The following is a 71,821-nucleotide window of genomic DNA, read 5'->3' as shown; positions in this document are numbered from 1 at the left end:
AGCAGACTCTGCGATGCTGGAGCAGGGGCATGCAGGCGAGGCGGCGCAGATGGAAGGGGACAAGTTAGGAACCACGCCAGTCCACACCCCACGAGGCCACCCCCCAGGAAGTCATCTCTGGGTATCAGATCCATGTGAATAAAAATGACAGCCCACTAGGTACCAGGCTCGTTCCATCCACATATCCAACCAGCAGCCCTTGAGAAAGGCCTGACTAGCCCCAATTTTACAGAAAAGGGAACTGAGGTGCAGGGCAGCCCCCAGGTAAGAGCAGGACCAGCATTCAGCCCACTGGCCTCAAAGCTGACTTTTTTTTTAAAGATTGGCCCTGAGCTAACATCTGTTGCCAGTCTTCTTTTTTTTCTCTTCTTCTCCCCAAAGCTCCCCAGTACATAGTTGTATATTTGTAGGTCCTTATAGCTCTGCTATACAGGACACTGCCTCAGCATGGCCTGATGAGCGGTGCTAGGCCTGCACCCAGGATCCGAACAGGCGAAACCCTGGGCTGTCAAAGCAGAGCATGTGAACTCAACCACCTGGCCTCGGGGCAGGCCCCATCAAAGCCACTTCTAATGTGGCCATCAGGAGCCCACCCAGCTGCTTGCCCATCTCTGCCTTCCTGGTGGTCCCTCTCTAGGGGTCTCAGCGTGCTGGTTTCATCACATGAAGACACAGACCCTTCATGCAGAAACAGAAATGAGCTGAAGAGGGCACTGCTGACATTTCACCAAACGCTGCTTCTTTTCAGTGCTCTCTTAACTACAGGTTCTCAAGAGGGAGTCGTGACCAGCATTTTTTATTTAATGAAATAGGATAGAAACTACTAGAATGCATTGCACTAAAAAGGATATAATTTCATGGACCTCTGGTTTCAGGTGTGTCTGTATCCCTATACTGGGTCATGATGGAGAGCAGCAGGAGCCAGATTTAGATCACCAAGTGTTAGCCAAAACTCATGAGAGGGAAGGCTTATTCCCGCTGTACACACAGGCTCCTGCAGGTGCCACGTGGGTCGAACTCCCAGCCTGCGCCGTGGGGGGCTTGAGCAAGCACATTCCCTCCTGAACGGTTTTACCACCCTCAGAATATAAGAATTTCAGACTCTATCATCTCTAAGTTCCAATATTCTGTGATCCTAAATGTCCATGATCTACTTATTTGCAAACTACACACTGACAGCCGGTACCCAATTCTGCATTTCCGTCTTCTGAATACAATTTCCTAACAGACATACCAATGAATTCCACCCAGTTTTCCTACATCCTGTTGAACGTAATTCCGTAACAGATATCTAATTTTGACCTGTTTTTCCCATGTTTCTTATTTAATAATAGACTTTCTAGTCTTAAAACTCCCATTTTCTCATCTTAATTTGAAAACTTGAAGTCTAGGGGGAAAGAAAGAAATGTAATTTTTCACCCAACTTTCTTGAGGAGTGCCACATCTACAGTCCGACTCCCTGCTCTTTTCTCTTTCTCACACCCACTCGCACAGCAAGGCAGTTTTCAAAGTTTACTGCAAAGGATGACCCGCTGGCCACGAGTCCTTCCACCCACCTCCCGTCCAGGCAGGGGTAGGAGAGTATGTGTGTGAAATGGCTCTCGAAAGGCTTTCTGATTGGACCACCATAATAGGACTCTTAATGGGGTCTGTGATGGGGAAGACTGTCTTTTGGTGGTGATTATGGTCATGGATCTTAATATGGCTGCTGCTTTTTTCCCATGACTCTCAACACTCAGAATATCATCAGTTCACAGACAGGCTTATGGCCTTGATCTCCAGGGACCTCTTATCAATACAACGCAAACACTGACCAGCAAGAAAGTGTGCGGTCATCTGAAGGTCATTTGCCTGAGAACTTCCCTTGATGTGGGTGTTCACTCAGTAAGTGCCTGTGGGAATGCTGAGCCGTATTTAAAGTTTACCTGCGGGGGCTTCTTGCCTTGGGCCTCCACGCACAGACCTCCTGCAGGGCTGAGCCAGCTGGCTGACACCTAAGGCCACCCTGAGCTGGATCTTGTTTGCAGTCCCTCCGGTCCCTCTGTGCTATCTGCTGCCTTCAGCAAGCTGGCTTCCGTTTGAGAGTGAACTTTTCTTCCTGCCAAACTTCCTCTTCGGTAGGCGGAAACTGCCTCCCAGTAAGGAAACCGGCTATCTGGTTTCAGATGTTCTCATTTTTTCATGGAATTTCTTGGCTCATTAAAAAGGCTCCTTAAAAACTCCCTCTCTCAGTTCTGTGCAGCCCATCGTGGTGGTGGGGACAGCCCACCTCTCCTATAAGCATCGAGGACAAGCCCAAGGGAGCTGTGATGGGCTTAATGACGATCAGGTTCTCACTCAATTTACATGCAGAGAAGCATCCAGTCCAAATGAGGCAAAAATGAGTGAGTTTGCTTCATTCATTGTAATTCTTTAGTGAATTACAATAGGGGTTAGAAATTACCTTTGAGGCCTTCTATTTTTTATAATTCTGACACTCTCAATCTTTGGCTGTCATGGGCATTGTGTCATATCTGCCAGAAGAAAAGCCAGTCCTTTTCCCTCTGAGAGGAAGATGTGAGCACTGTCAGCTCCCCACCCCCACCCCTGGGCGATGCTGCTCGATGCCACTGACCTTCTGGGGGACTGGGATGTGCTGGGCAAATGGGGATAGAGAGAAAAGACAGATGAGAGTCAGAGTCATCGCCAGGGCTGCCAGTCGAGCCCCACCCTCCCATCCACACCCTTCATCACTGGCCTTGGTGGCCGTTTTCTGCAGAAAGTGTAATGTCAGAAGCAGTCCGGTCAGGCCTGGGGACTACGGGGTACGTGAGGCCTGACCTGGAGGGAGAAGCTGGACTATCTCGTTGATCCTCCCGATTTATCAAAAGAGCTCCAGGACCACTTTTAAACCAGAACTTGAATAAGGACTGACGAAGGTCATGAGCTGAGATGAATTTCAGACAGGAGGAAAGATAATGTTTTTATTCCTGAAATCGTCTATGTAACAAACTGATTTGTTATTTGGGGAATGTGGGAGGTAAAGAATGACTTCTATTAAGGTTAGAAAATGCTTTTTTGGTCTTTCTCTAATGACCAGGGGGGTCTGAAAGCCTACTCCAAGGGTTTATGAAGGAGAGAGAAAAGCATTTCAAAGGAGATGTGTACTGTGCTGTAATGAAATTTGGAAAGCTGAAATTTCTAAACTGTCACTAAAAATGCCTTACAGGATTTTTAAATAAAATGAGCTGGAGGAGAAAAAAAAAGATTTACCCCAATGGAAATCTTTTCCTAGCAAAAAGACCAGAAAATGTAGTGATTTGGGTTACTGCTTTTAGCAAAACTTGGGTAATATGAGGAAATGTAAAGGCTAGGCAGCATTTGATTGATATTAAGTTTCCTCTTAACTATGAATTCTTGCTTGTGGCGTTAGTCATTAACTACCTGCAGTGAGTAACCAACTGCCCAAGTGACAGAAATAGAAAAATCAGATTTTTAAACAGAATTAGTTGGTAGAATTAGAAAGCCCATGGCCAGGAAGGATAACAGAACCTCTGAAACATTCTTCTGTTCTTACTGTCCCCCCAGGACTGCGGACACCCAACAATTCGTCTTCCACTGGCTTCACTCTGACCACTTTTACTCCACACCCGCCATCACTCATCAAATGAGACACACAGGCCCATTAGCTGCAAAATAAAACGAACAACTCAGGTGGGAACCAAATTACCCAACCCCTAATCCATTCAGGCATTTACTAAAGATAATCTAAGGGCTTTCGTCCGCGTTTCCCTTTAGTTCCTGCCCCCAGGCTCCCTCCCATGAACCCACCTTTCTTCCCTTCCACCGGCTTCTTCTCCAAGGCACCGAGGAGGCCTGGCTTTCCTCCCGGGCCCTTCCCGCGCCGGCGCGGGAGCAGACGCTGCCCTGTTTCTGCTTGCCCACACTAGGGACGGCTCCTCCTTAGAGGGCAGAGACCAGGAGCAGGAATTTTGTCAAGACTGCCTCTGCTTAGCCCAAATAGGAAAATAACCTACCACCTCTACAGAACAAGCTGGAAGACCCCCGCCCCCCACTTCTGTGAATTTTAGGCGACTGCTACCAAAGGCAGCCTCCCTTTGCTTATCAAGACCCAGCTCGACCTCTCCTGGCTACTCCCGGGGCCTGGTCCTGAGAAGACCGAAGGGCGACAAGCCGCCCAGGCGACATCTCAGAGGGTAGCGACTTTGAGACGCAGAGGGTCGCCCTCCGTCGGCGCCAGGTCAGACAACAGGAGGCAGTGCAGGCCTCGGGAAGAAACAGCCCTGAGAACGAACACTCCTTTTCCGTTGGCCGGGCACCTCGCCAACCGCCAGGGGACTGTCATTTTCCCCGGAGCTAGTCTCCCAGTCTGTACGGTAGCATTTGCCTCGCGCCAGCGGCTCATCCGCGGAGCGACTCTCGGAAACGATCGGGCTCCGGGCTCTCCCGGTGGCTTTCGGGGGGACCAGGGAGGTGCCACGAGCCGGAGTAGGAAAACCTTCCAAATATGCCTCCCTCTCCGGGAGCGGGGTCGAAGTGTCCGCGCGCCCCCGAGCCCAAGGGCCAAGGTCCCCGAGCTGCCGCTCTAGGGCAGTCCCCTCCAGATTTCTTCCCGGAAGAGAAATAAAATAAAACGAAGCCAGACTCCACGTGGGTCGGCCCTACCCCGAGAAGGGTCCTGCGTTCAGAGGCCCCCGAAGGAAGGCGCGCGCGCGGGCTCTGAATCCGAAGGGACTCGAAGGCAGCGCGGCACGGGGAACATCCCAGCCAGCCCCAGCCACTCAAAGGGACTTTCGTCCCAGAGAAATTTCTCTCATCGTTCCCACGAGCGCCAGCACCCGGCAGGGGAGGGCAGGCGTGCTCAACAGCCTGGCCCCCCACCCTGGCGTCTGACAGTAGTGGCCACGGGAGTCCGCTGGCCGTACGCCCGCGGTGGGCCCCCGGGCTCAGCGCGCCGCCCAGGGCAGGCGAGGCCGGCCGTCCCCAGCGCCCAGCTCCCCCGCTGAGCGGCCGGTCTTTCCGGGGCAAGCCCCTTCCTGGCACTTTCTCTTAAAGCGCTTTGGGGAGAAGGGAGGAGGTCTGGGCTCAATCGGAGGTGCAAAACACAGCCCCTCCCAGAGAAAGAAAAATCAGCAAAATCGCCTTAGTGGTTCAACCAAAGGTCAACAGCAGCATTTCCCCAGCAGCTGACAGGTCAAATGGCCAGGAAACAACTGCCGAGAACAAAGCCCCCCGCTGTTCGCCAGGGGCAAACCCGGCTTGTCGGCACTGAGCAGTTTTGTTGTGCTTTTTGGATGGGGCGATGGGGAGAGGTTTCCGCCCCTCCTCCCTCCACCATCTCCCTTCCTCTCGGCTGAGCCGGTCCGGAGAGGAAAGAAAAGGAGGGAGGGGGCGCGGGGCGCCTGGGGGGAAAAGAGCGGCTCTTTGATGGCCCGGGTCTGAAACGCCTCTCGGCTTCTGAGGCTAGGACCGTCTAGGGCGCAAGAATGCGCGGAATGCGGCGGCGGGAGGAAGGGGCGCAGCGCGACAGGGGGCGCCCCTACCCCTCGCGCCCTGCTCACTCCCCCTGCCCACCCCGTGCCCGAGTCGCGGAGAACGGCCGCCCGACACCGCCGGGCAGGTGCGGCCGGCGCACGGTCCCCCAGTAACTTGGATAACGCCCGGTCCTTCTGGGGTTCTGACTTATAGATTTGACAAGACCTCCCCTCCCCAAAGAGTTTCTCCAGGGTTCACTTAAATCAAGCACGCGCCGCCATCTGATCTTCGAGAACCGTGTCTGAACAAAAGGTCGTACTTCGCCGCTGCCTGAATTTAAGAGGTACCATGCCGCCTTGCGTTTCCCAAATACTCAGACCTCCTGCGCCCCGGCTCCCGGAGCCTGGATCTAGCCCGAGGCAGGAGTTGGCCACCTTCCAGGCGGAGCTCGGAGTTGGGCAGCAGGAAACGAGATACAGATCGCTCCACACAGGGTCCGCAAGCCGATCTCCCCTTCTGCATTGACCGAGGGCTGGTTCCCAGTCGGACCGGCAGGGCCCATCCCACATCGGCGCTCACTCTCCTTCGCCCACTTCGCCACCTCTTGGGTTCTCGGGGTCCGACTCAGTGCAGGGCCCGAGCCCGCCAAACCGATAGGCCTAACCTGTCCCCACTCGCACAGTGGCAATTCCCGGGACTCGAAGGTGGGCAACGCAGATGGGTCGCTTCGCCCCCGAGGCCGGACAGTTAGTGAGGGTAAATACATGCAGAATCGCCCTGAAGGGTGCGGACTTACAGGTGACAGAGGAAACGCGCCCTCACGGCCTCTGAGGACTTCACGAGCTCGCACTTGCACACCAACGCACAAAAACCTTGCAAAACCGTGCACACCGACACGCACAAAGGAGTGCGCAGGGATTCCCGCAGCCACGAGGCCCTCCGGAGACTTCCTCTGCCCGTTACGGCCCGGCCGCCAAGCCCCGCTACACCTAGCCTCCAGCTCGCGCCCCGGCGCCCGCGGTTACCTTTGAGCAGGCAGATGTCGGTGCGCTCGGCGTTGCGGCGCAGCGCCTGAACTACCAGAGACACGGTGCTGTCCTCGCGGAGGCTCTCGGCGCGCGGGCTGCGCTCGTCGTAGACGATGACCGCCGAGTAGAGGCCGGAGCGCAGGCGGGCGCGCACCTCCTCCTCGGCGGGCAGGATCTGCTCCAGGCTCACGGAGCCCTTGGCCCGCCGCCGCACGATGGTGTTGCAGCGCACGTTGACCGAGCCTCGGATGTAGCCCGCGCTGTGCGCCAGGAACGGTCTGCAGTCCAGGAGCAGGCACTTGCCGCCGCTCGGCAGCCCCAGGGCGCCGTGGCTGCTGCTGCCGCCGGCGCCGCCGCTGTTCTCATCCCGATTCATCAGCCTTTTGAGCACGCTGCAGTCCATCTCCCGCAGCTCCTCCACCGTCACCATGGTCGCCGGGAACCGCGGCTGCTGGGCACGCAAGGAGGCAGAGGACACCCGGGCCAGCTGGGGCGGAGGAAGGGGCGGGCGAGGGCTACGGGAGGGCGCGTGCAGAAGTGCCGCAAACTTGGCCCCCAGGGGCTCCCCCGGGCGAACCTCTTCTCTCCGGTCCCCTTCCTCGCGCAGTCTGGCGGTTACATAGCAGTCCGAGCGGCCACGGGCGCCCGGCAGCACGGCGCGCGCTGGGGGAGGCGGCGCTGGAGGGGAGTGTGTTTACGGAGAGGACCACGGGCTCCCTTCAGTTGTTGCCTCTATTGTATTTTCCGGCCGTGCTGCTCCAGCCGCCGCCGCCGCCGGCGCTGCGGTTCCGGCCGCCGGTCCCCACCAACAGTCGGAGCTCGGCGCTCTGCCCCAGCCAGAGTTTCCTCCTCGGCTTAGAGATTTATTAATGCTCCTCGGCTCTCCCCCGGGAGGGGGCAGATTCATTACTACCTCTCGAGGCCCCGCCTCTTTCCATTCTGGGCCTGGCGCCCTCCCCCGCCCCGCGCGCTCTCTCCCCGCCCCATCCCAGCTCCCCGGGCCCCGCGGGCCCCTCCTCCCGCCCCCTCCCCGGCGCGTGAATGGAGTGCCGGCAGCTCGCGCCCGGTCACGGGGACGCGACGTCACAAAGAGCGGAGTAAACTGGGCGCGCGGCGCTCGCCGGCGGGCCCATTCATAAAACCGAGGGCGAGAGGAAGAGGGAGGCGGCCTCCGCCCGGCAGGCGGGCTGCAGCGCCCGGACTTTGTGAATGGAGCGGGCGGCGCCTCCCCGGCCTCCGCGGCTAGTGGCTCGCCCGGCGCGCGTGGCCGAGCCGCCCCTCCACCCGGCTGCGGAGTTCGGCGTCCGGCGTCCAGAAAGTCGCCAGCCGAGAAGCCGGCCTCGAGGAGCCAGCGCCCGGTTGGGAGGTTTCACCCCTTTTTACCTCCGTGCTCCCCCGCTGACAGCCTCGCAGGTCTGCGCCGGGGCCCGAAGCGAAGAGGAGAACCGGGCACCGCTAAGCAGCCGGCGGGCCGGGGACCTCCTCGCCCCGGGCTCCCCGAGCGCGTTCGGCGCGGCCAGTCTTTTTTCAAATGCGATTCCTCAGACTTCAGCTTATGCATTAGCATGATCGATTTTCACCTTAAGCCATTAAATCAGCTTTATAGCTTCCCGAGGAACGTGGGCAAGCCCCAACTTAGAAGATGAAAGAGCAAGCCCTCCCGCCCCGAAGCCCGGGAAGAGGAGCGAGGTGTTGGGTTTGTTGCTTTACGACCCAGGGGGAGGCATTAATGGCCGGAATGTTGTGCCCCTGGAGGAAGGCGGGGTGCCACTCCCTTCCACGCTTCCTAAAGATGTTGATTTAACCCTGGTGGGGGGGGGGAACCCGACGTTTTCGGCTTTTGGAAAAGTCGTCACCCCCTCCCGCACACGTGTGAGTCGTCTTCTCAGGAAATGACTCCACATTCGGTGCGAAGCTCAGACCCAGAGAAATGTACGCGTCAAGGATTTAATAAGCTCTGGGGCCGATTCAGGCTTCTTTGCTCCCTTTTTCCAGGTCATGTAGCCTTTCTCCCGCCCCCAGTTTTACTTATGCATTTAATTTCCCAGAGGCTGCTTTTGGCAGGGGGTTTGTGCGCGTCGTGGTGGGGACACGACAGAAGGCAAAATTATTCGCCCGACATCTTGCCAAGTCTTGTTAGTGAGAGTGAACTGCCGAGAGGGGCCTCGGGGGCGGCGGGGTCGGGTCCTCCCCTCGAGGTCGCGGGTGGAAGCCGCCGAACCCGCGGGGTCCCTCCCGCCCCCGACTCGGCCTTCCTTCGCCTTTGTTCCAGGCGGAGCGGCTCTCCGGAGCTGTCACCTCCGGCCCCCAGGGCCACCCCTCCACTCCCTAACCCGGCCTTGGGGGACCTCCACTTCCGAGGCCTGCCCTCCCACTGCGCCCCGAATCCCGCGACACCCCGGGCCGGGTCGGGTGAGCTGTGAGGGGCCCCGCTCAACCGAGGGGATCTTCCTCTTACCTCTGTCTCCAAAATGGCTCAACACGGCACTGCACTGATCCTGTCTCTGGTTAGAATTTAATATTTTGTTCATCACGGGTTTTGTGTTTGCATTAAGTGTTTTAAAAAAGCATTGCATTACGATATTATTTATTTTGACTGCTGACTTTTCGGTGCTCCCTTAAATTTTGCGCCCACGACGCCTTCCTCACCCTAGCCCCAGCTCTGGAAGGGGCCACAACTGCGTAACGAGCGAGGCCTCCGGGTGGCGGAGCTCGGGCTCCGGGCACTCTGGGTGGGAGGTCAGGGGCCAGAGGGGTCGGTACTCCCTCCCGAGGGCAAAAGGGCCCTCTGTCCGGTTTCTCATTCTGCTCAGGTGGCTGTGAGGCTTTCCAAAAAAAGACGCGCTCTCCTTGGTACCCCAAGCGTGCGCCCTTTCCAAGGAGCCCCCCACACCCCGACAGTCCCGGGCGCGCTCGCAGCCTAGGAATCCGGCCCCTGGCAGGCCCGCGGGCCGGGACGTCCCCGGCCCGGGAAACGCCGACACCTTTCCAAGGGCTTGGACAGGACATTTTGTGGAAGAGCCTCTCAGTGGGAGGCAGGTCCGGTCCAATTTCGCACGTGTCGCAGGAGCTGGGGAGACGTCCCCGGGCCGCACTGGCCGCGCTCTGCTGGCCTTTGTCTCCGCGCGCCTGGGGCGCCTCCCCGCCGGCCCGACCCCCGCCCAGCGCTCACGTGGCCGGTAAATAACAGTCAAATCCGGGGGGAGGAAAATGCCCGCCGAACAAAGACTTGCTTTCTGCACCTGACAGTAATCCGCGGCGGCGAAGCCCGTAAATCCCGCAAGCGAGTCACACGGAAGAGGGTGTGGGCGGGGGCGTGTGAGTGTGTGTGTGTGTCCACGTGTGCGTGTCCGCGCCTGCGCGCCCGCACCCCGGACGGGAGCCGCCGCTTCGGAATTAATGTTTTTAAGGCAAGAGCTGCTGTAATTACGAACGCGAAAGCCTGATTTTTGAAAGAGACTAACAACAACAAAAAAATCCTCTCCTCAACACAGGGATTAGCCTTCAGATGTGTAAATTTCAGCAAACGAGATTTAAATTTTGTGTTTATCCGGATCCTATGTAAACACCCTAGATAATTTTGTTTATCGGTATTGTAAGTGTGTGGGCCATTTGGTACACAGTGAAATGAATACGATGTGAGAGCTCCCCAATACCAACTACAGAGATGATAAAACTTGTCTCCAATTAGTATGCAGGCTGCAGGTGGGAAATGTACTCAGTTTACACAGGAACCTTAGGAAACAGCTTGTCAATAAGTAGATCCTGGAGAAAACAAAGGCGTTTGGAAGGAAGACATTGTTTGAATGTCATTTCAAAGTTAATTTAATTAACAAGGCATGTCTGCAGGAGTCGGGAGAGGATTGCCCAAGGAGAGAGATTTTATTTATATTCAGCAGTAAACCTCCGGGTGAAACTACTTTAAAAATTCACTGTGACATGTAAATCCAGCTTCCCTTTCATCAGACAGTCCTTAGACCGACCTTATTAGTCACTGTCAGGTCTGGCGAACCCATGGTCTTGTTTAAGAACATTTCTTTCCAATTAGGAAGTTGTGTGATCTGGGAATTTAAAGCCCAGAGTAGGATCCCCAGAGAGGATTATGGCTTCTATTCTGGTTTTGATGCCAACCTCTGACTCACTGCCCTGTCCCAAAGTGCCGGAATGAAACTTGTCTGAAGAATCATTAATGAATTAATCACGGTGGTGCTGGAAAGAAAGGGCCTGTGGACTCCTCTTCCTGAACAGAGAGGATGCCTTGCTCGTTACTCTCAACTGGAACAGGAATGATCCGTTTTGCATGGAGCTATTGGCGAGGCTTCTTGGATCAGCTGACTGGGGAGCTTCCCCTCTGGCAGTGGCAATGCTCAGAAGCACTGGGAGGCTGTCTCAGGCTCCTGGAAGCAGAGAAGTCTGTGTCTACTGTGTTCTCGGGCAACATGTATAATGGAATCAAGGAATGTGTGTCCTTTCCTGCCTACCTCTGCCCATCAAGTCAGGACTCAGAAGCACTGGAAAAGCCTAAACCTCACCAGACAATGTCGAAAGCATAGCCTGTGGGTTTTTCTAGTCCTGACTTGGTCACAGATCTGTTCAGTAGCCTCCGTTTATTTTCTCTGCATGATACTATAGCGCTTGCTAATGATTTAAAATGCTAGGTTTCTAACCCAAGGTCTCTGCAGAAAGGTTTTAATACATTGCTTCATTCACTACTTTATTTGAGAACTATTCAATCTAGGCTGTGCCACCGTCCAGCTAAGTGATCTGGGGCAAGACGATCTCCCTGGATCTTGGTTTATTCATCTGCAAAAGGAAGAGTTAGGGCAGCGTGGTTCCTCAGGTCTAGTCTGTTTCCAGCTCTGTGTGGTTCTGAGCAGGAGACAGCTCTCTGCTCTCCTGCCCAAGCCCAAGCTTCAGCAGCCATCTCCTCTCCGTCCTCAAAGCCAGGCCTCATCATGCAAAGAACAGTCTCTCCAGCTCCTTTCTGTCCCCCTTTTGCTCCTGGTGAGCAGAGTTCGTCGTTTTCATATGTTTAGTCAAGCGCAAATGTCCCAAGCATCTTCATAAAACTTCTTCATCTCTTCAGAATCAAATTTGGGAAACAAACACTTCTCCTAATAGGAAATAAAAATGGGCTCAGCCTTTTTGGGGGGTCACTCTAGCTGTGAATATTTTCTTATGCATTCATTCAACATGTTCAATTCAGCAGGGGAAACAAATTTGTCCAAAACACTGACTGTGCCTTCCAAGAGTTTATAATCTGGTTCGTGCAGTCCCTGGGTGATTGTCACTGTACCTTCCTGCAGGGCAGGACCTCAGTGTCCTTAAGAAAGAACAAACAAAATGCTGGGAGGGTTCAGACAAGAAGCAGATTGAATGGTGGTGTGGGATGAGGGAAATGGAAGAAAAAGGCCCCGTCATGAATAAAATGCATTTCCTCTACTTAGATTTTATCCTTCATTTCTTCTAGGACGTCCTCCTTTTCTTCTTTAACTTTTCTCTAACCTCTCACTTTGATTCTGCCCTGTGCCTTATATCTTTCCCTTTCGTTTGTTAACTTTTCTCTTCCCCAGTGGTTTGCCTGCTAAAAATAATTGAGCCATTCTTCTGAAGCTACAAGGGAGCCAAGATGATGCAAAGGCTCTGTAGAAAATCTATGTCATGGACAGTGAGCGACCTAGATGTGAGAGGACCCAGCTATGGGCCTGACTCTAACTTTCACTGTCATCTTAAGCAAGTCAATTGTGCTGTAGCTTAATTTTACCATCTTTAAAACTAGGTTAAATCATGTATTATTATTTACTTATTTTCAGGACAACAAAATGTCTAAATCACCTTCCCAAAGAGTCACCAGTCAACTTATTTTCCAAACTAAATGTTGGCATACGTAATCAGAAAAGATTTTTGGGTTTGTGAAATTATTTTTTTGAAAATTCTTACTGGGGCCGGCCTGGTGGTGTAGCAGTTAAGTTCGTGCGCTCTGCTTCGGGGGGCCTCAGGTTTGCCGGTTCGGATCCCGGGTGAGGACCTATGCACCACTTACCAAGCCATGCTGTGGCAGGCGTCCCACATACACGATAGAGGAAGATGGGCACAGATGTTAGCTCAAGGTTAATCTTCCTGAAAAAAAAAAAAAAAGAAAATTTCTTACAGAGTCAGTCCTGACGGCCTAGTGGTTAAAGTTCGGTGCTCTCCCTGCTTCAACCACCTGGGTTCGTTTCCTAGTCTTGGAACCACACCACCCATGTGTCAGTTGCCATGCTGTGGCAGCAGCTCACACAGAAGAACTAGAAGGACTAACAACTAGGATGTACCACCATGCACTGGGACTTTGGGGAGGAAAAAAAATCCTACCAAAAAGTAAAAATTAAATCACTTTTATTTGTGTATTTTCTAAATCTTCCTTTTTTGAAAGCAATAAAATGGCCTGAAATTAAGACTATCACAGAAAATCTGGGACTTTGGGGCATTATTTCTTCATTGGTGAAACAGTAAAAGGAATGAAGTTATGGAAGACTGTGGTCGTGTTTCCTGTTTGCTCCCACAGCCCCAGGTCATCATTTTCCACTGATGTCTCCACATTCATTCTGCGGAGGGTCCTGGACACAGTTCTTCCTGCCCGATAAGTGCCCGGAGTGTGTGTCCTGCCTTCCAGAATTTTTAGCTATTCTTTGCTTCTACACCTTGGTCTAACTCAGGCCTTTTTGTGTAACAGTTGGTTAATTCTCGTCATAATTGTAGAGGAGGAAAAATATATTTCCTCTACCCTCTTAGATTTGTACTGGAGGCTTGCAAATTAAACTGACAAAGACAGGTTAACAGGAGAAGCAGACAATATTAATTGATGTTAATAATTTTTTTATGGGCACAGGGGCTTCACAGAGAAGAAATGAAAATCCAAAGGAGTGGTTAGGCTTGGGGGCTTATGTGCCATTTTAACAGAGGGCAATAAATTGTAGAGAAGTGAGTAGACAAAAGAAAAGAAGTTTGGGCTTCTAGGGTTGACACATTATCTAGGGCTGAAGGTGACTAGGAAATACATGGCAGAAACTAAAGGTAAGTAAGGGTTATTTAGTAAGGTTTATTTTTGCAGCCTCATCTCGGTGCCACCTCCCCCTCTGGTGATAAGGGTTGTTCTCCTCCTCCTCGTGCCAGAGAAGGAGATGCCTGTATAAGGGGGATTATGCCCTGCTTCTAGGCAGATGGGAAGAGGGGCAGAAAGCTCTTCTTATGTCTGCTTTTTCTCAGTTGCCTTCAGCTCAAAATAATCCTTATGCCCAAATGGCATATTTTGGGGTCTCGTATTCTGGTCCCCTTCATAACCATGTCACAGCTTGACCAGGTGCCGTGGTGCAAAGAGAGGGATCAGAGTTTCAACCTGAGCTTTGCTTCAACGACAAGGAGGCCCCATTCAGTCAATCAGTAGCTTTAGAAACTCTGTAGTCCTTTAGAAACCCTGAAGTCCTTACTTCTGAGTTTTCAGGTAGAAGGAAGGAAGGGGCCAAGAACCAACCATTTCTAAATGGAAACTATCCACCTTTAGTTAACTGTTTGAGCAAAAAGCAAAAGGCCTTTGACGCTGCATGAGGTTGCTCAATTCACTTCTGTTGAAATAGTAGTTTTCTGAAGTCAGGGCACGGACAGCCTCTCCCAGCTGCGTGGGGCACTCAGGTTCCCAGCCCCGGGAAGGAGCAAAAGGAGAAGCAGAGACAAGGGTGAGCAGAAGGACTGCTCCCTCCGCCTGGAGCTTCTCAGTGGGCCATGGTTCTGAGGTGCCTCCTGCAGGACGACAGCCCCACTCCTCAGGCACCCCCAGTCCCACATCTGCCTCCAGCATCCTGCCCCATGAAATTTTCCTCCGGATAATCTAATCTTCTATGGAATCCAGTTTTTGTCTTTGAAAAAAATTATTTGGACTATCTGGAATCAACATACCAAAGGAATACAGCAAAACGTGCTCTGTTCTTTTCCAGATAAGAATTGTAGTCCTTCCACCTTTTCAGTTGGAATTAGCATAACAAACCACAGGGGTTTACTCACTGAGGGAAATACCTAGGGTCCTCTTTAAGCAGCGGTTAATTACATCCTGCTATTCATCCCATTTATTAGAGGTTAACTAATTAGCACCAGCCAGCTCCATTTTTAATCTAATATGTTTCTCTTTCTCCAGACTCCCAGTGCCTGTGTCACAGTCTTGAACCTCCCCACTAAGTGACAAAATAACAAGGTCTGTCTTCTCTTCTAGGTGACCAGGGACCCTTGCTCAAGGCCCATCTGTATGCCCCTGCCTTGAGTCTGAGCTGTGTCCTCTCCAGACCTGGTTTTCGGTTGATGCAATGAAAACGGACACAAGCTTTGGAGCCAGACAAAGGTGGGTTTCAGTGCTCGCTGGGCCGTTTGGCAGCTGGGGAACTTTGGGTAAGTTGTGACAGTCACTTTCCACATCTTTTCAGTGGGAACGTTATAACACCTACCCTAATCATTGGGAATGTTATTTAACAAATTGTATTCCATTTCTCCTGGAGAATTTCTTTAAGAAGCTAAGAGATGTCTATGAGGCAGCGTTTCTGATTTATACATTATTCTCTCCACGGAGGTACAACCGGCAAAACTCCAGGCACCTGGGAAAGCGCGGGGCTGTTCGCGGGTCGTCAGGCCGGGCTGCTCCGTTGGCTCAGCTGTTAATACAGGTATTTGCCAGGTAGTTTACCCATGAACCAACGTAAAGTGAAAGGCTCTTGGATTCTTCCTGCTGCTTCCCCCTGTCCTGGACTGCTCCGTGCCCCTTTGTCTCACTCCTCTTAATGTGTCACCACACTACCCGCCATTTATCCAAACGCAAATCTCACTGTATTGGTGCAACCTCTGTGACCACACCGGCAGGAGAAGCAATCCCCTCTTCTAGTTTTCTCCAATCTTTACTGCCTTTCACTCATTTATTTCTTACCATTTCCTGCACAGTGCTTGGCTTTTCACCTGTGTTATGGGAGAAATCTCCTTGATGCAATGGTGGACTCCAGTTCCACTACTAGGTAAACTGTGTTCATCCGTTCACGCTGCTGTAGCAAAAACACCATAGACTGGGTGGCTTCAACAGCAGACATTTATTTCTCACAGCTCTGGAGGCTGGGAGTTCTGTCCCAGATCAAGGTGTTGGCAGATTTGGTGTCTGGTGAGGGCTCGCTTCCTGGTTTGCGGATGGCCATCTTTTTATTACATCATCACAGGGTACAGAGCAGAAAGAAAGGAAGTAAGCTCGCTCCTGTCTCTTCCTATAAGGGCACTAATGTCTTTCATGAGGGCTCCATGCTCACGACCTAATCACCTCCCGAAGGCCCCACCTCCTAATACCATCCCCTTGGGAGTTAAGGTTTCAACGTATGAATTTAGTGGGAGGACGACACATTCAGTTCATAATGCGATCCCAGAGGTGTTCCTGGAACAGAAAGGCTCTTAGGCCAAATTAAGATGCTCGAACCACACGGTATATTGAATCAGTTGAAAACACAATGAGAAACAAGGTAAAAAGATGAGGTTGGTTAACCAACTTGGGTCAGGATGCAAGTGAGTGGGAGGACCACACTGCTTCTATTCTCATTTGTGTGATGTTCGTATGGCCTGTGTTCTCTGCCACAGCAGCCTTCTCTGCTCATAGGGTAGTTACGCAGCCCAGGGTTGAGGTTTGAACAAGGAGGCTCAGCAGAGGAGAGCGTCTGAGCTGACACGTACTCGCTCTATTAGAGAGATGGAGGGAGCGAGTGTGCCTGGCCAAGAAGCAGCTTGCTAAACAGCCATGGGTTTTATCCGTGTTTCTAGGCAAAGCACATGAGGGGCCAGAAAGGGACCAAAATGATGTCACCAATGGTGGCAGATTTAGGGATAACATAGCTGTCATCCTAGAGGTGGCATAAGCCATACCTTATGACTTGCTTCTTCCATCCTTTTCTGTATATAAGTAACATTCTTGTTGCATCCTTTTAAAAAAAAAAGTGACAAATATGCATAACATAAAATTTACCATTTTAACCATTTTTAAGTGTACAATTCAGTGGCATTAAGTATATTCACAATGTTGTGCAACCATCACCACTCTCCGTTTCCAGAACTTTTTCACCATCTCAAACTCTGTAATTAAACAATAACTCCCCTCTCCCCCCTCCCTCCAGCCTCTGGCAAACTCTATTCCACTTTCTCTATGAATTTGCCTATTCTAAATAATCCATGTAAGTGGCATCATACAATATTTGTCCTTTTATGTCTGGCTTATTTCACTCAACATAATGTTTTCCAGATTCATCCATGTTGTAGCATGTATCAGAATTTCATTCCTTTTTAAGGCTGAATAATATTCCATTGTGTGTATATACAACATGTTATTTATCCATTCATCTGTTGATGAACATCTGGGTTATTTTTACCTATTGTGGATAATGCTGCTCTGGACATTGGTGTCCAAGGATCTGTTTAAGTGTCTGCTTTCAATTCTCTTGGGTATATACCTACAAGTGGAATTCTAGACCATATGGTAATTCTATGTTTAACTTTTTGAGGAACTACCTGGGTCATCCTTTTTCATCTATGTGTAGTACTTGTATGCTCTCTTTTTCTGTAGCTAACATGTCTTGTAAGCCAGTCTTAGTCCATTCAGGCTGTTATAACAAATATCATAGACCGTGTGACTTGAACAACAAACATTTCTGACAGTCTGGAGGCTGGAAGTCCAAGGTCAAGGTGCCAGCAGGTCCAGTGTCTGGTGAGGAGCTGCTTCCTGGTTCACAGATGGCCATCTTCTCATCGTAACCTCACATGGCAGAGGAGCAGCGGAGCTCTCTGCGGTCGCTTTTATAAGGGCATGAATCCCATTCTTGAGGGCTCCACCCACATGACCTCATCTCCTCTCAAAGGCCCCACCTTCCGATACCATGCCATGGGGAGTTAGGGTTTCAACATAGGAATTTTGAGGGAACACAAACATTCAGTCTAAGGCAAGCTACTTGCTTCTATACTGGATTTTGCTTATTTTCTGTAGCAGAATTAAATAATCTTAGATATTGCAGCAAATTCACATTACAACCCTGTCCATATTATCTGCCTAGCAACACTGTCAGATCTGTTCTTGGATCTTAACAAAACTCCTACAATCCTCAGGCCAGAGCTGTGCACAGAATCTTTGAAACAGAGACCTGTTAACTTGTTAATTGCTATGATTGTGCTCAGGACAAGTGCCAACAGCCCTTCCCCCTCCCACCTCGCACCCCCACCTGCCTCTCTGCTCCGTGTGTGCTCCTGACGCTCTTTCTACCCTCTGTAGGAGTTACCTGCCCCACCACACCATCACTGTTGCTGGCTTCTCTGGCCCCCATTTCCTGCTCCTTTTATGTGGATTTGATGGTTGCTGCTGGGGTACCCAGGGCCACAGCTCGCTCTCTGGAGAGACCCCTCCAGACCCTCAGCCTCCAACCAGTCCACCCCGGGCCGACTGCCCTTGGGCTTCCTTGTCTCCATCCACAGGCCAAGAGCTTCAGGCGCTTTCCAATCCTGGCCCGGACAGGCAGGTTTAATCCTCTCATGTGCTGTGCAGGAACTTCTGCCTGAACTAGCTGCTCCTGCTCACTGAGGCGCACAAAGGCGGTCACACTGAAATGAGCTTATGTGTGGAGATGACTGTTCAGAGCAGAGCCCGAGCTGAAGGGTATGCTTCCTGGCCTGAGGCATAAACACCACATGTATTTTTTCCCTTTCAGAAGGGATATTTTTCATGCTCGTAATGAAGTGTGGTCAGAACCTATTTTCTTCTAGAATATTAGGTCAGGCAGAGGTTTGTCCTTCTTCTGTTTTGTACATGCGAATAAAAATGGAATAAACAAAGCATACCGTTAAATCTTTCACACATATGTCACTAGAGACAATTCTAGAGCAGACTTTTTTCTGGGTTCCTCGTTGTTGGTTTAAGGGGAAAGGCAAGAGACTAGACTGCATGCCTTTAGCCGTATCTTCACGGTCTTTGGGTTGGGAAAAACAGAGAAATCGTTTCTAAAAATTATCAGGATTTCCACTTGGAAGTTATTAGGTTTGGAGAATATGAGACTGCAAGATGCTAAAAATACAGATTTTTTTTTTTTTTGTCTTACTTATGAGGAGTCCCATTTCTGTGACTTCTTTCCAATTGACTGAAGAATCAAGAAAAATGTTAGAGACAGGCTTAAACCTCCCCTGTGGGGCGGCTCTGGCAAAGGCGTTTTCTGCGTCTGAAATTCCCCAAGCCCTTACATTGCAGAAGATGAAGTGTGTGTGTGCACACGTGCACATATACAGATATGTGTATATACATAAACATACATACAGACACACATACATGTGTGCGTAAAATTTTTTTCTTCTTGAAACACCATTTCCAACCTCCCCCTGCCCCTTCCTGGGCGCATTTTCGTAAAACGCCCCATGTTCTTTCCCCACCACTTGCAGTTCAAAGGGGCTTTCTTCTTCTCCCTTTTTTTTGAGAAAGATTAGCCCTGAGCTAACATCTGCCGCCAATCTTGCTCTTTTTGCTGAGGAAGATTGGCCCTGAGTTAACATCCATGTCCATCTTCCTCTATTTTATATGAGACGCCTGCCACAGCATGGCTTGACGAGTGGTGCATAGGTTTGCACCTGGGATCTGAACTGGCAAACCCTGGGCTGCTGAAGCAGAACATGCAAACTTAACCGCTGTGCCACCAAGCTGGCCCCTCCTCTTCTCCCTTTATTGTGAGTGTTAACTCCTGTTCACTCCTGACAGGATCCATTCAAATTAAATGCTCACAAAATTCAGAGACCAGTTTTCTTCCACCTCCAGTCTGGGTTTTCTTGTTTGTCGGTGCGTCTCCAGCTCGTTATCACTTTGGAAGGTCAGCAGTCATCGCTGATGATGATTGACAGGTGGGAACAGGGAGAATCAGGGAGCACCCAGGAGCGAGGCATCCTACGTTTCCCTAGGATCATTACGGAGGAGAAAACCAGTTGCTCAAATTAGAACACTGGAAGAAGTGCCTGACATCCCACCCAGTCAGGGCCTCAAGGTCAGCTTGTGTCCACAGCCAGGGAGGGTCAGTGTCTGTCTGTCCGACCCCCTCCTGCACTCCTTCGAGTCCTGAGGAGAGGCGGAGGTGGTTGTTACCAGGGTGATTACAGATGAAAGGTAGCTGACAGTGGCATATGCCACCTGCTGCGTTTTGTAGCCACAGTGCACCATCAGTTAAGGGACTGTGTGGACGCCTGCGATCCCTCAGTCTCCCTGCCTGCCTCCTGGATGGGGCTCTGTTCTGAGGATAACTCAATGTGAGATACCCTGAACAGGGTCTAGAAAACAATGGCCACTCAGTCAGTGGGGACTTAGTCTGCTAGGGCTGCCACGACAAAGGACCACAGACTGTGTGGCTTAAACGACAGAAATTTATTTCCTCACAGCTCTACAGGCTGGAAGTCCAAGATCAAGGTGTCAGCAGGAGTGTTTTCTTCTGAGGCCTCTCTCCTTGGCTTGTAGGTGGCCACCTTCTGGCTCTGTCCTCACGTGGCCTTTCCTCTATGTGTCTGTGTCCTAATCTTCTCTTCGTCTTTTTTTTTTTTTTTTTTTTGTCTTAAAGATTGGCACTTGAGCTAACATCTGTTGCGAGTCTCCTTTTTTTTTTTCTCCTTCTTCTCTCCAAAGCCCCCCAGTACATAGTTGTATATTCTAGTTGTAGGTCCTTCTGGTTGTGCTATGTGGGACACTGCCTGATGAGCGGTATCATGTCTGCACCCAGGATCTGAACCAGCAAAACCCCAGGCCACCGAAGCAGAGCGTGTGAACTTAACCACTCAGCCATGGGGCCGGCCCCTCCTCTTCTTATAAAAACATAGGTCATGTTGGACCCAAGCCCACCCTAATGACCTCACTCTAACTTAATCACGTCTTTAAAGACCCTCTCTCCAAATACCTCACATTCTGAGATACTGGGAGTTAGGACTTGAACATATGAATTTTGGTGACATAACAGAACTGTTTATTTTCCTGGAAAGAGGCCTGAACCCCTCTTCTGGGAAATGGCGGGAACCCGTCTTCTTCCTTACACTCTCTGCCCAGGTAGTTTCATGTAGTGAAGAGAGCTTAGGTTCTGGAATCAGCCAAAGCTGGATTTGGACCCCAGCTTGCCCCTTTCTGGCTGCGTGACCTTAGGCCAGTTACCTAATATCTCTGAGCTCCAGTTTCCTCTGCTGTGAAGTGGGGACAAAATAAACACGCCTCAGAGTACACCCGAAGCTTCAATGAGATGACATAAAAGAGCCGGCGTGGCACCTGGCTCAGTACCCAGTTCTCTCCCTTGGCTCCTGACTCATTCCGTTCTCTGAGGTCTGCAAGGACATACCCATCCAGAGATCAGACAGACCCATTTATTTCTGACCAGATGAGCAATTGCCTCCTGGGTCAATCACTTAACGCCACCTCGTGACATCTCAGAACCTCCAGGAAGGATCTGAGTCTCCTGGGGCCCTCATTACTTCCGGTTCCCACACACACAGCTGAGCCTGCTTTGTGCTCCTGGACCCTCCTTGCTCTGCTGGGCTGGGGTGGGGGAAGGCTAGGGAGCCTCATCTCCAAGGACACTTGCTCCCAGACATACAGAGGTCTCCCGCTGGAGATACCAGAGTGGCCGCAGACCGAAATCAACTGGACACTCTCACCTTGGACCGGGGCCAAGACAAAAGCCACTTGCACTAGTTGTCAGAGTCCTGTGATTAGCAGTTTCCCAGGCTGGGGAAGGTGACCTGTCACTTGTCAGGGGAGTCAGAAGCAATCACTAAGAGCGGTTGAGGAGAGTGGAGGGGACAGGGGAGAGTGCCAGATTCTCTGCGAGAGCTTGGCTCTCCTCCTCCTGGAAGGTGGCGTGTGGAGGACGTCCCTGAAGACAGGGCAGGCGTTTCTCAATCGGAAGGAGTGTTGCAGGGCTGCTGGAATGAGTCCCCTCCAAGTGCCACCCCCACGTCTCTCCCATGACTCGCCTGCTCCGCTGAGGTCAGGGGCTCTGGAGGGGCAGCTGGCAGGGGACTGAAGAGAGCTCAGCCATGGGAAGGGCTTTGCATGGGGGCCATCTGGCCCGTTGGTGGCCGTGGGCTCTCCTGTCTCCGCTGCCTTTTTCTGCCCTTTCACTGCTAGTTCGGATCTTCTCCAGAAGGTACGGAAAGGGGGCAGAGGTGACAGAGAAGGGAACCTGTTTAGCTTGGCAGGGGTATCTGTGTTAGAGTTATTTGTGTATGTGTACCCAAAAGCACTCATTTTCTTCCCGATATGCAACAGAAAATAGACAAAGGTTAAGTAAACACTGGCCATTCCATGGCCCCCGTGTCTGCCTGAAGCTTCGTGGGGAGTGGGGCAGGAAATGTTGGGGGAAGAGGGACTCCCAGCCTCCCCCAGCGTATCCATTAAGACATAGGTGTCTCTTAGTCCCATGGTCCCTCAGCCATGCTTGGCTGTATGCCTGGAGTCCTTTCCCCACCAGCTGGCAGGCCCTGTGGTTGGGTTGGTAGCCTCACACTGGGTCTGCCCAGGGCCCAGGCCCCGGCCTTTCACCATCAATTTCTTGATCTCTGCTCCAAATCTCTCTGGGGCCTCGGCTCTTGCTGCCTAAATCTTATTTCCCGTAGTTGGGACTGGTGGTGAGGGCTTTCCCAGGTGGGGCTAGATGCTGCTCATTGAACCCCAACCTCCTGGATGGGGGTGGCTCCATCTGATTGGACCCCACAGTGACCCCCTTTGCATGTCAGTGCCAGCTGGGGGGTGTTGGAGCCAGCCGCAGTGTCCGCTGACCACTGGAATTTGCATTTCCTGCCTTTCTCTCCACCTCCATCCAGTGGCCAGCAAAACCAAACTGGGTTAATCCCTCCAGGCTGCCAGGCTGCTGCTGTGGAGTCAAGTATGTCTCCTAGCGGAGCCCACAAGCCTTCGGAGCTGGGAGAGTGTCAACATGAGGAGGCACACACGGCAGTGGGCTTTAGATGGACCGTGGCCTCTCCCAGAGCCATCTGTGACCTCTCCCGCCCTCTTCTTTGACCACTTCCCTGACAGCTGGCTTGCCTGTCTCACTGTCTCCAAGTGTGTTGCCTTTTGCTACCTCTCACCTGGAAAATTACACCCATTTCCTACTCTGTCCACCCATCTCTTTTTGCTTCAGTGAATCCTACACACTGCTGCTGGATTGATCTTCTTAAACATTTCTGAGCGTATATCGTGGTTACAAATGTTGTGTGACTCTCTGTTACCGGCCACACTCAGGGATCTGCAGTGGAGCCTCTGCCTGCTCTCCCAATGTCCCCGACCCTTCGTCTGGAATCACCCTGTGCTCCGTGTCTGCCTTGTGCTCTGTGTCTATATTTTCTCTCTTGAGTGTCTTGGCTCACGCTGTTCTCTCTGCCCCAAATGCCCTTCTCCTGGATCTCTTGAGAAGTTTAAGAAAGACTTAGAGCGTGCACAAACGAATTCACCCCAGTGTGAGCCCCAGTCCACTCCCACCAGAGACTTACGCAACCCGTCCTGAGCTCTTTGAGAATTGCCCCACGCCAGAGTGATGCAAAACCAGAATAATGACCCATCTCAAGAGAGATTGCAGACTTCACTTTTGAATCACTTGGAAATTTGGACAAAACTTTTCCACGTTGTGTGTGTCCCTTTCGCTTTCGGTTCAAGGAGACTCGCTGACCTTTCTTAAAGGATGTGACTCTCCGTGCCTGGCAGGCAGTAGATTTGTGCCTATACGTGTTGTTTATACTGGTTGACTTTGTTCCATGACACGACCAAATTCTATGTTTTCTAGATGTTCCGGCCAAAAGTAGTCCTCTTTTCTTTCGAACTCCTTCTAGCATTTTGTCTGTTCTCTCGAAGCACTGTCATCTTCTTTTATTTGTTCATTTAACAAATATCCAGGCATTATTATTATACCAGGCACTGTGGTTACACTGGGTTATGGTTGTGAACAAAACAGACAAATATACATGTCCTTGACCTCATAGAGGTTACATCATCTACAGGTAGAGACAACAATAGACACAAAAAAGTCGCATATATAGGACGTTAGATATTGACAGGTCATGGAGAAAACTAAAACAATGATAGAGATACAGGGTATGGGAGGATGGCAAAAGTTTAAAATAAGAAGGTCTTATAAACTTGACTTAAGCACGTCTTGATATGCTCGATTCTTAGGTTTTTTTTTGGTAGATAGTTTGTCCCCTAAGAAGTTCAAGGTAGGTGAGGGTTGGCCACTCCTCCATAACGTCACTGTCAGGAGACAATCAAAGCACATCTCAAACGAGATTCTGCTTATGGCGTTTATTAACCGGTTCATTGTTAGCAAAGCAGGCCCCAAAATTGTTCATACAAGCTGTTCTGAATTCCCATCGACCTGTCCACATTTCTGAGGTTTTGTGCTGTCTAGGTGGGGTCACGCACCCCAGATCCTTCCAAACCAATGTCCGAATACGGGACAGAGTAGGGAGCAAGTCTCTCCTGATGGGGACAGGGGACAAGCCTTGCTGGATTCTTATACCCTGTGTGCATCACAGTAGAGAGTGTCCCTAAGTCCCTAGATGATTGTACCCAACTGTTAGAGAATCCACAGAAATAATTTTAATTTTACCTAAGAAAGCCGATTCTTCACTTTCACTGTTACATAACATGTTTCTAGTTTCACCAAGAAAGACTTATTTTTTTGACTTAGTGTGCACATTAATTAGCAAAGTGTTGGTTGTTGCTTGAGTTGCAGATGACAGAAACTCTTGGAGCAGCAGCCTCGGAGTGTGCCTTTTCTGGTAGGATGCCAGCTGAGCATTTCCGAGCTATGCATTCTTGATTGCACGTGAACTGACCATCTCTGGAATTAAAACTTAAATGAGCTGGCACATACATAATACTCTACTGACTGTACTGAAGTATTTTAAAGTAAATTGCAAGTAATATAACAGGCATTGAGGGAAGACCTCACTGGGAAAGTGACCTACTGAAAGCCTTGAAGGTGGTGGAGGAGTGAACCAATGCTTTGGGAAGCGTTCTAGGCTGAAGGAATAGTAAATGCAACATCCCTGAGGCAGGAGGGTGCATGACTTGCTTGAGGCACAGTAAGGAGCCAGTGTGGCTGAAGCTGAGTCAAGAGAAGAGGGAGAGAGCAGTAGCAGATGATACCAGAAAGGTCATAGGCCCAGATTGCATGGAGCCTTGTAGACCATTGTAAGTGAGATGGGAGCCACTGGAGAGCTTTGCACAGAGGAGTGACATGATCTGGCTTAGATTTTCATGGGATCAATCAGGTCACCGTGTTGAGAATAGATTGACAGGGACAAAGAACCAAAGCAAGGAGACCAGTTAGGGACCTGTTGAAGTAGTTGAGGTGAGACTGCCCAGGATAGTGAGAAGGGGTCAGAATCTGCGTGTACAATGAAAGTAGACCTGCAGGATTTGGCGATGGATTGGAGGTCGGGTGTGAGAGAAAGAAAGAACTCGAAGTTGACTCCAGATGTTTGGGCTGAGCAAGCAGAAGCTTGGAGTGGCCGTTCACTGAGATGGGGAAGACTGCAGGGGAAGAAGGGAGGTGGGTAGATCAGGATTTCAGTGTAACAGGTTTGCAAGGCAGAGCGGTGATGTGGAATGTACAGTTGGATATGGGAGCCTTATGTTCAAGAGAGAAGGATAGGCAGGAGTTATAAACTTGGGAATAATCAACACAGAGATGGTGCTTAAAGCCGTGACTCTGGATGAGGTAACCCAGAGAGTGAGATAGAAAGTAGATAGAAAAGAGAAGAGATCCCAGGACCAAGTTCTAAGACTCTCTAGCATTAAGAGGTCAGGGATGTGAGGAAGAACTAGAAAAGAAGACTGAGAAGGAGCCAACGATGAGATGGGAGGAACACCAGGAGACTGCGTGTCCTGGGAGCCCGGGGAAGAAAGAGATCAAGGAGGAGGAGCAAGCGACTGTGGAGATGAAGACAGAGACCTGACTGCCGAGTTTCACAACATGGAGGTCTCTGGCAAGCAGTTGGTTGGGGTGGATTCAAGAGAGAATGAGATGGGCAAAATTGGAAATATTGAGTTTAAACCACTCTTTCAATCAGTACTGTTGAAAAGGACAAGAGAAAAATGGGAGGTAAGTCCCTTTAGGGTGCTGTTTGCATTAGGTGAATCCCATATTTCTGGATCATCTAATGCTTGCTAGGGATGTGTGCCAAAGGAACAAGGCTGGAGCCGTGCCTCCTCCTGGGAGCCACTGCTCTGCAAAGGAGATCCATCTGTGAACAGGGACAGGTATTCTAATAATGGATGCTACCAGGTTCTATGGGAGCAGAAAGAGGCAGAGACAAACTCTGGGGAAGTTCAGGGAAGTGGCGCCTGATCTGGTTTTGAAGGAAGGCTGGTGGTTGCCAGGTAGAGTCGGGAAGAAAGTTGTTCTCAGCAGAAGCCTGGAACGTGTGCAGTGAGGGTGGTGGGAGCTGAGTCTGGCAGGGTTGTAGACCACATTGATAACGGCCTCGTGTGGAATTTGAACTTGTATTCCATGGACCACAGGAAACACTGACAGTGTTTAACTCCTGGAGTGACAGGATCTAATTTGTATTTTGGTAAGACACCTCTGGGGTTTTGGGAGTGGAGCCTGGAGGCAGAGACCAGCGAGGGCTTTCTGTCACAGTCTAGGCAAGAGCAGAGGGGCCCAGATTAGGGCAGTGTCGTGAGGACGTTCAAGAGGGGAAGGATGCGGTGAAAGCCGCAGGGCCGGGTGACGGCTCGAGGTGGGGACGCAGGGGGAGGGAGGCATGAATGACTCAAAGGTTTCTGGCTCGAACTGAGCAGATGGGTAGATTAATCTTTCTGTCTCCATAGTATTGAACACATAATAGATTCATGACAAATATCCCTTGGTTGTTTGAACTTAAATATGAAAACCCTAAAAGAGAGTTTTGAAATCAGTTTATAAGAAATCAGGGGCCACCCCACACATCATGTCCTAGTTCATGGAGACTGTCGGCAGCTGCTGAGTGTCCTTGCAACCACAAGAGAGGCCTTCCACCACGTGGTTGCCCACAATCTCCCTGGGAGCAAAGATTACCATGTGGAGTAACTGGAACAAGATCGAGTCACAGAACCTATTGACGATATGTGATGGATACAAGAGCGTTATCTTGTGTGATTCAGACCAGATGGACTCTGGGGGGCGTTCAGAGAAGAGAAAGACCCAATGAGACTTCCAGCTCAGCCCTAAAGGGTAGGCGGGATTAGGGCAGGTGTGATAATAATTATAAATATTTATCAAGCCTTTGCTAGTTCCGGGAGCTGTTCTAAGTGCTCCATTCAGGCAGCTAATCTTCAGAACGGGCCTATGAGGTGAGTCCTGCGATTACAGCCAATGGACAGATGAGGACAGCGAGGACAAGAGCTGCAGGCACCTGTCGAGGTTCCCTGGTAGGAACTCGCCAGTGGCAGAGCCAGGATTGTGACTCAGGTATCTGGCTCCAGAGTCCTGCTCCAGACCTTCCTGCCTACTGCTCCCTGAGGTGTACAGGTGGAGGGGGCAAAGATAGCACTTAAGGGGGCTCAGGAGCGAGTTTGGGGTGCAATGAGTCTCCTTGACTGTCCCCAAGGAGCCATGCTGGGCAAAGCAGGAGGCAAGCTGTGCTCAGCTGTTGAGGGTCAGCTGTGACAGGCAGCTCTCCTCTCCCCCGGACAGTGATTGCCAAGGGGAGGTCCCTTCTGACCACAGAAACCACAGGGAGAAGCAGGAGCGAAGGAAGCCGAGGGGGGGCTGCGATGGGGACCACAATCACCAGACCCCCACCCAGCAGGGAGGGGCACGGGGAAGAGAGGTGAACTGAAAATGGGCTTAGTGAACAGGGCAGCAGGATGGAATCGCCGGTGCCAAGGGTGCCTCCAAGGAGAGCAAGTGGCTCCAGGGCCCTGTCGGCCCGGCTGGGTGGAGGTGGGGCTCCCTTTCAGCCCCCGAGGGGCATGAGCTAAGATGAGAGCCTGTCTCCCAAGCTCCGTGAATGAAACTTCTTTCAGAGGCAGGTTTCTTTCCTCCTTTTCATCGCATCCTCTGGAGTCGAAAGAAGAAAAGAAGCCCAAGAATAGAGCAATATGGGAGAAGGCGCTGTGCAGAAGGCCTTTGATCCCCCTCCTGTCTCTTACATAACCATCCTGCTCTCCTTCCGGCACTCTGTAGCTGAGGGCTCATGTGTCTGTTTGTGTGTTTCTGCTGTGAGCAACTGCCCAGAGGGGCCACCAGGCCCACGTCACAGCCTCTGCAGCGCAGCGCTGAAGGCAGCGCTCCTGACTCACCATCAGCCCTGAGCACTGCAGGGCAGCTGGCCAGCTGCCGGGCCCTGTCACTCGGCTCCCCTGATGGCCAGGACCAAATGACAGAGGTGCCTTTCTAGTCCCTCTCCACAGGCAGGCCCAGCCACTGGGAGAGAGGATCCCAAACCAGTTTTGAAAAAAAGGCAAAGCAACGTTACCCATTCATGCTGCAAATACTTCGTGACTCCCAACCAAGCCGCGTGCTGCTCTAGGCAGTGGGGGCAGGGCTGTAAACAAAGCGAACCAGGAACTGCAATCCAGGAGTTCACATCCTAGTGGCTGAATGAATTAACCAGATTCTTAAGAATTCCAGCCTTAAAGCTGGCCTTGCCACACTGGGCATTCCATCATCCTGTGTCCCGTGGTCCCCACCTCTCACTCCTCCCCTTGACCTTGTCCTGCCTCCTGGTCTTGTTCACCTTGGGAGTCGGCACAGATTACAGAGCAAGGCTAAGATTAGAGTCAGACCTGTGAGCCTCTCTGACCTGCGTAAGCTGCCATCACAGCCGCCAGAAGGCACTCCTTAAAGCCGGGTTTGGGGCAGGGCTTGCAAGGTAAAAGCTGAGACTTGCTCTGCCTGATGGAGACAGAGGTGATTCAGAAAGATCATCCTAGTGATTGCTCCCAGTGATATCTCCCACTCAATTTGAGCTTGAGCTGGTCCAAACTGGAGGTCCTGGAAAACTCATATTCGTGAGCGTAGCTTGGCTGGTGGACTTGGAGAGAAGTACGTTCTGGAATCCACATTATCCACTTCCTCTGCTTGCTCTTTGAGATCCAAGCAGGGAGACTGCAGTGGGGAGGACTCGGGGGTAGCCGTGGGGCAGCTGGTGCGTTCAGGCACAGTGTGCCACGGTGCACCGTAACATCACGTTACCTGGAAAATGCCCTGTGGCAGATGAGGATGCACAGCAGGCTCTGAGGGCAGTGCCACTATGCCAGGCATTTCACCTGCCCAGTGTTCCTTCTTTTGGCCACAGCACCATGATTTTCCTTTGGGGAAATATGCTTTCTCTCAGTCTTGGTGGGATTGTCAATCAAGCTGCCTACTTGCAATGGACACAACCACCAGGCTGGCCTATCAGACTCTTTCTGTTGAGCAGACATGAGGTCAGTTGGCACAGGTTTGTCCCAATGGGCCTACCAATGTGATTCTGCCACTCAGATTCCAGATGGTCCTGGGTCTTGTCCTGAAAAGCTTGTTGATTCAATTCCCTCTCCTATTCTGGGAACTACCCTGTATCTGTCCAATATATCCATTTTCTTGCCTAGATTAGCCAGGCTAATATTTTCTGTTGCTGGCAACCTCAGAACCCTAAGTGATGGGAAAGCTAATCTGCAGCCTCCGCCTGATCATCACCTGCATAGGGAGAGGGTGACAGAACCAGTCATGCTTACAAAGTCCCCAGGACCCTGCCCTCCTCAAGGGGGATGCAGCCCTCGAGGGAGGCGGGTTCAGCTAGCAGAGCCACTCAGCTGCACTGTGATCTCTGAGGAATAACTGGCCTGCCCCCACCCTTTTGCTGTGTAGTTAATGTTGCCATGAAGAACATTCCTTCATATGCAGTTTCCAGAATGTTCTCTTTACCTTGCCTGAGTCCTAGGTGGAAAAGAGGGAGGTCCTCTCAGCATTTGCCCAGCGTCCAGCCTGGCTTCTCAGCTCTGACTCCTTACAAGGCCAGGCTCTAAGGTGGCTGACTTCCTTCCTGCCCTTCTCCTCTCTTCCAGCTCACCCAAGAGCTGGAGCGAGGTCGGTGCTAGGAGGCAAGGAGAGCAGAAGGCAGAGAGGAAAGAACCAGAACTCCGACAGTCCTATTGGCTGCAGCTCTGCCACTTGCAGGGCCTTGGTCAGCTTGTGCTCACTGTTGCATCCCCAGGGCTGGCCCCTAGGAAGTGCTCAATGCATGGTAGCTCTCAAATGAACCTACTCCTTGGAGGGGGCCTCTCCAGGGGTCCTCCCTTTCCCCTCTGAATTTCCATGACACCCCATCTCTGTACCTCCCTGGCTGCCGCACTCATCATTTTAGTTTTGGAATCTGCTGCCCCAGGAGGTAGTAAGTGCTCTCCTCAGTGTGTTCAAGTCGAGTTTGGAGACCGTCCAACAGGGATGTTTTAAGGGGATTCCAGTTAGAGATGGGAAGTTGGGCTAAATGAATGCTAGGATCCCTTCTAACTTGGGATTTGATTATTCTATACCTATTTTTTTGCTTTTCAACTTCTAAAATATTTTTATTATGAAATTTTCAAGTATTCAGAAAATTCAAAACAATGCAATAAATAAAAAAAATGCATGTGTAACCACCACCTAACTGTCAAATTTGAACTTTTTGCCATGTCTGTTTTGGATACAAATGAACTCTGTGCAGATTTGTGAGTTTTTTTAAAAGTAAATATTTATTGACATATAATTTACGTAAAATAAAGTACACAGATTTTGAATGTGCAGTCTGGTAGGTTCTGACAACTGGGTATATATGTGTAACTACCACCCAGACGAGATATAGAATTTTCTGTCATGTATCTTTTCTGGTCAATTGCCCCTGCCAGAGGCAACCAGTGTCCTGATTTCTCTCACTATAGATTAGTTTGCCTGTTCTAGAACCTTCTATAAATAGAATCGTACAGAATGAACTCTTTTGTGCCTGGCTTCTTTCGCTCATCCTAATGGGTTTGGGATTCTTCCATGATGCTGGAGGTATCAGTGGTTCATCCCTTTTAATTTCTGAGTAATATTCCATTGGATGAACACACCACAGTCTACCTACTCATCCAATAATGGACCTTTGGGTAACACATTTCCCAAGATAAATGAGGAATATGTTCCCCCCAAAAACTGTACGAATATATTCAGAGCAGCTTTTCTCATAATAGCCCAAAACTGGAAACAACCCAAATGGGTGTGCTATTTTTATAGGAGCATCTGCCCCTGGATGGTGAGGACAGGATGCTTACCTGATTCATCTGCATCCCCTCACAGTGTTTCCAACATAGTAGATGAATCAATAAATCTCTGTGGAATGGATGAAAGGCCCAGGAGGATGCAGAGTTCTCCAAGCCTAGTTCAGGAGCTAAGGGGAAGGACTGGCCCTGGTCTGCTCACCAGGAGTGAGACAGGACATTAGCAGGGAAAATGTAGGTGTTGGTTCTTACCACAGCCTCTGTGCTAAGCACAGAGCCAACCCAGGCTAAGTGTTCAGATTATGTATGTTGAGTGAAAGAAATGGGGTAAATGGGCTGTCGAGTGTTGAAATCACTAAGCCCTCTTGCTTTTGGACCATCCTACCTTCAACATCATCCTTGCTTCCTGCAAAGACACAACTTCCAGAGAACATGGACAAAGGGACAGTGTCCAACAGGGAGAAAGGTTCAGCAGAGGGCCCTGGAGCTAAGGACTAGGAGGTTGAGAGTTTCCAGAGTAAAGTTAGACTAAAGTGGGTTCTCTCTCTTGCCCCCAAATCCCACACCTAATCTCTTTTATTCTTGTACACCGGTAGACTCAAGCACAGGATTCTTCCCATTTAGGATCAAGAAATTCACGTGGAGAGCCCCAGGGAACGCACCAGGAAATCTTCACTTTCTTTCTTTCTTTCTTTCTTTCTTTTTTTTTTTAAAGCTTGGCACCTGAGCTAACATCTGTCGCCAATCTTTCTTTTTCTTCTTCTTCTCCCCAAAGGCCCCCAGGACATAGTCATATTTTCTAGTTCTAGGTCCTTCTGGTTGTGCCCTCTCACTTTCTATTGCTGCTTTCAGGTTGATGATTTCAGATCTTCATAAAGCCATCAGACAAAGCCAGGTAATGGATGGCTTGTCATTCACCCCGGCCAGGGGCTCTGGCCTTCAGCTCTTCAGGAAACCAGCCACTTGGCCGTGGATGGGAAGTTGATTTTACAAGGGATAGACAATGTGGCCTCACTTCAGGGTGTTTGTTCCAAAACAGGAATAAATACATTTCCTTAAATGAAAAGTCTTAAAAACTTCAAGTCCTTCTAGGCAGAAACTAAAGATTTCAAGAGAAGTGTGGCGAAGGGGAGATTTACTGGGCCCCCTGAGCCCAGTGTGACTCTTTATCATCGAAGGATCAGTATAAAAGGATCTAGAGACTTTTTACCTATGAGGCCTCAACTCTGTCCCTTGGCTTGGACCCCACAGGTACTTTAGTTTCTAGGAAGTTGTCATGGGACAAGGACACTAGGATTCCAAACTTCTGCATCCTTCTGGTTCTACATCTAGCTATTTCTAGGGCCTCAGGTAATCCTGTTTCCTCACACGGACAATGAGAATGCTGGATCAGACAATCTCTAAGACCCCCTTCCAGCTCTGAAATCTAAGCTTCCAGTATCACAAGCTCAAAGCCCTGATACTGTTGGTCTCACACAATAAACACATTCAGGGGAAACGTTCACAGCAGTCTCTTGCGGTGAGTTCTTGTGTTTTAAAAACTAAGATGAATGTTTTAAAGACTGCAACTCACTGTTCATCCCCATAGAGGCGGTTTTCCTGCTCACGATGTGTTTTTTTTTGGGTGCAATTCAGAAATGCTTTCAGTCCACTGTCCATGTCGAGGGAAAAAAAATCTGGAAGATCTTCTGCTTTATATCCTTGTTGATAATCCTCACAAACAAGGCCCCACCGCCTTCAGAAGATGGTGGAGGGATAGGAAATTCTCATCCTTTCAGGTCTAAAAATAAGTATTTGTTGATGATCTGGACAATCATTGTTTGAAACAGCAGCAGCCCGGAGTCTTACCACATGAAAGAGAAGGGTGCGTTTCCCTGGCTGGGCTCAGGGACAGCACAGTTAAAATAAAATTGACCTTTTGAAAAGGAACACTGAGAAACTGTGTGCATGGTTTCCGCCCCCCGCCCCCCCTCATTTTGTGGACCCAGTACTGAATTTTACATGAGATAGCCTAAGTATGTTCTTCGAGCTGAACATCGTTTATTTCCTGTTAGGACTTAAAGTGGATTATATATTCAACCTGACCTTTAAAGAACTTATGACATGAGTAGGATTTCTGAGGATTCACGTTATGGAAGATCAAAGATAGTTCAGTCAATAGAAAGGATTTTTTCCTACTTGTTGACTGACAGAACCATTGGTCTCGAATGGTTCTGTTGGTTCGCTTTGTCCTCCATCCTTTCTTCAAGAGGCAGCTGGCCCGTGGGCTTTGGAGCAGCTGGACATGGCCGCAGAGTCTAGCTTTGCTCCTCACAGTTGTGGGGCTGCTGCGGATGCACCTATGCCAGTCTGGGCATTCAGCAAATGCGGGGACCACCTGGCAGAGATGGCGAGACTCCAGAGAGCAGAAGTAAGTGGGCTGATGTCCCTTTCCCCACAGTGGTGTTCCTGCTGGCAATGAAAGCCAGTCTCAGGCCAAAGTCTGCCAAGCACACAAACATTTATTGGCGAGCAAGGACTATGCGTGGGAGGTTTGCTCAGAGGTGCAAGGCATGCTTTCCGGTAGGTCAGAGGCAACTGGCGGGACGCAGGACCAATGGAGGTGCCCTTTGGCATTAAACTGCTGGACTTGGTCACTTTTTAAGCCTTATTTATGCAAGGGCACTGGAGGCTGTGTCATAGCTCTAACCAATGGTCTATTTGAGAATACATCACCCATTCATTTCACCAACAGAAATATTTCTAGCATCCCTTATGCTAATTAATAAACTCTTTAGTGTAGTGTTCCATACTATAATTTAAATGCTAAGTCACTACCTCTGAAGGTATTGATTCTTGATTAGGGCACTTCATCTGTTAACCACGCCTGGAGGGCTGGCTCCTGATTTGTCCTTGAAACCTCACTAACTGCCCCCCTTGTCCAAGACACCTCTAATCGCACTGTCTCTACAGAAGTATTTTTAAAGTACTTACTATACAAGCAATGTAGTAGTGACCAACCACAAATTATGTAACCTCTCTGTGACTCAGCTTCCTCATCTGTGAAACGGCCATGCTAATACCCTCTAAGGGTTTGACGTGAGGATTAAAGGAGATCATGTGTATAAAATAAGCAAAATTGTGTGTATGTGAGTGTGTACCCAATGACTGGACTGGCACAAAGAGCCTCCAAACATTAGTCCCCTTACACTTTCCTCTTAAGGTTTCCAAAGGATGAACAGGGAGAAACTAGATGGGGAAGAAAAAGAAAGCAGAGATATCAAATAGAGGGAATTATGGGGAAACAGGAGGATTCTTTGAATTTTAAGGAAAATGAAGGGAAGTCAAAGTCACGTTCCCAAATGTTCCCTTGCAGAAAATAGAGATCAAGAAGTTTTCCTTGAAGATGTGTTTCCAAGAGCTTTTCATCAAAAATACTCCAGCAGCCCATTACCCAAGACCCTCAGAGGACCCATTACCCACGGATGATCTTTTTGGATGAGGTTTTCTACCTGGTGGCTTACAGATGGCCAAGACACTGCCCCATCTGAGAAAGAGGCACACCCAGGGTCCCCCAGACAGAAGAGTGGGGCCGTTTGGCCCACCTCCTCCTGCAGACAGAATGTCGTGTGAGGGTCACTGAAAGTGGGGAGGGGTCATGAAAGCCAAGTGCCTAAGAAAAGTGGGACTCCTCAGAGGAGGGAGCAGAAGCTGGGAGGAGACGGGCGAGCACAGAACCACGGGCTCCCTGCCTGTCTGAGCTGGGCCTTCGGCTGGCCAGCCCTCCCTGCACATCGCAGGCAACTGACACTCAAGCCGGGAAGGATTATTTTGAAATTAACAAAAGGATCACCATCTGCTTCAAGCAGCGGGTGCTCAAGTTAACAAACTGGAACCTGGAACTTGGGTCAGTTACCTTGACATCTCTGGGAATCCTGTTAACTGGCCCCTAAACTAGCCATGGGCCTATAACCCACTCTCAGTGGCTCAAAGTAAAAGATCCAAGTATTTCACAAAAGATTAAATATATCTTGAGCGCTAGATCTTTAGTGGGTTATTAAGGATGATTGGAAACATTTGAGATTACTGCCGTTGGGGTTGTCCAACAATCTGGCCCTGGTGTCATTGTGAAATGTCCATACTCATAACGCTTACAAACAAACGTCAAACTTCGGCTCTTGGGTGGATCATGAGACTGATCCAGCTCTTACATTTGGGGGTATCGCTATAACACCACCAAGGATGTCAGAACATCCTTGTCTGTACGTAAGTCTTGAATTCAAAACTCAGCTCTACTGCTGATTATGCTATGTGACCTTAGGTAAGTTACTTAACTTCTCTGAGCCTCCAGCTCTTCCAGTCAAAAATAGAGAATAATAAAACTTCACAGGATTGTAGCATGTGGTGTTCGGAATGTCTGGCGATCACAAACTGTTACTTGAAGTTTGTTAAGTAACTTTTTTTAAACTGATTTTTAAACTTTGATAAGAAAACGTCAAGATGTGTCAGCCTGCTGGATGAGGCCTCTGGTCAGGACAGTCAATTAGAGAGGAAGCTGTTTCTTAAAGTGATGGATGGGAACAGAAAGTGGAAATAGCAGGAAAGGATATTGGGAGTGATAAACAGCTGGAAGCTTTGTTCCTGAGTCACCTCCTTCCCCAGAAAAACTCTCCCCACCTCGCATTCCCTCCCTCTGACTTAAGAGAGGCGAAGGCCTTTATGTTGGCAGGTCCCTGTGCAAGAAGGGGAGAAAAGTCCCTGTGCACCGCGAGAACTTGAATGCCGGCAGCCAGAGATGCCACGCCCTCTCCGGGCTGCGGCCAGACCCCGCCCACCTGCGTCATCCGGGGCCTTACTTCCAGAAGGAGAATCTTGTCTGTTGCAGAGGGTTTAGAGGGCAATTCAGAGTTGTTCTTGCGCTCCTTCCCTATGGAATTCTGATGATTCTTTAACTCTCTTTTACACACCGTGAACTGATGGAATTAATTATTTTACGCTCACACACGTAGATACATACCCATGTCCTGTCCCTTCTCTCCTTCCTTTTTTCTTATTGATTTATTGCACCAGGTCTTCAGAATTTGGGGTCTACCTCGACGTCTTCACTCTTGAGCTGAGTGAAACAAAGCCCCAGTCCAACTCGGGGTACTCGGGTCTGCCTGCGGTTTTGTTGTTTATTTCTCTTTCTTCGTTGCGCCTTCCTCACCCCTATCCTTCGCCTCCTTGGAGAGGTTCTATCAGCTCGTCCAGGTCTTTGCCTGGGGACATAGAAAGTACAGCATGCCACACCCCGGGCGAGTCTTAATTTTAACTGCTTAGGGTAGAAGGGAAGAAAAGGAAGAAAAGGAAGGTGATGTTCTCCTTTTCTGCTTGTTTTACCTCAAATAAAGACTTGCTTTGCCTGCTCTGTGTGCACCTGAAACCAGAGGTTATCTTCAGATTCTCTCTTTTCTCACTCAGAACTTGACCCTAGGGCAAAATGATATAGCCCTCAACCTCAGATTAGTGTGCTTGAGGTTGAGGGACTTATTTATTTTTCCTTACGTGTAGTTTCTCTGACTCATTTGCTGTTTTTATTTTCCTCTGAGGAGTGACCAAAATCACAAATCTTCCAGTCTACTCCATAAAGCAGCTGGGGACAGAAGCAGAATCCTGGGAGCCTCCTTCCTTCCAGGCACCAGGAGGCAGCCACATGTTGCCGAGGGGACACAGGCACGTGTCACCCCAGGAGCTCCGGAGCACAGCAGTCAGGGCTCCCAGTGACTCCGGGATGCAGCCCCGGCCGCGCTTTCTCATCGATGAGACGTGATTGTGTGTGTGTTTCATTATAAAATGTTCAAACCATGAAGACATTCTGTACATAAAGAAGAATGCCACCACTCAGCCATAATTACCATCAACATTTCGCTATATCTTCTTCCAGTCTTTTCTGTATAAATGTAATGTATAAATAAATTTCTTTGCAAAAAATTAAATCACACACATATGTGCCTATTTTTTTAAAACCAAAATATGGAATCATGCTGTAAATGTCATTTGACAACTTGCTTTTTTAACTTACATATGTAGACATCTAACCATGTTAATATATCAATTTATAATGTTGTTGTTTTCAAGTGGCTCCATAGTATTCCATTCTATGGATATACCACAACTTATTTAACTTATGTCCTATTGATAGTTTTGTCCCATAATTTTGCTATTAATAATAATGTTGTGATACATATATTTAGACATATATTACATATATGTGTGTATATATATGTATATATGTGTGTGTGTATATATATAAATTTGTCCAGTCGTTTCCTAGAACACAGTCTCAGAAGTGGAATTGCGGGGCCAGCTCCGTGGCAGAGTGGTTAAATTCGCGTGCTCCGCTGCGGCGGCCCAGGGTTCGGATCCTGGGTGCAGACATGGCACCGCTTGTCAGGCCACATTGAGGCGGCGTCCCACATCCCACAAGTAGAAGGACCTGCAACTAAGATATACAACAGTGTACGGGGGGGCGGGGGGGTGGCGGTGGTTGGGGAGATAAAGCAGAAAAAAAAAAGATTGGCAACAGTTGTTAGCCCAGGTGCCAATCTTTAAAAAAAAAAAAAAAAAGTGGAATTGCTGGGCATACCATTGTTCTCGGTGCCTTCCCTCCACCTCGTTCCATATCACCACCTGTTTTCACAAATTTTCTCTCTTTTTGGGCACTTCATGTCTGTGTGTATTTCCCAACTCATTCTGGGTCCTGTTACATTGTGAAGATATACCTTGGATAAACTGCTTGCATTCCTTTATTCCATTGTCAATAGTTAAGCATTTGTCCTCTTCAAGACTCTTTAAACACTGCTATGCAGCCAGGCCCCAGGTCTCTCGGGGAGCAGACTGCAGACAGACCAGACGGTCCCTCTGACACTGGGCCTCCTTTTCCCATTTAACCTTTCTCTCTCAACACACACATTGCTTTCCAGAACTAACATCGTGCTTTGCATGAGGAACATTTTGTGATCTGAATTTTCTTCAAATTCCAAGAATGAGGAAGCACCACGTGTTGATCAACTACTCTGATTTCCCAGTTGTGACCTTTAGGTGAACTATCTGGTCCTCCCCACTATTCTGGAAGTCATTGCTCTATCCTACCTCTTACAATCTGTTGTGGTGAGAACCATGAATTTGCGGCTGGACATGGGGGATGGGGAGAGGGTTGGAAGAGATAGGCATGTTCGGGACTAGGAGAAGACCCGCCGGAGAGACCCTGTTTTCTCCTTGTTCCTGGTTCTTCTATCTATTCACTCTTTCAGCCTGACCAGGGGGTCAAGAGAGAGAGAGCACAGGGGGAGGAAAGCTTTTGACCTTCCAGTCACCCACGCACCCGTCCAGTGCGTGGACGGAAGTGGAACTTGACCTTGTGGTGGGAAAGTGCCCAGAGACTCTCCGTGGGAGGCTAGTGAAACTGTAAATATTGAATAAACAGAAAACCTGAGTCCACACCACTCCTGTAAGACAGAGCACAGCTGGGTTTCAGTTTAGTCTCTTTATCACCCCAGATTACTGATGAGAAGAGCAAATGGGATGACATTCATTTGCTTTGAAAATAAGTTATAGAACGATTCAAACTCAGTAAAATAAGGTTTCAGGTCATCACACCATTTCTATCCCTTACCAATGGGGTAATGAGACAACTGACAAGTGCAGACAGCTGTTGGAAAAAGAACTTCTCATGATGCATAGTAGGCCAAGCTGAGGGCCCAGGATTCAAAGGTCCAGGTCTTGCTTACTTCGTTTGAAACAAAACTGATTTTTAAACTTCCTGATTCTTGCAATTTATCACATTTATAGACATTTTTCTTTAAATATAAACAAATTCTTCTCCAAAGGATGGCAAAGTTAAGGTTGTGGAGACAGTAAGTGCAGGCAGGAGATGTGGGGTTGACTCTGACTGTCTTCACTTAAAAGATGGAGAAAGTGAAGTAAAAAAAAAAAATTACAATCCGTGATACCCTAAACCAGACTTTTTGTCCCCTGAGATTCTGGGGCAATAGGAACTTGAGGGTACAACTAGCCCTTTTCCTATCGTTTTCCCAACACTAAAGGGTTCCTGAGGATCCCCATTCACTCTGGAGTCGTGAGAAGAATGAGAAGTCGTGAAGAGTCAGTGTGAGCAGGAGTGTGGCAGGCCTCCCACACGTGGGGGGCAGATGGAAGCTGGAGACTGCTGAAACCCTTCATTCACCTCAGGCCAGAGACTCCTGTTTCGTAAATTCTTCATCTGACATCACCTCAGTTTGCTAAAACAAATTTTATCTGCTCTGCAGGTCTCTACCTCTGGGATCTGTCTCTCCATACGAACTCTGGGCAACGACAGCTGTCAACGCCCCAGCTCACAATGTCAGCTGCTGAGCAGGCGGAGCAGCTGAGGCTGGGGAGGGGGCCACACCTGTGTTTCTGGTGTCAGGATGGAATGAGGCAGAGAGGAGGAAGGGGGCAGGGACATGAGGGTAGGGGGCTGGGGTGTGGGGCAAAGCTCAACTTTGCTATTCCAAACCTGAAGAGTCAATGTGGCCTTTACTAATTAAGCCATGAATAAAAAGCCAAAGTCAGAATTAAGGATTGCTAATTATCAGATTCTAATCCAAGAACCATTTAAAGTCTTATGGCATTTCATAGTCCCAGTCCCCAAAGAGAATAACCAGAGAGATCTAAACTGTTCGTGCTCTGAAATGAAATGGAGCACTTCGGCGCTTTATTAGTTAAAGACTCTTCTGGCCTTCATTGGACTCTGTCTAAAGATTTCTGCTCCCTACTCACTATCAGCTGGAATGGGAGCCTGAAGTTTTTATTTTCATACCTCTTCTCCTGGGTGGAACAATGTGCTGTGGGTGTGACCGTCTTAGAACTCTGATTCTGCCCTTTAAGTCTGGGGGAACTGTGTGTTTCCTGCTGTTTCCCCTTCTTCTCCACCTCTTATGAACTCCAAGGGAAGTGGTCTGGCACTTAACCTATGAAAGGCAGGTTTTGTTATGTCAGTTATTGGAAATTCTAGAAGCTTCTGAGTCTGTTACATAATGCCTGGATCTCTTGCATGACGCCATCATTAAATACCCCATCACTGAAGGGATCCAAGTCTTCCTTCTTAAGTCTGTGTATTTCACCTGGAAGACTTTAACTATTTTCTGGCCTTGATACCCACCCAGAAAGCTTTGGGGGACTTTTAGAGTTGGTTAAACTGTGTGTGCTGAGTCTCCTAGTAAATGACTTACAAGGAAACGGGATTTAACAAATACAAGAAAAGTGTTTTACAAACAATTTGCCAGATGGCTCTTCTCCGCTTGTCATATTAGCTTGGTTTTGTGACTTACGAGTAAATTTCCTTGTACAATTCCCACCGGAGCTACAGAGTTAGCAAAAGTGTGTCAGAGGAATATCTAAATAAATCCTAGGCAAAGGGGAATTTTCAATCATAAAACTTCCTGGTGGCTTTAATCCCATGGAGGAAGCTCACAGGCTTTGCAGGAGAGCTTTCATGAAATCACCCACAAACTGTGTGTTGGAGGCAGGACCATCTTTCCACCACCAAACCAAGTGGAATCTAATTTGAACACAACTTGTGGCTAAATCTCTCGCCTTGACTTGGTGTAATGATACTTTTTTCAGCATTGGGATTAGATGAACCAAAATAGTATGTATGACACCGGCTTTTCTCAGGCTGCAGGGATCACAACCAGGAATAGGAAAATGCCAAACGTTTCTCAAGACAAAATATTTTCTTCATTTTCCATACGGAAAAGTTGGGAATGGTTTTTCCAACTCCTTCAAGGCCGGTTGGTTTTAATGACTACTACCATCCGATGAAAAAGATGGAGGGAATTTTCTCCCAAGAGTAAGAAATATTTCCACTTTAAGGTCTCCTGCTCAATTGCAGAATGATTATTTATTTTAGGTTTGATCTTTCCAAGTCTGAGATTGAGTATACAGTAAATCTTCACTCTCCAAGGCCCTTGATAGCAGGTGGAGTCGGGACCGGGGAAAGACAGGTGCAAGTGCATCTAACAGACTGCGAGATTGTTCACAGATGGACTCTTAACGCAATTGTCCTACTATTGTTTGTGATTCTATTTAACTTGAAATGGACAGGATAGTGAATGTCCTTTCTTAGTCCAGTTGAGCAGACTAATATTGATTAACTCATTGAGTTTTTCTTAAAAAAAAAAAACCTAGAAAGAGCATTAAACCTAGAAGTCAGGAGTCAGGAGACCTGGTTTCTCTGTTTCCAACTCTGCTATTGATTCAGTTTGTGACTTAAACACTTTGATCTCTCTTTTTTCCATCTGTGGGATGGGAGTGAGGGGGAAGGGTCAGACTAGACCACTTTTAAGATTTCTTCTACTCTGGATATGAAACTATTATTTTCCTTTTTAGTCCTCTTTAGCTTATATGTTATCAGCTCTGACTTCCTTCCTTGGGTGGCTGGATAAGTGGTGGCATAAATCAACTTTCTTCAGAAAATTCTTAAGATAAATGTCTTAGAAGTACATAGGTGTGAAGGGTTGATGTTTATCGCTGTCAGGGGTTGTTTATATAAGTTTTGGGTGTGTTCAAAGGTCACAGACTGAATAGATCTTCGTAATCAATTATGAATAAAATTATAAATAAAAACTTGAATTTCTAAGCAATCATCTTAGGAGTCAGGCTACCTCACCATCTTTCCATTTGCTTTGCCCTCTTCCTGCAGCCTCTCTCCTTAGAACTATACATGGCTGCCTCCTTCACTTTTGGTCCCGGCCAAAATGTTCCCTCCTCATTTTAGGGCTGTCTCTGACTGTTACTAACCTCTTAATTCTCAAGTTCGTGTGTCCAATGTGCAGTGAGCCAAACACTGAGACATCAGTGCTTAGAGATGGAGAAAGGTTATTTGAATTGGCCAAGAGGAGAAGCTGGGAGCATGGGTTCTCTCAAATCTTCCTTAACAAAAGAAGAAGGCAGGGGTTTTTATAGAACAAAGAGGTGTGGCAGGGTTTCAGAGAAACAATGGGGTAATCTGTGTTTCTTTCACTCCTCATAAGACCCTGGGCAATCTGACTTCTGGGCATCAGTGGCAGCTGGGTGCTTGTTATCTGATGACCCTTGAAGGCATTCTCTTTCTTCTGTGAAACGAGCTCATAAATTCCTGGGACTCTTGAGTTACTCCTCAGATTAGACAGGAAAACAGCAAATTGACAAGATTAACTTCTTTTCATAACAAGATTGAAAGGTAATCTTATTGAGCATTTACAGTAACCCTTAGGTGCTCAGCTTCATGACCACCTATCTAGAGAGGTCCCTTCCCTTCCCCATTGCATTGTTCTGTTTTGTCCTGTTTCTAGCCCTCTCTCGATCTGAAATCCTCACATTTTTCATTTGTTTGCTTGCTTCTTGCCTGTCTTCCTCCATTAGAATGTAAAATCATGAGAGACTAAACTTTGACTTCTTTTCTGTTGTGTCCCCAAGGCCAAAACTAAAATTCTTCACCGGTCTTTGTTGAGTGAATGAGTAAATCTCCATTTCCCTTTCTTCCCTCACGTTACCACCATACTAAGCTTCTTGCAGTTCTTCAAACAGGCCGTACATTTACCTCCATGTTATTTGCTCTGCCAGGAAGGCCACCTCTCTTGGTTACATTTCTACCTACCCTCGAAGACCCAGCTCAAATTCTGTTCCTCACCTGGGACAGCACTGAGACAGAGCACCTGGAGCTACTATAACCCTTACCCCATTGTACTGACTTGGTTTGTCTGTCTGTCCTATAAGTCTGAAGGGATCCTTGCTGTCAAGGACCAATCCTTCCTTACCTTGGTGGCCCAGGCTTCACATAGTGTCTGACGCCTAGTAGGACCCCATCAGTGTTAGTGAATGAATGATTTCCTCCAAAGCTTTTGGATAATCAGACTTGTATATGCAGACACTGTCTGGCAGGCCCTTGTCCTTTGGGAGTCCCTGTTTATTGTCATTGTTGTATTTCTAGTGGAGGGGGAGCCTGACTACGGGTAACTCAGATAATGGCCATCTAGGTAGACAGAGACTGACCAGCAAGAGTGTGAGCAGGTGCTGCCAGCTGCCTTTTGCCGAGGGACACTAGGCACTCAAAAAAGTGTAAATCCTTTTACTGTGTTGCATTTGGCCTTTTCTCAATCAATTTGTGAATCAGATTGCCATTCCACAGTTGCTTGCAGCTGGAAAGCAGTGGAAGAAGTGGGAAGATTTTCAAGTACCACTCATCTGGGTGACAGATACTCCTCCATCCTGGGGTGAACCACTGAAAGGAGTGTCAGTCTCATCTACTTCAGATACCATTTTCCAGGATCGCTTTACTTAAACCTGGCTAGAAAAAGGGGCTTCCACAAATGATCAGTTGATAGAAATGCAAAAAATCTTGCCTAATTACCACAGCCTCACTTCTGGTTCTATAGAGAGAGAAATATTAAGATATCACTTTCTTTTAAATCTGTTTTTGACTCTCTAGTTAGTTAAATGTGATAACACACATGACAACTCCTCTGTTAACTGCAAGTGGGATATGTAGTGGTTAGTCATTTTTATTAAGAGTAGTTATCACAGGAGCCAGCCTGGTGGCATAGTGGTTAAGTTCGTGTGTTCTGCTTCAGCAGCATGGGGTTTGCAGGTTGATCCTGGGCATGAACCTAGCACTGCTCATCAAGCCATGCTGTGGTGGCATCCCACATAAAATAGACGAAGATGGGCACAGATGTTAGCACAGCGACAATCTTCCTCAAGCAAAAAGAGGAAGATTGGCAACAGATGTTAGTTCAGGGCAAATTGTCTTCACCAACAAAAGGAGTTACCACAGGTCAGAACAGCCCCACACGTCAATGCTTTTACTTATAGGGGACATTACTGAAGGTTTTTAGACTCTGGAAGAGATTTCCTAAAAGTGATGGAAAAATAACACTAGGAGAACAACATAGCATTCTATAAATATTTATTGATTGAAAATCAAACGTTTTTTCTCATTTGCTAGGGGCATGGAAAATATAAAGCCTAGGATAATAACATTTAAGTAACTAGCCCCACCTTCGGGATCATTTTAAAAGTCTTAAATTTGGGAGGATTTGAAGGAGGGTTTAATTAATGGAATGAGATTTCCTGGAGGGCTTGATGTTATGGTTTTGACTTTTCTAGATGCTTATGTCTCTGATGAATATTATCATGGGGTAATATTCTTCTTGGATGACTTTTCTGAATGTCTTCTCAATGGGATGTGACTCCTCCTTACTCTTAACGCCTCAGCCCTTTTTCTGTTCTTCTGTTTCTCTCTTATAATGTTTGTATCTTATTCCCTCTGTTAATTTTAAACTCTTTGAGGGCAGGGCTTACAGCTGACTTGTCTCTTTAGCACCTGCATAACTCAGTGTAGAGATAGGAATTCAACACATTGAGCCAAATTCAGAATTTACTTATATAACCAAGTTCCCATAAAATCAAAAGCAAGGAGAAAAAAATTAAACTCATGAGAGAGTGATTTATAAATTAGAATACCAATTTATGATAAGGGGTTATGCTAATTCTGCTGGGCAAATGTTTCTGGTTGTTCCCACTTCTGGTCACATGTTCAGATTATCCTCCCCACGTCCTCCCCTCCTTTGTGGTTGGGGGAAGCCATGTGACTGGTTCTATACATGAGTTATGAATAGAAATGATATGTGTCACTTAAGCTGTGATCAACTGGCCCAGTTTGTCTGAGGCTGAGGGGTTTCCCAGGATGTAGAACTTACAGTGTTAAACCAGGACAGTCTGTGGCAAACCAGGCCAGTTGTCACTTGAGCTGGAGCATTTAATTGCTCGTTCAAGACCCTCCACATTTCTCTCTTTTTCCTTCTGGCAGAGACTGGCAACGTTTAGGTAGTGGGTACTCCATCTTTCCAGATCCTTGGATCACACAATGAGCGTAATCCACCCGTGAACCCACGATGGGCATGTAAGCCATATCAATAAATAAAGCTTTATTCTTATATAGCACTTAGATTGGGGAGTTTTTGTTATTGCAGCAAAACCTAGCTTATCCTAACTGATACATGAATACAAATAACACCTGAGTTCATACGTGTTGGTGAATAAGTGCTGCTTTTTTTTCTTTTAATACGAAAATCTGCTAAGGATATCAAAGACTATCATGAGGTCGCTTAGTGAAATCAGAAGCAGAGCTAACAAAGTTGGAGAATTCTAAGATGTTTTCATTAATCTGTGCCACATTTATCACTCATTCTCTTCTCTAAAGAGGTATATATGCCAAGCAGACTTGGTCAGTGACTGTCTTTCATTAATGGTATTGGAAAAGAACTGTCTGATTAATACATTCTGATTTTTCCCTTCCAGACTTAACTTTATCATATTACTTTAATTTCACAGTGGGTTACAATTCTAAGTCAATAATGCATACTGAAATGTTTCCATATTAGATAAGCAGTTTTCTAGTACTATCCAGGAAGGGCCTCTTAATCTTATCAGTAAATTTTCTCTCATTCACATTTCAGGAGGGTGATTTTATTCATTAGTTCAACCAATGGTTGTTAATACCTATTTCCCATCAGGCACAAACAAGGCAGACAAGATCCCTGACCTATTGGAATTTATATTTCTATTAGCTGGGTTAGGGCTAGCTATAATAATAGAGACAGTTATAGTTCAGTGGTTAAAGAAGATATAAGTTTATTTCTCTCTCACATAACAGTCCAAGGGGACATTCCAAGCTATTCCAAGCACAGGTTCCTTCCACTGGTTTTCTTCACCATCAACTAGAGTCCTATCATCGGCCACATGGCTGAAGTTTGGGTGGCGGGTGGTTTTGCTGGTAGGAAGGGACAAAAGAACAAAAAGGAGGCACAGCCACTATTCTAAGGCTGAAATCTAGAAATGACACATCATTTCCACTCACATTCTGTTGGGGAAAAACTTAGTCACAGGACACTCCTAACTGCAAAGAAGTCTGGGAAATGTGGTTTGCTTATGTGACCAGAAATAAGGACGAAATGGATTTTGGTGGGCTCAGTTGCAATATTCTAATTGGAGATATAAGAATTTATTACATACTTCTCTGTGTACAAACTTCTTCTTGTCCCTATGTCTTCTTATCACTGTGGAGGATACAAAGAGAAAAAAAGGCACCACCTCTACCCTAAGAAACTTACGTCTTGGTAGAAGAAATACCCTATGTGTACTACAGATGCATAGCTACAGTATAAGATAGAATGTTACAAATGGCAAGAATGGCATAAGAACAGAATATGCAGGGAGTTCAAAGGACAAAGGTTTGTAACATGCTCTGATGTCCCTGTGGGATAGTAATACTCCTCAGCTCTCCTCTGTGCAATATCAGCTCTCCTCCATTGATATTTATGCCTTACCACGTCCTCTGTGGAACAGCAACTCACCTATATCTTGTCTCTTCTAGGAAATTGAGTCCCTTCTCTCATCCCCCCATGGAACACTTGACATCTTTAAAATGTCCCCATTGTAGGGTGAATATATAACATCATCCAAACGAGGACAGTTTTGAGAGTAAAAAGAGGTGCTATTACTCCTTAAACTTGGGCTGCAGGCATAATCCATGATCATCTCAGGCAAACTGGGATGCACGGTGGCCTACCAAGGGGCGTTACACGGGGACATCACCCGCCCTGGGGGCCAGTGACCCAGTCACTCAAGATTCCTCCCCTTCTTCATCTATCTGCTGTGTCTTCTCAACAAGTTTCCTAAAGGTGACTGACTCCTGGTTTATAGATACATGTAAATTTAGATAAAAAAGACCTTATTTACTAGGCTTAGATGTCCTGGTTTTTAGTGTTGTGTTCATTGTGGGTTTTTTCCCCCTGAAATCATTCTTTTCCTCATTGTTGAGATGTCGAAGATAGAACTTACTTTGAGTCCTATAGCCCTTTTTCTATTCCATACTCATCCTTGTATTAATGTTCCTTCACTCTAATTTCCCTGCACATAAAACAAACAGGATACAGCCGACTTTTAGGAAAACCTATCACACAAATGCGAGGCATCCTATTTATTAATTTTTTTTTTCGTTATTGTAATTTGGTAGGGGTGTTGTGGGAATGGTAGGGATGGGGGGAAGGGGAGAAAGTCGTGGGAGTACAGCATGTATTCTCGTAAACTCCTTTTAGGAACATGGCAGAGGAATTTACAGAGTAGATCGGGCAAGTTGGAGTTAAGCCAATGCGCATGGCTCCATCCTTACATCGGTGGGAAAGTGTTCTTTTTGGATACAAGTGCCTTATATGCTGACATTTCTCTGCTGTGGGACATAGGAAATGCGCTTTGTTTGTCATTTAAAGGAATTCCAAATTCTGTGACCTTGAGGCCTTGAGCACAGTGAGAATGGCTGAGAACTCGCGAGTCCTCCGAAGCTGCTGCTCGGTCCTTGAGCAGCTGGGATGCTTTCTTCTTGTCTGAGAGAGACGGCAGCCTGTGTCAGTGGACTTTGTAAGGTTTTTACACGGGACCAATGAGATTTTTAAAAATCCTTACTCGCTCCTTGCCAAACTTCCCAGACTATTTGGGGTTTTAGAAAAAAAGTTTAGGGGCCGCCCCATGGCCGAGTGGTTATGTTCGTGCTCTCCGCTTTGGCGGCCCAGGGTTTCACCAGTTTGGATCTTGGGCGCATGCCACAACTAGGAGGACCCATAACTAAAATATACAACTATGTACTGGGAGGATTTGGGGAGAAAAAAGCAGAAAAAAAAAAAAAGATTGGCAACAGTTATCTCAGGTGCCAATCTTTTTAAAAGAAGTTTAAGCCAACATTTTAGTGTTCAGAGTTCTCTTAGGGACAGCTCACCTGTGATTTGGGTCAAATGATAAAATTCATTCCTTTATGTCAATCTGTTGTTTGCTCACTCATAGGAGGTGGGGTACCTGGGTGGGGAGCAGGATGGAATTGGATGGAGCCAAGAAATCAGCCGTTATTTTTGTGGCTCCCGAGAAGTCAAGGGCTCTAGAACCCAAAGAGATAGAATGCAAGAGTTTGGATCCCTGGCAACTTTGAGCAACGTTTACTCACCCACGAGGTAGGCCCTCTTGTTTCTACAATATGTGGACAATGACAGCAGCTAACGTTGATTCCATGTGAAACACGTAGCATGCATTCAGTTAGTTTTTCTCTATCCTCTCGTTTAAACCTCATGCAAACTCCATGAGGAAGGTGTTATTATCCTCATTTCATGGATGAGGAAATAGAGATTTAAGAGATTAAGAATTTAGCCCAAAGTCTCAATTAAATAATTGGCAGCACCAGTAATTGGATCCCAGTCTGGCTGACTCCAAAGCTTTTAATTGGTGTTCTCTACAATGTTGTGATAAACAGGAAAGTGAGTCCAATGTCACATAATAGAAGTACTTTGTGTGACACATTGGGGGGCTGTACCTCGAAACAGTGCTGAATAATATACCTTCTGTTGCTTCTGTTTGTGGCATCTCTGGATTTACTTGAGTTGACTTTAGCTTTCCAAAGGGAGTTTACTCAAAGAATATAATGCAGGAAAACAAGTTGAGTTTTTCTTTCTTTGGAAGGAGTGCTGGGTGGATATTAAAGGGGTGGTGAAGGGCTGCAGACACCCTTGTTTAAGGTTGGAAGTTCTCCATCATCATTGGGTCATGGGGAAGCCTACGGTTGATGGTAGTCTGTTCCTTCTTTTCTGGAAAAGCTCAACATTAGTCTATCCAGATTAGGAAAAACGAGTATATTTTTTGAAGGGATCCTAGAGAATCTTCCACACTGCAGGAATCAGATATTTGGCTACTTCAAGAGAGAAAAAAAAATATTGCTCTGGGGGCTGCCCGGTGGCACAGCGGTTAAGTGCGCAGGTTGCACTTTGACGGCCCGGGGTTCACTAGTTCGGATCCCAGGTGTGGACATGGCACCATGTGGCAAGCCATGCTGTGGTAGGCGTCCCACATATAAAGTAGAGGAAGATGGGCATGGATGTTAGCTCAGGGCCAGTCTTCCTCAGCAAAAACAGGAGGATTGGCAGATGTTAGCTCAGGGCTAATTTTCCTGGAAAAAAAAATGTTGCTCTATTTGTTGAAAGACTTTACAATGGAAAATATTCAGAACATCCAGTAATGGATTTGGGTTGGCAGATTTTTTAAAGGGATTATCTCTTCTGGGCCAATTCTATATTGAGGTTTACTTAGATATGACCAAAAAGTGGTCTTGTGATCTCGACTTTACCCCCTAGGCAGGGGGTGAGTACTCGAAATTGTTAATTATCATTGCAGGATTAAATTTAATTTTATTGTTTTAAATACTTTTCAATATTTTCTACATTAGGTATGTGTTCCTTTTACGATTATTAAATTAGAAATATTATTAAAGATTTACCTATTCTTGAGTCTCAAAATTAAAATCTCTCTACCCTGCTATGTATTGAAAGTGGTGTGCGTGTGTGTACCTGATTGTGGAGACCTCCCACTGTGACTCTCATTTGTAAGAATTCCCGGGGGCTGGCCCAGTGGCTTAGTAGTTAAGTTCGTGCATTCCGTGTCGGCAGCCTGGGGCTAGAAGGTTCAGATCTTAGGCACAGACCTAGCACCACTCATCAAGCCATGCTGTGGTGGTGTCCCTCATACAAAGTAGAGGAAGATTGCCATGGATGCTAGCTCAGGGACCATCTTCCTCAAACAAAAAAAAAAAGAGGAAGATGGGTTAGCTCAGGGCCAATCTTACACACACACACACACAGAATTTCACTTGCTGATAGGTTGTTACTTATAACATGCTCATTACTTCTCAGACAGAGATCACTGTTTCCTTATTCCCAGTAGTTGTGAAGCCTCATTTTTCTATATATTTTATTGACATATTGCTTGAATAGGTAGTATATCCACCTCGTTGAACATTTGGAAGGTACAAGAAGTTCCTTCCTGGAAGCAAAGTTATCAATTTCTTTTGTATTTTTCCAGAGATTTTTCTTGTTTCTATAAGCAAATACTCACAGGCACGCACTGATGTTTACTGAAGCAAGTTTGAGTCAAAATAAAAACAAACGAAGACTGGAAATAAAGTGAGCTTCAGGTTGCTCTGCTTTGGGCTGACTTACCTCCTCTATCCGCAGCCTTTTTCTTTGAACTGATTCAGATTCTAATCCCTACCATTTTCTCATTCTTCTCTCTTCTACCTCAGAGAGAAACAGCCACTCTTATTTAGTTTTGATCTCAAAACACCTGTTTCTTCTTCCTTTTTTTCTTTGAATTTACTATTAGGTGATGGAATGGTACTTTCTTCTTTTTTTTTTTTGCTGAGGAAGATTTTCCCTGAGCTAACATCCACTGCCAATCTTCCTCTTTTTGTATGTGGGCAACCTCCACAGCGTGGCCACTGACAGACGAGTGGTGTAGGTCCGCCCCTGGGAATTGAACCCAGGCTGCTGAAGCAGAGTGCACTGAACTTAACCACTAGGCTACTGGGGCTGGCCCAGAATGGTACTTTCAAGCAAGAAGCGAAAATGCAGAAGAGATGGAGGCTGCAGCAAGCCAATACCACCTCTGGGAGGCCATCCCCAAGCACCTCCCAAGCTGTGCTCTGTGCAGCTCACGGACTGTGGAAACCAAGTGTCCATCAAGGGGGTGACCTTGTGGCTTCTGAGAGTACAATGTCCCCGGCACTCCTACCTCTGTTGGGATTCCCAAAGACTTCCTCCTCATTCCCCTGGCCCATAGCCCATCGCATCACAGACGCCTGTGCGCCTTTAAATGGTCTCTTAATTTCACCCTTGGAAGGGTGCTCAGTCACAGTGAAAGGGAATTTGAAGTCAAAAGTAGTTGCTGAGCTTTCAGCCTATTATTAATTTGCAGTATTATTAGTGACAACAGGAATCACAAGGTTTACTTTTTTTTTCCAAAAAGTAATTTACCCTCCTCTCCCACTGCAGCTCAGTTTTAGTCAGAATCAAATGCTCTTCCTCCTACCAGGTTTCCAAGCACACTGAACCACAGACTTCTCGAGGACAGAGGGACCTGGTGACAACATGGTCTGGTCCTCTCAGTTGACAGGCCCACGCATTTCTCACTGATCTGATTTGAGATTTTGGGGCCTCAATACCACTATGAGGAAATGCACTCGGCTTTCCCTGAAAGTAAAAGTCCCATGGACAAGGTCATCTGTCTGTTTCTGATGCTATTTGTCAGACAGCTTCAAATATGGTGACTCATAGTCACAGATCGGAATAAACCTACTTGCTATCATTTATTAAAAGCGAGTTATGCCACCACCTGGGGAGGCTGACTGACTGCCTCCTGTAAGTCACGTCTCCGGGCCGAGCTGGGATGAAATCATTTTTAATGACACGGTCTCTAAATAGCCCAGGCTGGCTCTTGTTGTCGTTGTTGTAGTTTTGTTTGTGTTGGTTGACGACAAATCCTTTGCTAATATTTCAGCCCTCAAACGAGGTACAGAACCATTGGCTAGTGAGAAAACTTTGCATTCTTCCCTTTCTTCCCGGAAATGGCCTGGGTTCCAGGAGAGGAGGGCTGCATGAATGACGAGTGGAAGAACACCCGGAGTGGAGGTGGGGAGTGCAGCTGACCTCTCGATGTGGCCTCCTGGGCAGCCCACTCTTCCTCTACTGTGGGCGTTAGGTGGCCCCCTGCAGATGGAATGTTTGAGATGGACTCACTGGTGATGTCCTGCCATGAGTGGGGCCGCACAATGTGCCTTTAGGGCAAACTCTCCAACCAGGATGTGGTCCTCTGGTTGGAGTTTCAGATCTAGCTATTCTGATTAGGAATAGAGAACACAATTATCATAATCAAATTCCCAAGAAGGGATGATCAATTTAGAATAAGAGATTAACCACCAGTGGACCAGAAGACAGCTCATTTTCTCCCTGTACACTCATATACATGAGAAGCCAATTATAATTTTAGAAAGAGCCTTGGTACAGCTAGAATCAGAGGAAAGAGAGGTGAATTTAAAATGTACATCCAATTTTATTTACCCCTCCATTGTTCTTGTGTGTAGCAGATTTCCTAAAATAAAAAAAAAAGCTTTGTAGATTATCTGTCCTTTTTTATTTACTATTTATTATTATTCTTGGATAATAGTAATAAACATGCTAAAAATTTCAAAAAAAGAGGGTACAGTGAAAGCAGAGTCATGCTCCCAATGTGTCCTCAGTTCTCCAGTCCTTATCCAGTTAGCAATTTCTTGTGCTTCCTTCCGGAAATATTCTATATGTGTAGAAACATACATGTGTGTATATTTCTTCCACTCACATTTTATATGTACATCTGGTAGTACTCTAGACACACTGTTACGTGCCTTATTTTTTCGCTTAACATTGTATCTGGGACATCTTTCCAAGACATCTGATTTTTTCCATTATATGGACATGCCATAGTTTGATGGACACATCTGTTGCTTACAATCTCAGGCTATTATGAAAACTTCTGGAATAAACGAGATGATTTACGGCATACTTTTACCACGGAGCACTCGAGTCAAACATCCACCTCTTCAATGGAGTAGAGGTCTCTTGTGAATGGAATGGTCTTGTCTACCAGGCCCAGTGGGCTTCTTCCTGCACACTGATAAACACTGACAGATTCTGATCCTTTTCTTCACACTGCCCACTACCACCTTGCGCTGTCAGCTTCCACGTTTACCGTTACCCTTCCTCCGGGCACAATGAAGTTAGATTTTGTCTTTTTGGTTAGACTCATATCTCAGTAAGTGCCTGAGACTGTATCTAAGTTTCAAAGGTTACATTTTAGCTTTCCCAAACCTCCTTGGCCTTATCTCTGCAGAAAATTGTTACTTTAGGGCTGTGTAGTATAGAGATGTAGCGTGTGTGTGTGTGTGTGTGTGTGTTCATATCAAACTTGTTTAAGTTTAGGGAGGTTTATGTTGCAGCAATGCAAACAACTTAAAAATGAATGTTTATCATTTGTGTTTTTAGAAGTCCTGCTGGCGTGCTGCCACCAGAAATTCCTTACTGACCATATTTCTGCAGACTCCAACCTCCTGTGTCCTCTTTTAGAACCTACTTTCCTTTCCTATGGTGTATTATTAAAAGCCTGTCTTATCTGACCTGACCACTAACAACTTCTCCTCTCCCTCCAAAAAGATAGAGTATACATCTCTGAGTATATAAAGCCCTAAAGAGTACAGAAGTGGACGTGAAGGCACTAGAATGATACTATTATCTATCTGTGCCTCTTAGATGTGTAACTCTCAAAAGCTATGTCACTGAAAAATAAAATCCATTAGGCAAGGCTACCCGCTACCTTATTTATTGGCTATTTGTAACTACTTTAACAAATAGACCTCCAAGTATATAATCATTCTAACACACTCAAAATGTATTTCTTGCTCACATGACAAGTGGGTAGTTGAGCAGCTCAGCAGGATGACCCTCCTCCACAGCATAATTCTGGGACCCAAGCTTCACTGGCTCTGCTCCCTCCAACATGTGGCTTCCAAGACTGACACTCCAACAGTTGGAAGGGGAAAAAAATCACAGAGGAGCCTGCCCGGCAGGCTTTTATGGACCAGACGTGGGAGTGGTGCAAATCAGTTCTGCTCACATTCTACTGGCCAGAACTTGGTCACATAGCCACCTAAATGCAAGGGAGCCTGGGAAATATAGTCCCTGGCTGGGCTTCTACTTCCTAGCAACAGCTCTACACTATGGGAAGGGGTGTCTGGATTTTTGTTGGACACCTAACTATCTTTCTGTTATAAGCATAATCATGATGTCTTTATATATCATCTTTTGAATACTTATTATTTACAAGGCGTTATACTGTATATATATGTACTGTCTAATGCAATTCTCTAACAGGTAGCTATTTGTTGTAGACGTTATTATTATGATATTTTGTACATGAAGAAACCAAAACTCAGAGACTAAATTTCTTGCCCAAGGTCATACATGTAGTTCATTTTGGAATTGTGATTCAAATTCTGGTCTACCTGATTCTAAAACCTCATGCTTTTAATTTTTATGTTATAGTCCTTAGGTCAAACTGGCACATCTGAGCCTTTAATAGCTAAGACAGATGACAGGGACCAACCCCAATGTTCCTCTTTGTTTTTCTCATTTCTTTTCCAGCGGCACCATAGAGAAAGCCTGATGTTTGAGTAATCTCAATCGTTTTCATACCATCCTCTTGCCTCTGCTGTCTTCATTGTCTAGAATCTGGACTATTTTCAATCATTCTCAAGGATTAAATTACTATTCATATAAGGATGACTCCCAAATATTTATCTTCAGCCCCAATATTCCATCTTAGCTTGGAGTCATATTTCTGACTGCATACTCACCACCTCCACAGCCACTCAAATTCAACACGTCGCCAAACTGAAGGCTAAGACCCGCCCATTCTTCAGGCTTGTTAGGCAACAGCTCACTGGCTTTGTTGATCTCCCCAAAGTGTGAGTGCTGAACATTTGTTTTCCATTGTGCCTCACCTCTTAAAGATAAAGTAGGCCCGCTGCTCTTTTGCATGTTTTCTAGACAGTCCAAATCACCCTTGCTGGTTGGGTTGAGGGACTATTTTGAGATGGCGATGATGGTTATCTCAAGAAAACTCCCTCCATGGGCAGACCTCTTCTTGTCTCACTTCCTATTTGATACTGAGATAGCTGGGGAAAACTTCTAGATCACGTGAATCCTTAGGTACTCAGGCATGGCCTGAGTCACGGACACCCACTCATGGAGACACATTTATGCTTAGGAAAATGATTGAGTGGGCCATCCACGTATCTTCCAGTATCTCAAGTCCCTCTGTCCAATCTATTCTCTGCTGGCGTCTTTTCTCTCCCTGCCTCTCCCACCTTTGAGCTGATCCGAATGCAGAAAAGAGCCCAATGCTTCAGAGTTCCTCTTCCACGCAGCCATTCCAGAGAGTTCATGGGAAGATGGTACTTGTCCCTAGTAAATTCAGCCAGAGGAAATACAGAGGCCTCTCTGAGATGCCTTGTTTCCAAGGAAAACTCAGGCTACTTGATACAGATCTTGGACCTAGTCAGAGAGGGGCTGGAAGGCCAACTGGTACCGATCATTAAATTAAAAAAGAAACGCAAACGTCAAGACGTCCTGATAAACGATAATATAAAAATGGCAATGGATGATCAGAGAATTTGAATTCTTATTTTCTGCTACCTTTTTGTTCTTTGTCAAAAATAGTTTGTTATGAATGCGAAAGAAAATATTTATAGCTGTTGTTTAGTTTTCCCCTCTTACAGGCCAGGCATTGTTGCTAATCTTTACAAAAATCTTGTGGGGTAGGTGGTATGTGTATTTTACAGATGAGGGAACTGACCTCAGACAGGCTGATCGACAAGTCAATTTACTTAAGTGAATAAAGTTTTTTTCCCCACCTTTTTATATCTGTAGCCACAGACCTCAGGTAAAGGACCTTGTCTGCCTTCTGCACTTCTGTACGCCCAGAACTAATACAACTTTACTAGTACAAAGTAGGGGCTCAGCAAATGTTTGTTGAATGAATGAAATGGTGGTGTGATTAAAATGATGGTCTCCTCCACCTAGGGGCGGTATAAATTGAGATGGGCCAGGTTACAACGTGATTACAAGTAACCCCAAATTTTCAGCAGTTCAGAACAACAAAAGTCTGTTTCTTGTTCTCACTTTGTGTCCATCACAGGTTGGTGGGGGGGGGGGCACCACTCACCACAGTTACTCAAAGAGCCAGACTGATGGAGCTGCTCCAATCTTGACTGCTGCTAGCTGCACTGCAATTAAATGATGTAAACTGAAAGTGACACCCGTCTCTTTCACTCACAGCTCACTGGCCAGAACTACCCACGTGGCCCCACTTAATTATAAGGGAATCAGGAAGTACAATTCTATCATGGGCCTGGAGAGGGGTAGATCCAGAAATATTTGGCAAACAGCAGTAATGAACTCCATCGGATGAAGCCATCTAATGAAATGAATGACGTAGAAATGCTTTTTATCCTGAGACACAGTTACTGGTGATGATTAGGCTTAGGAAGGTCTCCAGTCATTGTGTTGGCTTCTGCGTCAGCCCCTCATCAGGAGTTCATCCTGGGCCATGACGGAAAGGCACTGGGGCCTGCTAAGAGGGAGTATCATATCCAGTCTTGATACCTTAAAAATGTCAGGGGGTTTCTGAGCACCCTAGGCTTGTAGGATCCTCAAGCACACATGGGTTGGTTAGGAGGCTGCTTTCTCACAAGAGGACGGAGGCTTGGGAAGTCTCATCGCCCTGGTGCGCTTGGACTTATCCTGACTCTTAAATGGTGAATATTATTGTCTGAATCCTTTTCTTTGATAAAAACACCGCAGGCTCATGTGGTTTGGAGACTTGAACTTCAGCGGCTGGGGAGTAGGGAGCAGAGATTTGAGGTCCACTGGGATAATTATTGGGGCACAGTCCGTACTGGCAGAACATTTCCATCATCTAATATGAGCCAGACGTGTAGGGCAGCTGGAATTTGACCAGACGATGTTTCCATCCATCTTTTTTGGGATGATATTCCAGGTTTCTGGAAAACAAACCAAACGGAATCCATAAGTTCATGATCTAATTGTGTAAAGTGCTGAATACGTACAAGAGTAGCAAGTAAACACACTCTTCAATGCATAGTGAAGTGACGTTTGGTTATCCTGTCATTGCAGAAGTAAAGTGTTGAAAGCCATTTCACCCTACATGAAAGTCTAATCCAATCCCCTTTAAAAAAGACAAGAAACAGACTGGCACACCCAGTTCGTGCCTTAGTTCTCTGAACCACAAGCAGATGGCCTGCCTTGTGTTGAAAGGTGGGGATGAAAACCAAATTTCCCAATAACTCAGTTCCTCCAGATGTTTATCATTGATGGTGTCTGAAGTATAAAGGAAGTTTCCCTCTTCCAGACATCTCAGGGGATATGGGGGGTGGTAATAACCCTGAAGATAAGGGTCATTTGGGTCATTTATTGTTTTAGTTTCCCGCTCTTCACATCACCTCTAAAACGATTGATATGTCCTGTCCTGTGGTCAGGAGTGTGGCTTATTGGACAGCTCCTGTAGACTCAGGGGACCCAGGGCTAGTTCTGCCTTCCTTAGCTACACATTGAGAGACCAATTATCTTTGGAAGTCTAATAGTACAGTAACTAAGAGCACCTGGGTTTTGGAGTAAGAAAGACCCACTTATTACCTGTGTGATCTCACTGACATTGCTTAACATCTCTGAGACTCAGTTTCTTATTTTGGAAAGTAAGGATAATAATAGCCCTCACTTCTAAGGGCATTTATATGAGAATAAAATAAGGTTATATTTGTAAAGAACACAGCAAGTACTCAATAAATATTTTAAACATTTCTAGGTTGGGCTGAGTGTGAAGGCGCCTCACCATTATATTAAGTTACTGGGTTGTTGGGGTTTTTTTTACATGTGTAAGGTGACTAGATATACCTTTACATCAAATAGTCTCTTAAATTTATTTTTGGTGCTGTGGAGTCTACACGGGATGGTGAGGAATCTGACTAGTCTCCATTGTAGGTGCCATACAAAACTCATGCGGGGGCCGGCCTGGTGGTTAAGTTTGCACACTCCACTTTGGCTGCCCGGGGTTCACCGGTTCAGGTCCTGGGTGTGGACCTACACACTGCTCATCAAGCCGTGCAAGGCAGGCATCCCACATGTAAAGTGGAGGAAGATGGGCACAGATGTTAACTCAGAGCCAATCTTCCTCAGCAAAAAGAGGAGGACTGGTGATGGATGTTAGCTCAGGGCTAATCTTCCTCAAAAAAAAAAAAGGCCATGTGGATTACATTCTTGGTGTTGTTAAACATTGAGCTACTAAACAGACAACGCTAGTCTGTGCTGTCAGAGGTCAGGTTAGCGGTCACCTTGTATGGGGGGCAGTGACTGGAAGGGGCTGGAGGGCTGGTACTGGTGGTAATGAGGTTCTGGTGATGTTCTGTTTCTTCATCCAGGACCAGTTACTCAGGTTGTTTATCTTTTGAAAAATTCATGGAGCGGTACACTCTGATAGGTCCATTTTTCTCTGTATTATGCTTCAATGCAAAGTTAAAACTATAAAGCTACCAGGGCATCAATCTAATTTGGTAAGATAAGCAACCAGCATTGAAAATCCTTCTGCGAGGAAGTGGAGGCCATATTTCTGTCTGTCTCTCTCTCTGTTTTTCCCTCAGATAATGCCTTACCTCGTGGAAGCGGTAAGGAAGCAAGCAAAACATTTTGGACATTTGAATTTTATGTCTCTGTCCTGTTAAGTGGTTGTGAATTTAAATTTCATCTTGTCTGAAATTTGTATTTCTACTCATGCACCCTTTTTGTTTACATTTGCCCAGTGTTGCTTTGCCTATACTCTTTTTTTAAATATAAATTTAAAATAATAATACTGATAAATTGGTGAAATAATTCTATGCACAGTACCTATCTTTGGAATTAGAACATTAATAATACATTTGAAGCCCTCCATATATCCCTTTCTGATCTAATTTTCATCCCTCCCACCTTTCTTTATATGTATGCATCACTAAATAATATATGAGTTAGCTTTTTCTGGTTTAAAATTTTATAGTTCAGCCATACTAGATAAAGTCAAATGTTTTCCAAAGAAGTTCTAGCCAGTTTCCGCTCTCACGAGCCGTGTTTAAGAGTTTCTGTTGCTTCCCATTCTCACAAACAGTAAATATTGTTCCATTTCTTAATTTTTCCCAAGTTGTAAAATATCCTAAGTTTTAAAAAACTGATAGTCTATGGTGGTTTTAATTTGCTTTTCCCTAATTATCAAGGAGGCTGAGAAGTTTGTCAACCCAAATGTTTATTTGCTGTTAGAGCACCATTTTCTGTTTAATATTTATAGGTTCTGTGGGGGAGGGGAGAATTTCCCCTCCTTTTCCCCTTCAGGTTCTTACGGCTGGTCAAGTAATTAAGAGGACATAAGGTGGGTTAGTAGGTGAAAATCAAACAAAGTTGAATACACGCACATGGGGAATTCACATGAGCATGAAGAATTCCAAAGACAGTCAGGCAAAATGAGGTATATATGTCTGCCCGAGCTGAGAAGGAGACGGAGGTCTGAGACTTCAAAGCGGGAGAAGGCAATTTACAGGAAGATGAAAAGAGTTAATATTTGGTGAACAAATGTTTGCTGGGCCTTCTATAGACAACAGGACCCAAAAGAAAACTTTGATCAAATGGGCCTTGCTAGGTTCCTCCCTGTCTACCACACCTAGTTCATATTATGCTAGCGTTATCTATGGTGAAGCTCCTTCCTGAGACAGGCCTTTCTATCTTAAATTCTATTAGGCAATTTGGGGGAAGGTCAAAGATTCTTACTTAGTCTTCTGAGCCTTGATTGTTTTCAGCTTGAAATAATCTGCATAGCAGACTGGCACACCTTGGGGCAGCCTACCCTGAACTCATCAGCTCTTATCTGACTTTCTCTGGGGTTGTGTCTATTTTCCTGATTGATATGTAGGAATTTTATATATACATATACACACACACACGTGAAAAGGAACATCAAAGTTGGAGGACTCATACTACCTCATTTTAAGATTTACTATAAAGTGACAGTAATTAAGTTAGTGAAGTATTGGTGTTCTGATAGAGCTATAGATAAATGTAATGGAAGAGAGAGTCCAGGAATAGATCCATACATACATGGTCAATAGATTTTTCAGCAGAGATGCCAAAGTAGTTCAATAAGGAAGGGATAATATTTGAACAGATAGTGCTAGAACAATTGGGCTTTCATAGACAAAAACATAAACAAATAAATAAGCTGACCCTTCCCTCACACCATATACAAAATTTAACTTGAAATGAATCATACATCTAGACATAAGAGCTAAAATAATAAAACTTCTGGAAGAAAACATAGATGTTTTTGTAATAATGGGTTAGTCAAAGATTTCTTGGCTAGGACAAAAAAGTAAAAAATGTGAAAGAAAAAAATTGATAGATTTAACTTAATATTAAAAACTGCTTTTCAAAAGACACTGTTGAAAGAATAAAAAAGCCACAAACTGAGAGAAAATATTTGCAGAACACATATGTGATAAAGGGCTTGTATCTAGAATATAAAGAGACCCTTAAAATTCAATAACGTGATTGAGCCAACCCTGATGGCCTCGTGGTTACAGGTTGATGCTCTCACGACTTCAGTGGCCCGGGTTCATTTCCCAGCTGCAGCCACACCACACATCTGTCCGTTGCCATGCTGTGGTGGCAGCTCACAGAGAAGAAACAGAATGACCTACAACTAGGATATACAACCATGCACTGGGGCTTGGGGAAGAAAAAAAGAGGAAGATTGGCAACAGATGCTAGCTCAGGGTGAATCTTTCCCTGCAGGAGAAAAGAAAGTTCAGTAAGATGATAAACAATCCTATTTAAAAACGGAGAGATTTAACAAATGCTTCATCATGGCAAATAGTATGTGAAAAGATGCTCAATACCATTAGACATTAGGGAAATGCAAATGGAAACCACAATGAGATATCACTACACAGGTACTAGGATGACCAAAATGAAAAACATTGATCTTATTAAACGTTTGCAAGGACGTGGATTACATAGAACTTTTGTGCTTTGCTAGTGGGAATGCAAAATGGTGCAGCCACTTTGAAAAGAAGTTTGGCAAGTTTTGTTTTTTTTCAGTTTGGCAAGTTCTTTGGGGTTAAACATACACTTACCATGTGACCCCCAATCCCACTCCTAAGTGAAAACCTATGCCCATCCTAAGACCTGAATACAAATGTTTACTGCAGCTTTATTCATAACCAACGCAAATTGGAGACAATGCAAATGTTCTCCAACTGGTAAATCAATTAAAAAAATTGTGGTACATCCATAAGACAAAATACCACTCAATGCTAAAAAGAATGAACTAGTGAGTGCAGAGACCAGGCAATGGGGGAGGGGATTAACTGCAAAGGAAGGAAAGGAAACATTGTGGGGTGATGGAAATGTTTATACCTTGACGGTGGTTATATGACTGCATAGGTTGTCAAAACTTGTTAAACTGGACACTTAAAAAGAATAAGTTTTATTTTATGCAAAATATATAGAATGCAAATTATATGTAAATTATATTTGCATGTTATATTGTATGCAAATTCAGTAAAAACTGATTTTGTAAGAGTCAAGTAGTTCCACAAGCCTTTTTTTGTAAAATAACAGACTTCTCATTGCCCATCTCTTGGCATGGGAATACTTGAAGGAATCCCTTTCAATTCTTTTAGCTGAATCTTAAAGGACCTCTGTTACAATATCATATTTCTGATTTTCCAGTTGTGGGTATTATGAATTGAGTCCCAACTATGTGAGAATGAGAATTTAACTCCCTTTCATCTCCCTTCCCCATCTCAAACGCACATCCTTCCACACCCCTCCCTCCTCCTAGTTTTCGCAATATTGTCCTACGTACTTTTAGTGAGGTCAGTATTCAATAATTATATTCAACTAATTGTGGGTATTGGTTCACAACCGAGCTGTGTAGGATACTCGATTATTTTCCTTTCATGTAAAACTTTTGCTCTCCTTACAGTAGTCCTTTTTGTTTACTCCATAATTTTCTATGTATTCACCAAACTCAAACTCGTGGCCAGTTTTCAAAATCTATGCTTGTTTTTTGTTCAGAAGCATCAGGTATTTTATCAATTTCATATGCTTGAACACATTTCTCTGTCTTCTGAACGCCTCTGAAATGGGCTGGATGCCTTCTGTAATGGGTCATAACTGTTATCCTGAGTTGCCCTTGAACTCTATCCAAAAATTCCTCTCCCCTCTCTCCCAGGTGGCATCTTCCACTTATGGATCTCATGTCTTCTTTCTTGATTTACTCATGTGTTTTGTAGAGCATGTTCTGATGATGAGCGAGGCTAAGGTAAATTTTTAGAGACTTTATACGTCTGAAAATATATTTATCACATCTTTCTGTTTAGTGGATAGTTTGGCTGGGTAAAGAATTGTTGAAATAATTTTCCTTTAGAGTTTTGAAGCCATTTCTACACTGTCTTCTAATTTCCAATGTTGCTTTTGGGAAACTTTATATTCTGATCCATAACCCTTTGTGTGTGGCCCTTTTTTTTTTCTGGAAGCTTGTAAGGTCTTCTTTGTATTCCTTGTGTTCCAAGTTTCATAACACTGGTCTGGATCTATTTCCAGCCAATGTGCTGGGCATTCCACTGGCCCTTTCATCCTGGAAACACATGCCCTTTGTTTCTGGGTATTTTTGGGGAATTATGTCTTTAATTCTGCTGCTGTTTTCTCCTGTTCTGTCAGTAATTTTCACTATTCATAACAGTTCCACTAATTTTCTTATCTTTTCTCTGATATTGTCTATTTCTTTGTCTTTTTGCTCTACTTTTGGGAGAGTTTCACATTTTACCTTCCTTCACTTCTGTTGACTTTTAAAAATATCTGCTCACATACTTTTAATTCCCAAAGGTTCTTTTTTTCCCATACATATTCTTTTATAATAAACTATCTTGTTTTTATTTAGTAACTGATATATTTCCTTGTATCTCTCTGAAGGTATTAATAGTAGTTTAACAACTTTTTATTTTCCCAGAAAAGTCTCCATTTCCTATGTTACTTTTTATTACTTTTCCATATTTTCTTTTGGCCTCTGTCTTTCATATCAGGAGGTGCACTGACCTACATCATCTTATATCAGAGGGGCACTGAGTTAGCGTCCCCTGAGGGTCCCAGCTTTAATGTGAAGACCCAGGCTCAGCTTCCTCAATTTTCAGAGCACCTGAGGCTTAGCAACCAGACAGCAATGCCAATTTGGGATATAAGGAGGTTTCTTCACGGCAACTGCTCTTATTAATCTCCCTTCTACCTACGTGTGTATTGCTTATGCTTCCAACACAAGATTTAGGTTTCTGCTTTTCTTTTCCTTCTGATTCTTGAACATTCCCCTCATTATTATATCCTACATGCTTTATCATTATAACTTTTGTTTGTCATAATTTATCAAGAAGCTAGTTATATTTCAGTGGGAGTGAAAGTTTTACAGCATCTAGTGCACCATATTGCTACCACCCTCAATTTTCCACTCTTCTCTCTCACTTTTTACTTTTCTTTTAAGGTTGGCCCTTGAGTTAACATCTGTTGCCAATCTTCCTCTTTTATTTTTCTTCTCCCCAAAGGCCCCCCAGTACATAGTTTATATTCTAGTTCTGGGTCCTTCTAGTTGAGCTCTGTGGGATGCCGGCTCAGCATGGCTTGATGAGTGGTGCTAGCTCCATGCCCAGGATCTGAACCACTGAAACCCTGGGCCGCTGATGTAGAGCCTACGAATTTAACCACTCAGCCACAGGGCCAGCCCCCGTCTTTCACTTTGTTTTAACTCGACTTCTTGTAAAACAGTATGACAAACTCCTATGCACCATTATCCAGTTTCAACAAATGTCAACGTTTTATTATTCTTATTTCATCTAATCGCACCCTCCCACATTCTGCTTGGTTGTTTTTTTTTGAGAATTTTAAAGCAAGTCCCTGACATTTTATCATTACATTCACAAGAATACCACTATAAATCTCACCCATAACAACTGCGATACCATTATCACACCTTAATATCAAATACTCAGCCTGTGGAAACATTAATTTTTCACACATTGTCTCCTTGATCTATTTTCTGAGTCTCTTATCTTTTCCCTGTAATTTTCTTCTCTCTATTCTTTGAGATGTTCTTGATTTTCCAGGCCACTAATTTAGATATTAAGAGTGAATTCAGCTACTAAAATTTTCAGTTTGCAAATCATATTTTTAAGCTGCAGGATTGTGGGGTTTGAGGCTCATTATTTTTTTTCTTTGGGTGTCCAGCTCTCACCTTCCATAACTCTGCTTCCCTGGCCTGTGTTCTCATGATTTAATCTCGTCCTTCTCCTTCTGGCTGCTTGGGCTTCTTGGGTGGGCACTTTTTTTCTCTCCGGGACACAAATCTGGTTGAGGAAATACCTTTAATGGCAAAGGCTGTGGAAGCAAAGGTGTCTTACTTAGTGGTTGTTGAATTGGTAATGAATCTACAGTCAAGGATTTGTGTCTCTCATTCTATGACTGTTGTCCTCTGAACCGACTAAAACAGTAATAAAATTCTCACCCAAACAGCTGCTCTGAATTTTCATTTCTAAAGGCAATCCTTTCCAGGAAAAATGGCATGTCCTGGATATATGTTTAGGTGTTATATGGACTGTGCCAAGCTTGGTCTTGAAAACACCCCTTGGGTTAAAGGACTATTTGTCATCTAGGATGATTAAACTAAGGATGTGGGGATTCTATAGGGAGGCATTGTGTGTGTGCACATACGTATGTGCATGCGTGCCTGCATGCGTGTGCCTGCAGCTGTGGAGGGAGAGGTTCTGAGAACCACTTGCACCACCAGAGGTTTAAAATAATTGTAGGGTTTTAAGAGGGTGGTTATTAACTTTTACTTGTTTTCTGTTAAACTCAGTCCTCTTTTTCCTAGAAAAACAAACGAGTGCAAATAGACATAAACATTTACATGCAATTGAATGGTCTCAGGTTTCCAGAAGCCTCTTCATAGGTCTGAGGCAATAGTGCAGCTTCGAGAAGGGAAAGGAGGAGAAGCAAGAAGCCACAGTCCTCAGAGTGAAAAGCATGAGGCGTGTGAACCACAGTCCTGGGCACTAGGATGGGAAATAGGAGGACCTTGGCTTGGATTTGCCGCCAATGAGCTGTGCAATCGGGGCGAGCCACTTGTGTGGTAAAATGGCATAATCATTCCTACCTTATAGTGTTGTTTTAAGGATTAATGGAGGCATGATAAATTGCTAAATACACATTAGCATTATTCTTTTAAATTTTAGCATAGAATCCTAAATACCATCTATTTGCTTCTACAATATAAAGCTTTATTCTGGAATTTGCCTCCAATGGTCCCAACACTTCTGGACTTTGGTGGCAATGCTCTTTTTCAACCATGCAGAGGGCATTCCTGTACAGAATTAATTTGGTGGTAGAAAATAAGTGTCATTTTATATTTAAAAACCATTCAGATGTTAATTCGCTTTTCCCTTAAAGGGGTCTCAGTGGAAAGCCCACCTTCAGCTGTGTAAATTTGCCTTGAGGGGGAAGAAGCATCATGGGATTCTCCACCACTAATGTTTAAGACTGAGAATGTAATGAGTAAGAAAACCCTTGATGCAAGTTACTGAAAATCAAATCTAAGTTTTCCAGAGAAGTATTTGCGAGCAGACTTGGTATTTTGAGCACCATTTTTATTATCCATCTTCAGCAGTTGAGGAGGAGGGTGAGCAACAAGAAAAGGAGAAATGTAGGCACCGTGAGATGGGAAGGAAATTTCTAGGGAAAACTCTGTTTAAAAATGGAGAACGACGAAAGTTAACTGACCTACTGATTTTCCTCTTTATGAGAAAAACCAGGTGCCTTAATCTCCCAGAAATCAGAATGTTACGACTTTGCTGCACAGACGGTGTGGAAGGCAGGAATGGACATGACAGTGTACTTTCGACATGACTCATGCTTCTTTTGAAGCTGGGTGTTCCCAGGAAGTACTTTTCCAGATGGTCTGTTCTGAGTGGACGTAGCAGGGCACCAGGTGAGGTTAAGAAAGATGGAATCTGGAGAGCTTGTTCAGGAGAGAAACAGATGATAGCCACGAAGGAATTGTTGATAATTTTGTTAGGTGTGAGAACAAGAGTATGGTTATAGTTTCGTTAGTGTAAAAACACTAATGGTTCTGGCCTTCTTGCAGTATCTTGATATGTAAGTAATGTCCACATTTTTAAGAGATGCACGGAGGGATAAAATATAGTGCATTAGAGATGCTTTAAAGACCAAAATTCTAACAGTCATTTTGTGTAAGAGGTGTGGTTAGACGTGGCCCCTGTGCCTGTCAGGAATATAAGAAAATTAGAAAAACAAGCACGTCATGTTTTAGTAAGTGGAAAAAACAATAAAGTCATTTGCAAAATTAAAAATACATATTTTTTGTCTTCAGGATCAAGTGCCTTTCATGAAGCTCTCAGCTATGTTGCTACCCAGTTAAAAACAGAAAATCTTTGGGTGAAAAGACCCGTTTCTTCATGTTCTGCCCACCAGTCTGGAAGGAGAAGAGCCGGTCGCTGTGTAGACGCATCAAGAGGACCCTGAAGGGGGTTTCTCCGGGGGTGTTTGCGCGCCTGGTTGTTGTTAAATGAGGCATTTGCTTCATCATAAATCGAAAAGTGCCTCTCCCATCCTTCCTCTTTCCTTCCCCCACGGCAGCCTCTGCCTTTCTCAGAATGCAGGCAGTGCCCGTTCTTTCCACAAGTCATCAGTCCAGGTACAGGCGATGCAAAAACTCCTTCACTCAACACACATTTTTGAGCACCAACTAGGTATAGGCAGAAGGGCCCTGGGCTGGATTTAATGCTCCACTGGTGCCATCCTGAAATTCTTAATATATTTTGAACAAAGACCTCTGCATTTTCATTTTGCACTGTGCCCTGCAATTTATGTAGCCAGTCCTGAGAGGTGAACAAAGCAGACAGCAATCCCTGATCTCGGCAGCTTATTTGCCAGGACTGGATTTGGGTCCTGGCCCTGGAGGAAAGAAGGGGCGCAGATAGCGCTGTGGGAGGAGAAGCAGATATGTAAAGAAGTCCAGCAGAGTAGGGGAAGAAGGAGGAGGAGGAAACATTCCCTGGTGGGGGGAAGGTTCGCTTTAAAAGAGCAGTGGGTGTTTGCTAGCAGAAGGCCCTGTGCGTGGGAGATCAGGAGCTTCCGGAACGGATACGTATCCACGAGCAGGGGTGTTAGAGATGCAGGTGGGAGGGGCGCCCGTGTGCGTTTGGTGATGGTGAGCTCACGGTTTGGGGGATACAATATGACGAGAGAGAGAGAGACAGAGAGAGAGACAGAGAGAGAGAGAGACACACACACACGGCCCGCGAAGGGCTTAATCTTAGAGGAACTTACCTGCCATCACGAGGAACTGACACTATCTTTCGGTGGATGGTTCTTATCTCTTAGCTATTTATTAAAATCCCTTGGGGGATCTTAAGCATTATACCAAGCCCCAATCCATTAAATCAGAATTTCAGGGATTGGGACAAAGGCATTGGTATTTTTTAAAGCAACCAGGGTGATTTTAATGGTTAGCCGGGGTTAGAAGTAACAGAGTTAGGCAAAGGGAAGTGTGGGTGTAGGATTGTATACTAATAAAACGATGGGCGGACTTGCTCATAGCTAGATTTTAGAGAGTTCCGAGAAGTTGGAGGATGAGTTAGAGAGGCGTGGTCAGAAGGGACATGAGTTCTGACAGTGCTTCTCAAACTTTGCTGTGCTTATGCACCCCCTGGGCACCACCTGCTGATCCTGATGGCGTGGGCCTGGGGAGGGGCCTGAGACTCTGCATTTCTAACAAGCTCCCAGGTGCTGCTGAGCTTGCTGCTCCTCTGGCCACATGGAGCAGCACGAGGAGTCAGGGGACAGTGTCCGTGGCTTAGGTAAGAGATGATCAAGGCATGATAACAAGCAGTGTGCGTGGGGATGGAGACAGCCAGGATAGCCTCCAGATTTCTTGCTTGGCTGACCGAGTAGAAATTGTGGAAGGAAAATTTTTCACTTGGAGCAGCGCTTGCCTAAGAGATGTCAACACTGAATGTCATGTTTCATCACCACTGATTCTGATGAGCTGAAGCGGACAGGACCTTTCCCCGGACCCAACGGGAGGCTCATCACCGACTGATAAACTATGGATCTTGTTTTTAACCAACTGTTTGCAGACTTGTTGACTCACTTTAGGCAATCTAGGGTGATAATTTTCAATCCTTAATTAGAATAATTATCACAAATTCTCCTTTTCCAGCACTTAAAAGGCACTAATTTTTCCCTCTCAGGGAACTCCATTTCTTTAAGCTCTGCTGGTCTTGGACGACATTACACCATTCGGCAGACAGGGGACCCAGGAGAAAGAATGCGTTGTTGGGAGTAAGTGGGGGAATGTGGAAGAGGGTAAGAAGATGAGTTTGGTTTGCGTTAAAATTTGTGGGCCCCTTTGATGTATAGTTTCAGTAAGCGAGTGCGTCTACAAATCTGGATACACAAAGGGAGAGTTTGGGATGCAGAAATGGATTTAGAGGCAATCAGGACATATGTGGTTGTTGGAGCCATGAGAATGAATGAGACCATCCCGGTGTAGTGAGGTGGGAAGAGGACCCTGGGTGACACCAACACCCCAGGAGGGGCTGAGGACGAGGAGCCAGCAAAGGACACCCACAACAGGAGGTTAGGATGGCTTATCCTCTGACAGCCCCTCTACCCCCTCATAGAGGAGCTTGTGTAGCTCCTCATGCACGGTCCAAAGGAAAGGAGAAGACACATGCAGCTAGGATGCCTGGACCAGGTGGGTCAGGTCAGAGCTACCACACTGGTTCCGGAACCACACTGCTCCTCTTCCCATCAGGTGCCGAGACAGTCTGATTTATTTCCTTCTCTTAAGTTGTATTTTCTTTCTGAGACCTAAAATCCCCTCATCTGATTTGGCTTCTGTCTGTTCCAAATCTCCGCACTCCCCAAGTCTCTGGATGTGCCTGAAAATGCCTGAGCCCTAGAGAATCCTAGTTCCCATGCAAATCAGTGGAACAAGTGTATAATTCCGTACCAGATGCGTTAAAATCTTAGCTTCAGCCTTGCCAGATCCCCACTTCATAATAAAGCCACTGAGGACCTTGGGCCTGAGGTGAGAGGGCAGGGGAAGGAGGGAAATGGCCATGGAAGAGAAGGTCCCTTTAAGGCAATTGGGAATGTAGAAGAAGTTGGGAGGACAGAGGAAAGGAAGAGAATCAGGCGCCAGAGCGACTGAGATAATGGTCACCAAACTGCCCCCAGAATCATTCAATAAGTGAACATTATGGGAAGAAAAAGCAAAGCAAAACAACACTAATGAAAAACACACCTCACGCCAAAGCTAACAGCTACAAAATCCAAATGCAGCGTGGTTTCCAGTTTAATTGGATTAGGGTGCGTTGAAGCTTCTGGTGGAAGCAGCTTTGTGTTTTCATGGTCTTCACAGCTGTTGTACTGGGGTCTTGGGGATCACTGGGTGGAAGGACAATCTGAGACGGTCTTCTCAGGCTCCATGTCCTGAGCAGAGGTTCCAGCCTGAGTCTCTGCGCCCTTAGATTCTATAAAGGAAGAACTCAAAGTAAGGCTGTAGGTTAAGTAAAATCCCAAGAATCCTTGCTCTTGACTGGATTTTTATCAACTCATTACAGAATTCTGATCATCTCGTGCTCCTCAAAACCTCTGATAGGTAGATATTGGTATATTTGATGAGTAAACATGGGGAAAGTAAATTATGAATGAATTCAGATTTCTTGGGAAAGAAACTCTTACAAATATGGTTTCCATGATGGAGGGTGGGGGCCAGGGGTGTGTGTGTGTGTGTAAAATTTTTGTTGGGGACAGGTTGGAACATTAGTATTGAACGCCTGGTGTTCTGGAGCTTCATTTGTCAGGTACGAGTGGCCAATACGATATAACAATCGATGCTGATGATGTTTGAATCACATTTTGGTACCTCCTAATATAATAAAGGAAGACATATATCTATTGGATTTTTTTTTTAAAATCAGTTGCATTTTTCCAGGGCTTGATAGAAAGCCAGCTAATTTCGTGGATGCCGCCGCTGAGGAAACGCTGAGGTGGGTGAAGAAGACGGAGAATCACGGATTTAGCGTTTGTTAGTTTCTAGGATAGTGTGGCCAAAGGGGAGTGATGCTATACCACTCTTCCCACCTCACCCGAGGTGTGGGCAGGGGAAGGGTGGCTAAGGAAATTAAGTATCCCCTCCCAGGCATATGAGGTGACATCTTTGCCTGTGTCTTTTGTTTTTTAAACCGCATGACAAAATGATCAGTCTATTTCTGTATATTCCATACCACCTAGGTGGTTACGTTGTTATACAACTTTTGCTTGTACAGAGAGGTTATTTTATGAATTTCATGTCAGTGCATGTCTTGGGTTTAATAGAATAACCCTCCCATAGAGACAGCTACAGACATATTAGGAGCAGAGCCTGGCCAAGGTGTGGGGTTTCCTGCGGGTACTATTTGTCTTTCATTTTATGAGAAAACATTAAAAAAAAATGAAATAGCGAATATATTTTGCATACCCATTCGTAGATACAAATTTTTAGCAAAATGCTAACCATCTATTAGCTTAAAAAATTTAAACATTGAATTCCAAACAGATTAAAAGGAAGTAAGTTTAACTTTAAAGGAAAGTCATTTACGAAAGAGGCATTGGGGAAAATAACTGGTAAAGGAATTTTTGGAACAGAAAAGTTTTGAGTCACTGTTGCTGGGCTCACACCAGGAATAAAGTTGGGCGCACACCATCCACCCACGGTATATTTTTGGCTACAGCACAATTTGAGCCCTGGCTCCGACTCCATCGTTTACCTCTCCACTCTTGTGTAAGCTGAGCTGGTAAATCCCTTCCCAAACTTGACTCCCTGTTCGTAAAGAAGGTTTGGTCCCTTTTCAGGCCAGGTCCTACTCCTCTTACACATTTGGAGGCTGGGACATCGTGTGATGCTTTGCATCTCTAGAGGATCAAAACTTGCTCAGGGTTTTAGAGAAAAGGATATGCTGAAGAAGGAGACGCCTTAGAGATGAGTCACAAAGCTGACTTTCTAATGTTGGAGGGTAAGAAAAAGCCAAATGAACTAGAACTACTTAACCCCATGAAGACAGGACTTCCAATATAATAAATATCCAAAGAGGGTAACAAGGCCCATTTGGACAGGTGTATTGTATGGAACTCAGGAAGAATTTCCAAATAATTATAGTAGAAACAAAAAAAGGAGTTGAGTGTACGGGTGCTAATGTGGGATATTATATTATTAGCTGTTGAGCTGTACAGAGCAGATAATCTGACTGATAAAAGGAGAACTTATCCTCTCGGTTGATGATGCCAAAGTCTTGGCTATTACCCATGATGAATCACCACCCACAATTAGAAAATGCCCGCAGTGCTGAGGTGATTTCCAGGCAGATAAGGGTAACTTACGGCTAATTGAGAACGTTTGCTGTTGGTCAAGAGATCCTCAAAGTGGAAGAAGGAAAGTGTGTTTTCATTATCATATCCTTTTTAGGAGGGCGTAGCCCGTGGGACTCCTCAGATGAAAATAACCCCTTTTGGCAGCTTTTGCTTCGATTTTTAGGAAGTGATAGTTCTAAGAGTCTGCCTGCTGAAAGCATTTCTTCCTGATCAGTTTGTGTGTGTGTAAAGTGACCCCCTCTGAGAGCCAGAAGCTCTCTCAAGGCATTTGTGTCTGAGAAGGAAAGACGTAGAGGGTGGAGGGGAGCCTGCCCATTGCCAGAAGGACTGGCCAGGTACCGAGTGAGATGGATGTCTGCTCCGCTGTCGCACGCTTCCTCCGCTGCAGATTCTTGCAGCATCCTATTAGAATGAAGAACAGCTCAGCTGAGAGGGTTTAAACCTTGACTGAATTATAATGAAAAGAAAACAAGTACAGTGCCAAGAGTAGTATTCTTGTGTTTTTGTCTTCCTGACAATAAACACTAGTCTGATAATCAGCTGTGACAGAAAGATGCTTCCAGCAGCCTCCAGAGGGGGATTTTTTTCATCTGATTCTAAATTATATTCTTTTCATCAGAGTAGAAGAAAATGCTTTAAATAGCCCTTGGCGCCCAATCCACTGGGTGAGCTGTGCCCTTGTTTTAATTTTCACCTGCCAAAAGGCTCTTTATCCTTGGGTCAGCAGTGGATCTGTGGTTTTTGTCCTAACGTTTGCAAATGATATTCATTATTTGGGGGACGATTACGAACACGAGCTAAAAATCCTTCTCAAGCTCTTTTTTATGTCATTAGATTCAAAATGACTTTCAAGTCTCTCTGTAAAGATGCTGTTTTCTTAGAAAGCCAATTGGCCTATGGGTGGCGAGACCATAGTAACCCTTGTATAGTCAGAGGATTGTCAGTCCTTCACTGGGCCCATGTCTGCTCCTCCATCCAGGGCTTACCGGAGTGCGTTAAGTGAATGAAGCAATCGGTCAAATTCCAGAAGGGGGAGTGAAAACTATTCCTAT

At 46.1% G+C, this 71,821-nt stretch overlaps 1 protein-coding gene and 1 long non-coding RNA gene across 2 annotated transcripts in view; one reads left to right on the top strand and one right to left on the bottom strand.

Moving 5' to 3' along the window:
• Window positions 1–7,341, bottom strand: part of DUSP4 (dual specificity phosphatase 4) — a 16,936-nt gene extending 9,595 nt beyond the window's left edge. The window contains exon 1 of the mRNA XM_014830959.3: window positions 6,501–7,341. Within this exon, the coding sequence (XP_014686445.1) occupies window positions 6,501–6,933 (433 nt within the window). The 5' untranslated portion in view covers window positions 6,934–7,341. The remainder of the gene's footprint in view (window positions 1–6,500) is intronic.
• A 6,795-nt stretch (window positions 7,342–14,136) lies between these two features.
• LOC123281390 (uncharacterized) lies at window positions 14,137–36,693 on the top strand. Its single transcript, XR_011498860.1, has 4 exons — window positions 14,137–14,218; window positions 14,749–14,874; window positions 15,100–15,193; window positions 36,318–36,693. It is a non-coding gene; the product is annotated as an uncharacterized lncRNA (long non-coding RNA).
• Window positions 36,694–71,821: the final 35,128 nt, after the last annotated feature.

Source organism: Equus asinus, chromosome 27 (assembly GCF_041296235.1).
Source record: "Equus asinus isolate D_3611 breed Donkey chromosome 27, EquAss-T2T_v2, whole genome shotgun sequence".
Taxonomy (NCBI): domain Eukaryota; kingdom Metazoa; phylum Chordata; class Mammalia; order Perissodactyla; family Equidae; genus Equus; species Equus asinus.
Note: the sequence above shows the minus strand (reverse complement) of the source record. Positions and strands in the feature narration are given on the sequence as shown.